The sequence below is a fragment of the Rousettus aegyptiacus genome, unplaced genomic scaffold (genome assembly GCF_014176215.1).
Source record: "Rousettus aegyptiacus isolate mRouAeg1 unplaced genomic scaffold, mRouAeg1.p scaffold_m13_p_2, whole genome shotgun sequence".
Lineage (NCBI taxonomy): Eukaryota > Metazoa > Chordata > Mammalia > Chiroptera > Pteropodidae > Rousettus > Rousettus aegyptiacus.
Window position 1 is genome coordinate 126,877,253 of NW_023416295.1, and position 72,089 is coordinate 126,949,341.

The 72,089-nt window shown below is 32.2% G+C and overlaps 4 protein-coding genes and 2 pseudogenes across 4 annotated transcripts; 3 read left to right on the plus strand and 3 right to left on the minus strand.

Annotated features, from left to right (window-relative positions):
• The first annotated feature begins 13,242 nt into the window (after positions 1 to 13,242).
• On the plus strand, positions 13,243 to 14,178 carry LOC107505828 (olfactory receptor 6C2-like). The gene has a single exon (XM_016136184.2). The coding sequence runs from the start codon at positions 13,243 to 13,245 to the stop codon at positions 14,176 to 14,178; it is 936 nt and encodes a 311-aa protein (XP_015991670.1).
• A 117-nt stretch (positions 14,179 to 14,295) lies between these two features.
• On the minus strand, positions 14,296 to 15,336 carry LOC107505819 (annotated as a pseudogene).
• Positions 15,337 to 26,059: 10,723 nt separating this feature from the next.
• LOC107505820 (olfactory receptor 6C2-like) lies at positions 26,060 to 27,040 on the plus strand. The gene is given in 1 exon segment (XM_036235858.1): positions 26,060 to 27,040. A coding segment is annotated over 1 exon segment (981 nt).
• A 2,208-nt stretch (positions 27,041 to 29,248) lies between these two features.
• Positions 29,249 to 29,977, minus strand: LOC107505821 (annotated as a pseudogene).
• A 22,563-nt stretch (positions 29,978 to 52,540) lies between these two features.
• Positions 52,541 to 53,476, plus strand: LOC107505829 (olfactory receptor 6C70-like). The gene has a single exon (XM_016136185.2). The coding sequence runs from the start codon at positions 52,541 to 52,543 to the stop codon at positions 53,474 to 53,476; it is 936 nt and encodes a 311-aa protein (XP_015991671.1).
• A 7,684-nt stretch (positions 53,477 to 61,160) lies between these two features.
• LOC107505822 (olfactory receptor 6C2-like) lies at positions 61,161 to 62,038 on the minus strand. Its single transcript, XM_016136176.2, is given in 2 exon segments — positions 61,161 to 61,184; positions 61,187 to 62,038. Coding segments are annotated over 2 exon segments (876 nt in total).
• Positions 62,039 to 72,089: the final 10,051 nt, after the last annotated feature.

The following is a 72,089-nucleotide window of genomic DNA, read 5'->3' on the forward strand; positions in this document are numbered from 1 at the left end:
AGAGCATCTACAGATAACTCCATAATTAATAGTGAGAGATTGAATGTTTTCCCCCTAAGATTAGTAACATCAATAAGACGTCTTTTCTACCACTTCTATTCAACTCTGTAGTGTAGGGTTTTTTTTGTTGTTGTTTTCGTTTTTTTTTTTTCTTTTACCAGAGAAACTAGAAGAAGATTTAAAAAAGAAGTGAATAAAGAGACAGGAACAAAAGAAGTGAAACTATCTATTTGCAACTGACATGACCTTGCATATAGAAACTCTACAACATCCCCCCAAAACTATTAGAAATAATAAGTTCAGCAAGTTTGGAGGAAACAAGGTCAATCACCAAAATTAATTGCATTTCTATACATTGGCAATGAGCAATTTGAGAATGAAATCAAGAAAACAATTGCATATACAATAACATTGAAAAGAATAATAGACTCATAAATATAACAAATTAAATATAAGATTTATACAGTGAAAACTAGTTACAGAGTATCATTGAAAGGAATTAAAAAAAAACTTTAATTAAAGAAGATGTGGACTAGAAGACAATATTGTTAAGATACCAATTAATCTATAGATTCACCTCAATCCCTCTCTAAATCTCAGCTGACACTACAATCAAATGGAAATGCAAAGGAACAACATAAACCAAACAATCTTGGAAAATAAAAAATCAGAGGACTCACACTTCTTAATTTCAAATCCTACATTAAAGCTACAGTAATCAAAACAGCATCTTCCATGAGTATAGGTATTCAGACCAAAAAATTGGAGGAACCAGAAGTAAACCCTTTCAACAAGAGTACCAAGATAATCCAATGAGGAAAGAATAACTTTTCAACAAATGGTACTGAAACAACTATATATCCACATATAAAATTTTGAAGATGGACTCCTAACTCACAATGTATGCAAAAGTTAACTCAAATAGATCAAAGACCTAAATTTAAATGCTAAGAGTATAAAACCCTTAGAAAAGTACATTATATATTTGTAGCCTTGGATTAAGCAATGGTTTCTTAGATATAATACCAAAAGTACAAATGACCAAAAAAACAAAAACAAAAAACAAACAACAAGAATCCACAAATGCATAAATAGGCTTCATAAAATTTAAAACTTCTGTGCTTCAAAGAACGCCACTAAAAAATGGAAAGACAATCCACAGAATGGGAGAAATGCTTACAAATCACATATCTGATAAGGGACTTGTATACATAAAAGACTTTATATATATAGTTTTATATATGTAAAAGGTTCTATAAATGTATAAATATAAATATATATAGAAACTTGAACAACTAAAACACAAACAACTTTTTAAATAGGTAAAGAATTCGAATAGACATTTATACAAATAAGATATATAAATGGCTAACATGCACTTGAAAAACTACTCAACATCCTTAGTGATTAAGGAAATGCAAATCAAAACCACAATGAGATGCCACTTCACACCCACTAGGGTGGGTAAAATAAAAAAGACAGACAAAATAAGTGCTGACCAACATTGTATTGAAATAATCTTTGCTGATTATTCACAACATAGTGCAGCCACTTTGGAACAATTTTGTAGTTTCTTAAAAATTAAACAGAGTAACCAAATGACTCAGCAATTCTACTCTTTAGTATTTACCAAAGACAATTGAAAATACGTGTACACACAAAAATTTTAACCTGAATGTTCATAGCAGCATTGTTCATAATAGCCCCAAAGTGGAAACAACTCAAATGTCTATCATTGGATGAATGGATAAACAAAGAGTGATATATCAATACAATGAAATATTATTTGGTAAGAAAAGGAATGAAGAACTGATACATGCTTTAACATGAATAAACCTTGAAACACTATGTTAAATGGAAGAAGCCAGTGACAAAAGACCTATTATTGCATTTATAGGAAAAATCCAGAATTAATAATTCCACAGAGACAGAATATTGATTATTGGTCACAAACAATTGGAAACAGGAGGGATTGGAAGTGACTGTTAATGATTTTCTTTTGGGGAAGGTAAAAATGTTCTAAAATTAAATAATGGTGATAATAACAAATGTTATCAATATACTAAAACCCACCAAATGGTGTACTTTAAAGAGGTAAGTTATATGAAATCCACTCTTTTAAATAAAGCTTTAACTTTAAAAAATGAGTTATTTATACATGCAATAACAAGGAGAAATTTCAAAAAGAATATGCTAAGTGAAAAATGCCAGGCTCAAAAACATAGTTATTATTCAACTCATATAAAACTCTAGAAAACACTGACTTTTTATAAACTGAATCTATAATGACAAAAAGTAGATGGCTGGTTGCTAAGAACTGAAGATAGGGTGAATGCTAAGAAAGGACATGAAGGAGAAACTTTGGGTGGAGATAGAAATATTCTCCTTTTATTGTGGTTCTGGTAATAGAGGTGTACACATTTGTCAAAACTCGTCAGACTGTACAATTAAAATGAATACATTTTATTCTATGTAAATTATACTTAAAAAATTCTGAAACCCAACCTTGATCCACAGTAGTCCTTAGTTAAATCAAGGTAATAATCTTCATACTCTATAAAAAAAAAGATGCTAATTAATAACATGAATTTATATCCAAAGACACTTGGATATTCTTAATTTGAATGGAAATTTTAATTACGTTACCTAATACATTAGTATATTATAATTATAAAATAAACATTCAATTTCTGGAGAAATTTTTCTTCTATCCATTATTCTGACAACATTTCAAAAAATCCTTATTGTAGATCTTTTAATAATTGTGAAAAATGAAAAAGAATTTAAAATAATTCAGAAGAGACTAAATAGACTGCTGGATAACCATAGAACTACATTTTTAAAACAGTGAAACATTGTAAAGAGCATACATTCACAAGAACAAAGTGTGATTTAAACTCTGATGGTACACTAATACAATGGATTATAATTGAATAAAATTAAAATGATTCATGCCAATAATTATCAGAATAAGACTAGATTCACATATATCTAAATACAAAATAGCATGTGACAGGTATATATCTCAATATATGTTTTTAAATTAATGTTATACATTTGTAAATATTACATGTGATATATATGGGCATATTTATAAGAAGAAAAGCATGGAAAGATATGTTTCAAAATACCTACATTTGTTATTTTTGTAAAAGTTATTTTCCTTGTTTTTTGCCCAATATTTTCCTATGTTTGTTTATTTTACCAATTGTCTTAGAAATATGTAATTTATTCATTTTATAAATATTTATAAAAGAGAAAAAGTAGATCTATGACCTTTTGAATACCTTATATGATAGGGGTTAATGAAAAGAAACACAACTAGCTATTTTATTAGATTCTTATTATTTTCCTACCAGTCTCTTTTAAGTGATTGTGATGTTTTTGCTTTTCTCTAAAGGCTGTGTCCCCACTATTACTGTGTTGTTCGTCCCCCACCCCGCCAAGTTCATTACACAAATAATTCATTAGTGATTTTGAACATGATCACCAAGGTCCCTTTTGTTATCTGTTGCAGATTGACAAAAAAATAACGAGATTGAAAACGGAAAATTCTCTCCCTCAGAGAAGATAATTCAGAACATCACCTCTTCTAAAGCTACTGGAAGTTTCTCTTTACTAGATCTTTTTTTTTTTTAGTGATACAGAGTAAAATAAAATATTTCCTGGGCTTATGACAGCACTTCCATCTTGAAGAAGTTTATACAATTGACTGAAGATAATAACTCAAGTCATTCAAGGCTTCTGTCACTGTAGGTATGGATTCATTTGTTAATGAGCAGAAACTGTCATAGGTTTTCAACATGACATTCATTTTCAAATTTGTGGCTGTGCAAATGCAGTCAAACAACTCATTGAGGGATGCTATGCCTAACTGCTAGAAGTATAGATATGATAGATTCTTTTTTTCTGTTATATTCTCTTTTGGTAAGTTTGGTAAGATTTTCCCTGACTGTATAAAACAGAGATGTGAATTTTAATGTGAATATCAATGAAATGTTATTTTTAGAATGTATTTTTTTTATTCTGTGATATTTTTTATACAAGAATAAGTATGAAGTCATCTAAAGGTAGTATAACTTGAGGGACACAAAGAAGCAATACCTCCATGACAGAAAAAATAAATTGACAACTTGAGTAACATTGGATCATCTCATTAGAAATCAAAATTTTTAAATCTTTTGTATATAATATAAACAGTAATCAGTCAATAATAATCCAGAAAAATTCATTACTCAACACCTGCATTGTAATATAGGCGTTCTCACAGAAACATGTTTTAATGACTAGAAGAAAAAGTAATTTTTTGACTGAATACTATGTAAAGTGAGTTGGGCTGCATAGTTTCCACAGAGAAGCACAGAGAGGGAGGAGGGATGCAGAAATAATCTTTTGCTGCACCTGAAGATGATCCATGCGAATTTGTGGTGTAAACCTACCTTCCGTGGAAGCATCCTAGCTCTCAAGCAAACCAGGAGCAAGTCCATGTTCCTTCTCGGTGATAGTGACTCTCATTCTTGAGATTCAACTCTGGAACTTACATACATGATCAGAGCTGAGACTGACCCTATCTCAATATGGAGGGAATATTATAAAGCGATATAGTGAAAAATTTCACATAATACACAAATTGGAGGCTCTAGCACAAATTGCAGAATTTTTTGGGGGGAAACACTGATTCAGTTTTTTTTTTTTTTAAATGTTTGAAAGTCTGAGGTAGTATTTGATTTGCATTAGTTGAAGAAAAAAATCTGTAGACAACATATTGCCAGAAATTTAGAAGGTCAAAGTTCCTGGCTTCTGGTTTTCACACCATACTGAGAGATGCCTCAGGAAAGCCAAAGGAATATCAATGAACATACAACTATTCCTCTGATTAGCCAATATAGCTGGGGGGGGGGGAAGGCAACTATCACTTTTTCAGGAATAAAGGTAATGGATGTAATCTGAGTAGTGCTATTTCCAAAAGAGAGGAAAGTAGACAGAAAGAAAAAAAAACTTCAGAAAAGATCAAAAAGCAAAAGCTTTGGTACATATATACAATGGAAGAAGAGATGAAATACTGCCATTTGCGACAACATGGATGGACCTCAAGATAATCATGACAGACAGAAAAAGTTGGCAATCATATGATATCACTTATATGTGAGATATAAATCTAAAAGCTACCAATGAACAGGACAAACAAAGACTCATGGACATGAATTATAGACTAGTGGTTACCAGAAGGTTGGGGGTGGTGGAGAAGGGGGAAGGTAGACAATTTAAGGGGGTCAAATTTAAGCGTGTAGGGGGTGGTTGATGTAAGTAAAGGGGATCAAATATATAGTAGGTGAAGGAAACTTGACTTAGGGTAGTAAACATACAATAGAATGTACAGATGTCAAATTATAATGTATAGCTGAAAATTATATAATTGTATTAACCAATGTTGCTCCAATAAACTCAATTTTTAAAAAGTCAAAAAAAAAAAAAAGGTCAAAAAGGTAGACTCAGAATAGAGCGAATTAAATTTAAAGATATTCTAGAAAAATCTGGGGTAATTTTTATTTGTCTTTCTAGCTTCAATTTTGTAATCTTCTTGCTCACCATTAAGAAAATGTATAGATATCATAAGATTGGGAGACATAGGAGTTCTGGCCAGTCAGAGCAAAGAGAAATAGAATAAACAATCCTAAAATATGTGTGGAACCAAAAAGGACCTCACACAGCCAAAGTGATCTTGAGAAAGAAAAACAAAGCTGAAAGCATCACAGTTCCTGATTTCAAACTATAATACAAAGTTATAGTAATCAAAACAGTATGGTATTGGCATAAATACAGCAATATAGATCAATGGAACAGACTAGAGAGCTCAGAAACAAACCCACAAATATGGTCAATTAATTGAAGAAAAGAAGCCAAGATATACAATGAAAAAGGACAGTTTTTTTCAGTAAGTGGTGTTGGGAAAACTGGACAGCCACATGCAAAACAGTGAAACTAGACCACTATCTTATACTGTACACAAAAATTAACTCAAATGGAGTAAAGACTTGAATGTAAGACCTGAAACCATAACACTCTTAGAAGAAAGCATAGGCAATAAATCCTTGACATCGGCCTTGACAATGATTTTTCATATTTGAAATCAAAAGCATAGGCAATAAAAGCAAAAACAAACAAGTGGGACTGCGTCAATTAAAAGTCTTTTGCACAGCAAAGAAAACTGTCAATAGGGAATCAACTAATGGGAGAAAATATTTGCCAATCATGTATCTAGTAAGGATTTAATATTCAATGTATATGGAGAACTCATACAACTTAATATCAAAAAGAAAACCATTGATTAAAACATGGATAGAGACATTTCTCCAAAGAGGATATACAGATGGCCATGAAGTACATGAAAGGTGCTCAACATTACTAATCACCATGGCAATACAAATCAAAACCACAATGAGATATCATCTCACACCTGTTAGAATGGTCATTACCAAAAAGACTAGAAATAACAACTGTTGGAGATGTGGAGAAAAGAAAACCCTTATATGCTGTTGTAGGGAATATAAATTGGTGTAGCCACTAGTAAAAACAGTATGAAAATTTCTAAAAAATTAAAAATAGAACCACTGTCTGACCCATCAAGTTCATTTCTGGGTATTTATTTGAAGGAAACAAAAACTAATTTGAAAAGATTTATGGAACCCCATATTCACTGCAGTATTATTTGTAATAGCCAAGACATGGCAACAAGCTATGTGTGCAGCAATGGAAGAATGGATAAAGAAAATGTTTTATACACATATAACTAGATAGATAGATGATAGACACATACATATTTACAATGGAATATTTCAGCCATATAAAAGAAAGAACTCTTGCTATTTGCAACAGCGCAGATGAACCTCAATGGCATTAGGCGAAGTGAAAAAGTCAGAGAAAGATAAGTACTATGTGATTTCACTTATATGTGGAATCTAAAACAAACCAACCAACAAGGAAACTGAACTCATAGATACAAAGAACAGTTTTCCAGAAGCTGAGTACGAGGAGTAGGTGATGGGTTAAGGGAGTCAAAAGGTACAAATCTCAAGTTATAAAATAAGTCTGTCCTGAGAATGTAATGCACAGCATGGTGACTATGTTAATAATATTCTATAGTACATTTTAAAGTTGCTAAGAGAGTAGATCTTAAAATTTTCATCACAAGAAAAAAATATATAACTATATGTGATAACGAATATTAACTAAACTACTATGATAATAATTTCACAATTCAGTAAATACAAGTATCAAATCATTATGTTGTACATCTGAAACTAACATAATGTTATATTTCAATTATATCTCAATAAAATTTTTAAATTTGAAAAAATGCTATTTAAAATAACATGAGATGAAAAATATGTTGAACAAAAATATTCATAAATATTAGGGAAAGACTATATAACTTTATCATTTATTCACTAGAAAGCAAAAATAATATCATTTTGACCAAGAAAATACAGTTTTGACAATTATTATAACAAGCATGCAAAATTCTTTTTATGAAAAATGTCCTGTTTTGAATTTTTTTATTATAAAAATTTGGTGGTTTCCAATCTCAGGAGCTTCCAGGACAAAATTTGAAACAGGTCCCCAACCACGGAGGGAAAGGAGGGACCTAAGAAAGAGGCAGACCCTTCCAGATTGGTAAATGACAGGTTTAATAAGCAAGGAGATTTATATACGAAGTTCATCTTGGGGGGCCTCAAGAGGAGCAGATTTCTACACCTGCCCACCAGAATCTTAAAAGTTTACATAGCGGCCTTATCTGAGTTCAGGCATATGCGCCATCCAGATGGTCTCAACAACACATTGCTTTCTCAAGGCTGTGTCTTGGAAAATGACTCCCACTGTAGGAAAGGTGGGCAGAATGTACATTCCAGGGATGGAGGTGGAGGATGAGGAGCCTCTGATTGCCCAAGTTTAGTTTGCTGTCAACCAGTAGCCACATCCTCTCAAACCTCCTCCAACAAAAATGGATGTAAAACTAACTTTATGTTAAGCATCAGTTAACTGATGATAACATACTTCAAGAGCAATTGCTTTTTCATTTTACATTATTATTTTTTGCTTTATTGAGTTATAATTGAAAAGTAAAATTGTAAGATATTTAAAATGTACATCATTATATATACATGTATCTAATAAAAGGATTCCTCTCATCTAGTTAATTAGCACATTATCACTATGTACAGTGATGAGAACACTTGAGTTCTACCCTGTTAGCAAGTTTCAATTATACAGTACAGTGTTATCGCTATAGTCACCATATTATCCCTTAGAACTTCAGACATTATTCTCTTATAGCTGAAAGTTTGTACTCTTGTACCAACCTCTTTCTAATTTGCCACCCCCAAGTCCACTAGTTCCTGGCAACCACTTTTCTACTCTCTGTTTCTGAGTGTCACTTTTTTTATTTTTAGATTCCACATAAAAGTATTATCATGCAGTATTTGTATTTCTGTCTGACTTATCTCACTTATCATAATGCCTTCAAGTTCCAATCATGTTGCAAATGGCGAGATTTCCTTCTTTCTGATGGCTGAATAATATTCCACTGTGTGTGGGATATATGTGTGTGTGTGTATGTATGTGTATATATATAATATATGTGTATGTATATATATCACATCTTTTTATCCATTCATGTGTTGATGGTCACTTAAGTTATTTCCATCTCTAGACTATGGTGAATAATTCTACAATGAACATAAGAATGCAGATATCTTATTGATATCCTATTATCATTTACTTTGGATATATACCTCAGAATGAGATGGTTAGATTATATGGTAGTGTTATTTTTACATTTTTTAGGAACCCTCATATTGTTTTCCATAGTAACTGCACTAATTTACATTCCCATCAACAATGCACAGGGTTAACTTTTTTCCATATAGCCACCAACACTTGTTATTTCTTGTCTTTTTTGTGATAGCCATTTTAAGAGGTGTGAGGTGATATCTCATTGTGATTTTGATTTGTGTTTCCCTGATGATTAGTGATGCTGAACACCTTTTTGTATCCCTGATTATTTGAATATCATCTTTGGAAAAATGTCCATTCAGCTTGTCTGCCCATTTTTAACTTGAATTTGTTTGGGTTTTTCATTACTGAGTTGTGTGAGTTCCGTATATAGTTTGAATATTAACTTCTTATCAAATACATAATTGGCAAGTATTTTCTCCCATTCATTTTGTTGATGTTTCTTTTGCTGTGCAAAAGCTTTTTATTTTGATGTAGTCCACTTATTTATTTATTTTTTCTGTTTTTGTTTTTTTTGTCTGTTTTTAGTGTTAAGTCCAAAAAAAAAAAAAAAAAATTCATTGCCTAAACCAATATCAAGGAGCTTACCTCCAAGATATTCTTCCAAGAGTTTTAAATTTCAGGACTTACATTCAAGTCTTCAACCCATTTTGTACATGGGGGAAGGTAGAGATCCAGATGCGTTCTTTTGCATTTGACAATCCAATTCTCATAACATCATTCACCTGAGAGACTGTCTTTTCCCATTGTACATGCTTGGCTCCTTTGTCATAAATTAATTGACCAGAGGAGCACGGAAAATTTAAACAGACATGACTTTATAGTAAATTAACTTTAAAGCCTGATGGAACATTAAGATATTGAACATAAATAAGGTGACAAATGTTTGGAAGTTTAAGAATATTAATGTGCGTGTATTATATATATGTGTACATATATATGCAGTGTCATAAAAATTATGTTATTTATTTTTAAATAGTACCTATAAATATATTGATACATTTGAAGAAAAAAAATCTGGAAGTTTGATACTATATTGACACAGATATGATTTTACATTTTTTTCCTTTTATTGTCTAAATAAAATTTTCCAAATTTAATGTTATTCTTAAAACAAACCAGTAAATGAGAAATGTGATTTCTTTATGATTCTCCCACAGTGGTATGTCTTATACTATGTGACAGTAAAAAGGAAGTAAATTTGTGTTTTGCAACCAGATTCTTTTTGTTTCCTACTGGCCTTTATCTGCTGCTACATCCTTCTATTTCGAAGGACATTGACTCCAAAAAAGCCATTGTTAGGCTATTTTTTTACCTCAATTTTATTACTCAGAAGATTCATTAGTGGCTTTGTTCCAGGGTCTCCAGAGACACTTTGTTTTTTTCACTTAGTTGCATTTTTATTAAATAAAGCAAATTGTCAAGCTAGAAATAGTAAATGTGCTCATAGCCCTGAATGACCATATAGCAACTTTCCTAAAACTGAAGAAGACTCCTGACATTCCACAATCCTCACATTATATTATTATTATTTGATTTTTTTTGGAAGGGGCTTATAATACTACAACAAGGAATTCCTGTTATTGGTTGAAGATGGATACATTTGAGAGGTCTATGCATCTTAGAGTTGTTGCGAATATGACAGTGGATGCATAAGCAAAGATGACCAGAAGTTCATATGAAAATCTATATTCCACCTACCATTTTCAATTTAGGAATTTTTTTTTTTAGGAGTTTTAAGAGTTCATGTTTTTAAACAACCAACAGAAACTATGATTGACAGTATAACAGTAAGTGAGATAAAATTTGTTATTTTAATTATATTTGCTTTTGTGTAATTTGTGTTTTATTATACTCTGGAAAACATATTTTATCTATTTTTAAATTGGAAATGTAAATGACAATTTCTATATTTGGTAAAGCACACATATCGTCACTGTTTTAGAATGCAGTTCTTTGCATATATAAATGTCATTTTCTGGGAGATTTTTGTGCACAAAACTATATGGGGATTTAAAAGGATTAAAATTGGATAGTTATCCAGAAATATATTACCTATATCATCAACCTCATATTAAACAATAAAATATATATTCACATAATTGTGTAAACATACTTACTAATCTCCCAAAAGAATGACACATTGACCAAAGTTGCATCACCTCATTAGAGATCCCTGTCCTCATTTCAAACATATCTTTTGAAAGTAGAATCAACAAAAACCAGTTAGTCACATTTCGCTATGATCTATTTTTTAAATCTGGTTTTATTGTGTTCTGTGATAACTTAGAGGAAAAAAACTAGATGGCTAAGTAAATTTTCTCTGTGATATGATGCATGTATTGCCTGAGATATTAGAAAAGATTATAGGAAGGTGGAAAATGGACAGAAGAAATCTTTCTCTACATCTCAATTTGGTCTAATATAGTCATTAAATGTATCTCCAATTGTTTCAGCGTATTCTGTTAGGCAAATCATGAGCCTACTTTAGTTCTTTTTCTTATGTTGGGTACTGTAACCCTGAGTTCCTAACTATATTGTCTACTTAGATAATCAGAGCTGACCTAGTAGAACAACTCATTACACATAAAAGTGAGTCCACATACAAATAGATTGGGGTCTTCAGAGGAAACTTCATAATTCACCATTTTAGGAAAATTTCAAACTTAGCAATGCTAATTTTAAAATAAAAATATTTGAGTCCCTACTAATGTAATCAACTGTCTATACTTTAAAACAATCTGGGGAAGAGCTATTACTCATAATCAAAAAAGTTCATGCCCTCTGGATTTAATGTCCTATAGAGAGATAGATGCTCTCAGTGACAAAATTGCATCAACAGAATTTTACTGGAAGACAGAGCAAAGGAAGGCAGTTTCTCTTTTATCTATATGAAGATAATAAATGAAAGCAGGAAAATTGATCCTATTTGAAAGCAAAAGAAAAAAATCGAACAACAGATTCTAACATAGAAAATTTAATTCAACAAAGTTGATATCCAAGTGCTTTGAATTATAAGTCCAAATAGAAAGAAAAATAGCTTTGTGTTTGGAAAACATATATAGATAAATTTATTTAAAAACACTTTTTAAACAATTTATTTAATTTATTGAAGTGACATTGGTTAGTAAAATTATATAGGTTTCAAGTTTACAATTCAATAATATATCACTTATATCTTGCATTGTGAGTTTATTGGAGAGTTGACAACATGTTTGGAGCTGTGTTAGTTGTATGGTGAGAAAAGATACATTCCATGATCCCCATAAATTGGTATTCTTTCATAAGTGATAACTTGTAGAAAAACTTGTTTTCTATGGGAACACAGTGGCAAGGATTAGAGATACTATAGTCATCAGACTTGCAGGAAACTTTCCAAAGGACTTAAAAGTAAAGTTGAAAACCAATGGAAGAATAGAAGTTACTCAAGTGAGCTGAAGACAGAGAACAGATGTTCTATGAGAAATGTTTATTAAAATGCCTATCACATGGAATGCACTCAATAAATGTATTACATTATGTTTATCGAAAGGAACAGATTAAGAGGAAGAGGAGGAAGAATGATAGAGAAGATTATGAGTTTTATTTGTGATATAGTGGGCTTGATGTCCATGTGAAATGTTCAAATAGATACGTCAGGTTGCATCAGAGAATCAGAAAGGGCTATTACAAAAATATATAGATTTAGTAATAATCACCTGAAGATGGTATTTCAAAACATAGAAAGTGACAAAAATAAAGAGGCAATCTTAGTATGGTGAAAAGTCAAGAGATATGAAGAAATCCCTAAGAGATAGATAAAAAGGTCAGAGAAAATATTATCTGTAATATCTTTGAAGCTTTTGATCATATTTCATAAAAGCATAAATGTATACTATACATAAGTATAAGTATATTATGCATTAAGACGGTCCATATTCTGCACCCCCATGAATTGTAAGTAACTATTTAGGGACGGAAAAAACCTTCAAAGGAGGTCTTGTAAGAATGGAGCTAAAAAGTGTGTGTGTGTGTGTGTGTGCGTGTGTGCACGCGCATGTGCACACACGCATGTGTGCTCACACACACTTTATAGAATTTTGAGGTGTTCAGGGAGAAAACATTTGTATGAAATAAACAAATATAAAAAAATTCTTTAATCATAGAGCTGGAACAGAGACTTCAAGTAACTACACAATGTGCATAGAAAACTCAAGTTGCCTGACATATATTAACACTTAAAAAAGGAACAATGCCCAAGCAAATACATCAAACAGAGTTCTTGAAAGTCAAGACATTTTGCACCTATGAAAAGACAGACCCGAAGAAGTCAAAAGTAGCCCTTATGGATTGTAAATATTTTTTAATAATAAATTTTTAAAACCTGAATGTGATTGATTTCATCCTTTTAAAAATAATCTATAATAAAATGTCTCAATGTTACATGCAGATATAATAGAGGAGGTGACTATGAGAAATGGCACAGTAACAACATTCATTCTTCTGGGACTGACAGATGACCCTCAGCTGCAAGTGCTGATTTTTATCTTTCTCTTTATCACCTACATGCTGAGCATAACTGGAAACCTGACTATCATCTCCCTCATTTTACTGGATTCTCACCTTAAAACAGCCATGTACTATTTCCTACAAAATTTCTCCTTCTTGGAGATCTCATTCACATCTGCTTGTATTCCCAGATACTTGTACAACATAGCAACGGGTGACAAGGTCATTAACTACAATGCCTGTGCCAGTCAAGTATTTTTTACCGACCTCTTTGGTGTAACTGAATTTTTTCTCTTAGCTGCTATGTCCTATGACCGCTATGTGGCCATCTGCAAACCCTTATATTATGTGACCATCATGAGCCGCACAGCCTGCAGAAGACTTGTCTTTTGTTGTTGGGTAGCTGGTCTATTTATTATAATCCCCCCACTGAGCCTAGGCCTAAACCTGGAATTTTGTGATTCTAATGCTATTGATCATTTTATCTGTGATGCTTCGCCCCTCCTGAAAATCTCTTGTTCAGATACTTGGTTCATGGAACAAACTGTTATAATGTGTGCTGTGGTGACCCTCCTCATGACACTTCTGTGTGTAGTGCTGTCCTACATTTACATCATCAAAACAATTTTAGGATTCCCTTCTGCCCAGCAAAAGAAAAAAGCCTTTTCTACTTGTTCTTCCCACATGATTGTGGTTTCAATCACCTATGGCAGCTGCATCTTCATCTATATCAAACCTTCAGCGAAGGAATCAGTGGTTATTAACAAGGGTGTGACAGTGCTCACTACTTCTATTGCTCCAGTGCTGAATCCTTTTATCTACACACTGAGGAACAAGCAAGTCAAACAAGCCTTCAATAACACAATCAAAAAAATCATGATATTTTCCAAGAAGTAAGAGAATGTGGAGCTAAATGAACACATATAATGAACTCATCAAATTCCATCATCGGGTTAGATTATTCAAAACAGTCTCATTTATCCTGCTCTAGTGACATCTTCCTCATAAATTTCTTTAAGTTCCTTCCATAAACAGGAATGTTAATAGCTTTTTAAATTTAAATCCTGGCCTCACCTCTAAATTAAGAATACAAAAAAAAAAAACTAAGATAAAACAGAAGTATATTTGCAAATGAGAAATATTAAAAAAGAAATACATAGGTTAAGAAATGTTTACATTACCAGTAAAAAAATCAGTAATGGTTGCTATTGTTTCATTCAATCCAAAGCTTTCAAATGATTTATTTATTGAGTCACTTAAGAAATATATATTGGGTGCTTTTTTGGGTGCAGGTACTGTTTTAAACACCAAAAATAGAAGAGAGAACAAACTAGTAAAAACTTACTCTTATGTAACCTTAGTAGTAAACAGGACTGATTCTATGTAAAGGAAAGAAAAAATGGTTAACTTGCCCTTAAAAATTTTTTTCTTAAAAGGAAATTACAAACCTCATAATGGAAAAACATCTAAAATATTAAAACTTAGAAATTATATCTGTATATCTATCAAGTTAATAATAAGAAAAACTTTTTAAAATTTAACTTTATTATTATTTTATTAAGGTCTTTTATTTTATTTTTTTCACTCTCTCGTGCCATGAATTCATAGGGAATGGGCTCCAGCAGCTCAGGTTCCTTTCCATTAGTTCTCACAAAGTGTGCTTCTCTGGGTGGAGCAGGCTAGCGCTTCAGCTGAACCCAGGTAACTTTCTCTTTGGATTCCTTCCTTTTTTGATCATTTTCCTTCACATGTTTCAGGAAGCTATCTCAGTTCTTGGAGTGCTTAATATGCTCAGTATGTACATTAATTCTCTTGGCAAGAATCTTGCCCTTAACTTGTTTACAACAAACCAACAGCATACTGGATAGCATTGTAAATTCTTTCGGTTTTGCCAGGGTAACATTTGTGGGGCATTCCTTTGTGAACAATACCCAATATATCACCTTTCTTATAGATTCACATATATGTAGCCAAAGGAACAACTCCATGCTTTCTAAAAGACTTAGAGAAGATATAGTGGGTACCACTCCTCTTTCCCTTTGTGCTGGTCATTTTGGCGAATTACTGGAAAATGGTGACTCTGGTCAAAAAGAAAGCTTTAACTTTATTTTTAAAAAATGTTTTTATTATGATGACATTGGTTAACAACATCCAGTAAGTTTCAGGTGTACAATTCAACAGTAAGGCGTGCGCGCGCACACACACACACACACACACACACACACACACATTGCATTAGGTGTTCACTGCCCATAAATAGATTTCTTTCTGTCACCACATATTTGACCCCTTTTACTTCATTTGACTCCCTTATTCTTCCTCCCACCCTCCCTCCCCTCTGGTAATCACTAGTTTATTGTCCATGTCCATGAGTCTCTGCTTGTTTGTCCTGTTCGTTTGTTGTTTTTAGGTATATCCAACATATAAATGATATCACATGATTTTCAACTTTTTTTGTCCAGTTTATTTTGCTAAGCATGATTTTATTAAGGTCCATCCATATTGTCGAAAATGGCAATATTTTATCTCTTTTTATGGCTGAGTAATATTCTATTGTATATATACATCACAGCTTCTTTAGCCAATTGTCTATTGTAGGTCACTTCAGTCCAGTTGTTTCCATGTCCTGGCCACCGTGAATAATGCTGCTATGAACATCAGTGTGCAGATATCTTTTTGGATATGGGTTTTCAAGTCTTTAGGGGTAAATATCCAGTAGAAGGATTGCTGGATCGTATGGTAGGTAGATAGATTCTTAGTTTTTTGAGGAAACTCCATACTGTTTTCATAGAGACTGCACCAATTTGCAGTGTATGAGGGCACCTTTTTATCCACATCTTCTCCAACATTTGTTATTACTTGTCCTGTTGATAATAGCTATTTTAACAGGTGTGAGATGGCATCTCATTGCGGTTTTGATTTGCATTTCCCTAATAGCTGACGATGTTGAGCATCTTCTCATGTTTGTTGGCCTTTCTATGTCTTCTTGGAAAAACTTTTAAATGTTATAAGCTTTTCTCAGAAAAATATATGAAGTTATACTAAGCAAAATAAATCAGACAGGAAAATTTGAGAAACATTATTTCACTCATATGTGAGATGTAAAACTGAAAGCAACAAATGAACAAGACAAACAAACAGAGACTTAAGGACACTGACAACAGTTTAGTAGTTACCAGAGGAAAGCAGGGGAAGGGAGGAGGTAGATAAAAGCAAAGAGGGACACATGTATGGTGACAGAAGGGGATTTGATTTTGGGTGGTGAACACATATGACTTATTTAAATTGTATACTTGAAACCTATGTAATTTTATTAACCAATATTATCTCAATAAGTTAATAAAATTTAAAAAATACATCAAGTTAAAGGGAAAATGATGAAAAAAAGTATTGACTAGTTTGAGGAATTTAAATATTTTGGTATTGCAAAAACTGCCAGTTGTAGACAAATATATTGAAATTCCAATGCAGAATGTCACTAAAATAAGAAAACTAATGCCAAAAACTGAAGTGAGAGAAATCCAGTAAATAAAGCTGTTAGATACAGGATCTTTGAAACAGAAAATTTTCTAATAAAAATATGAAAAGCTGTAATAAAAGTACTGTATCTTTTATGATATAAAAAGTTATACATTGCAAGAGCATTTCTTCCAAAAAAAGAGGCTTATACAGTTCATCACCTGTAATTATTTCCCCCACCCCACTATAGTTCAGGCTCCAGAAAACTGAACATACATTTTCCCTCAATTTTTATGATTAGTCTTTTCCATATGTTGTTTCTCTGCCAGAAATATTTTCCTCATTCTTTGTTGACTCTCACTTTTTCCCTTAATTTTTAAAAAATTTATTATTTATTTATTTATTTAAAAAAATTTTTTAGGAACTTCTCAGCTTATAATCTCTTATATTTTATTTTTTTTTTACACCTACAGCACCTGGTCTTCCCTGCTTAACTTCCAAACTCAGACAGGATCAGGCTTGTTCAAGGTGGCATGGCCATAGACAATTTTTTTTTGAAATTTAAAAGTCACTCAGGTTATTCAAAAATTAAACATAAAACTACCATATGATCCAGTGATTCTACTTCTGGGTGTTCATTCAAAAGAATTAAAATCAAATTGTCAAGAGAGATATCTGCACTCTCATTTCCACAATAATTAAGATATGCAAATAATTTAAATGTCTATCAACTGATGGATGGATAAAGAAACTTTAGTATAAACATACAGTGGAATATTATCTATCCTTTAAAAAGCAGAAAATTTTGCAAAATGAAAAAATGTGGCTAGACCGGAAAGACTTTATGCAATAAAATGAAATAAGTCAGACACAAAAGGACAAGTAGTTCATGATTCCACTTACATGATGTATCTAAAATAGTCCAATTCATAAAATCAACCACTAGAATGGTGGTTACTAGAGGCCAGAGGATGGGAAATTGTTAATAAACAGGCATAAGGTTTCAGTTAAGATGAGGAAGCTCCAGAGATCTGCTTTAAAACACTCTACCTTTGGTCTACAATAATGGACACTTTTTAAGAGGAAAGATCTCATGTAAGGGTAAAATTTTTTAAGAGGAAAGATATTATATTAAGTGTGCTTATTACTACAATAAATATTTTTTGAAAGCCACACACACATACATAGTTTACAGATTTAAAAAAAAAGCCCATATAAATATGATTTTAAGTGAGTACCAATATCTAGCATGATGCTAGTTAATATTCCTTCATTTGATTACCAACTCATCATTTAGCAATATTCATTATTACTAAAAGAACTATTCCTTTGAGGTTTCACATTCTTCTAACATTTTTGGTCTATATCTTGCCTTGCCCTTGAAAAATAATGAAAAATTCAGTAGACTATATAATGTGTATTTGGTGAAAAACAGAATAAGCTAGGAAAACAATACATTAGTCATACTACCACGTTAATACTGTTATCTTATCACAACCAATAAATATCTTTCAGTCCAGAAAAAAAATCACTCCTACTGGCAAATTTTTTCTGCCAAATCCCACACACTGTCCAAACAGAAAAGAATTATCATGGAGTACATCCTCTGCTTCCTTAATCAAAATATGTTTCACAATATTTTCTTTTTTTCCCTCTATATATCCTTTAGTGGATTGTCAATATTGAAGTCAGACACTTTACTAATAGTATTTTCTTTGGTATAAAAACTGTCTGGCCATATTATGTTGAGAGCATGCCTTTCCTAACTATAAAAAGAATTTCAAAAGTAGTTTGAGTCCTTAGACAGAAAAATAAATAGGAGAAATAAATGAAAGATATAGGAATTTAAAAGGAATGCATTGTGGTGAACACGCAATGCAATATATTCATGATGTATTTTTGAATAGTACGCTTGAAACCTATATAATTTTATTAAGGAATATCACCTTAATAAATTTAATTTTAAAACGTTGAAAAAAAATAATATAAGGAATACATAAAACTGAGTTTAGAGATAAAGTTTTTTTTTATGTAGAAAATCCCAAATAATCTAAGAAAAAAATTGAGAATTTGTTAGGCAACTTGAAGCTCATAGATCAAAGCCAATATACAAAAATCAATTTTGCGTCTATAAACTAGAAAAGAAAAACAAGAAGAAAAATATTTTAAATGATTCGCTTTACAGTAGCACCCCAAAACAGTGAATACTTGAAAGTAAATGTATTGAATCATATACAATAACTCTTTCCACAGACATATATGCACATGAAAGAAAAACCCATAAAATAGCTAAATAAATTTAAAATTAACTAAATAAATGAGTATACCACATGAATGGAATGGAAGTCTCAATACTCTAAAAATGTAAACTGTTCCCAAATTGACCCATTTGATTTAAAGCAAAAGCCATAAATATCCTAGCAAATTATTTTTGTATAGATTAACAATCTGATTCTAAAATGCAAATAAAAATGGAGGGGACGAAGACTAAAAAATCACTTCAGAATAAGAACAAAATTATAATGGCGATAGTGTGGAGAAATAGACCACTAAGACAGAGCAGGAAATGCAAAACCAGATCCATGTGAATGTGCCTTGGTCTCCATTTCTGCAAGCCTGTCCGTCCCTGTGTCCTTGCTTCCTCTCCTTTCTTACCACAGTGCCTATTTTCCTCTGCCCTGTAGAAGCTTGGTTTTGCTACTGTTGAGGGCCTGCCCTGTTCTCTCAATAACTGACCCACATTTATAAAAGATCCGAAGGCATTTCCACAGCGAATGTGACTGCCGTGATACTATGAGAGTGGAATTTTTAATATTTATTGTGGATAGGGAGAGGAGCTACTAGGCAGCACAGGCAGGTATGTGTAAGCACTGATTCTCTGGTTCCAGTTCAGAATTCTTGGTTCCCAGCTACTGGGCTTTATGAAAAGCTAGCAATGCTGTGCATTGTGAAAGAGTGGGGGCGATCTCTGGACTTATGTAACGTGGAGGATACTGAGCAAAATACACCAGATCCTGCATTCCCAATAAACAGAGTGACACCTTTGGGTTTAGCAAGGGCCCTGTATATATGAAGTAGGAAATAGCAGTGATTATTTTCATATAAATATGTGCATATAAATCAGTTCTACCTTAACAGGACCAGCAGATGAACTATATGATCAGTAGAGTGAAACAAATAAACTGATTCTCCTATTAGTTTAATAAAGAATTTTAAAAACTAATGATCAGATATCTGGGGAAGACTGGCTTGAGCAGATCATATGAATGTGTTCTCTAACAGAAATCATTGGATGACTTCTAGTATTTTTGACAGTGTAAAGAGAACATAAAATTGTTGTTTTTACGATCTGATTTTTTTTTTTCTGCAACTGATGCTATTATGATTGTAATTCTTTTCTCTGTGGACACAGTCCCTCAGGGGTTGACTAATTCTTTCTTTCTTTCTTTCTTTCTTTCTTTCTTTCTTTCTTTCTTTCTTTCTTTCTTTCTTTCTTTCTTTCTTTCTTTCTTATTATCAAAAGCAAGGAAAAGGAGCAGGAACTGGAAAGCATTTTGGGGCAAATAGTTGATGAGATTCCCCAAATCTAAGAAATGAGCTGGAGCTTGGAATTCAAGAAGTCAATAGAACACCTAATGATCTCAACCCCAAAAGGCCTTCGCCAATACACATTAAAATTAAAAAAATCAATGACAAAGACAGAATTTCCAGGGCAGCCAGGGAGAAGAAAAGGGGTAACGTATAAAGGAAAATCCATTAGATTATCCTTGGACTTAGTGCAAACCTTACAAGCCAGAAAGGAATGGAATCGAATATTTAAACTATTAAGAGATAGAAACCACCAGCCTAGAATAATGTATTTAGCTAAACTCTCCTTTGGAAGGAGAAATTAAGACCTTTCCAAACATACAAAAATTGAGGGACTTCTCCACTACAAGACCTGCACTACAGGAAATACTGAAAGGGGTCAGCTCACCTAAAACAAAATGATAAAATAAAAAAAAAAAACAAATTAGTAATAAAGTGAGTATCAGGCAAATAGAAGCAGAGGAGTGCAATTCTTACTAAGAACAAGGCGTTATAAGCTTAAATAATAAGAAGAGAATTGTTATAACAAGATAATAATGAACATTCAGCATTCATAGAAACAAACTGAGATAACAATGACTGAAAAGGGGAGATTTCAAAGATCCAAATTCGGAAAGGGGAATGGAGATAAGGCATGTGCAGAAGAAAATGGATGATTTTATGTGTGTGTGTGTGTGTGTGTGTGTGTGTGTGTATTATATACATATATATACCTATTCCTATACTTATACATATACATATGTATAGGTATATATATAACTATCCTCTACATATTTGTAATGGTAACCACACATGGAAGATTTAGAACTGAAGTATATAACATAAAACAAAAAGAACCAGAGGGAAAAACCACAGAAGCAAACCAAAATAAAGAAAACAGAAACACAAGGACAAAAGAGCAATGAAAACACTGAGCTACCAGAAAGCAAAAGATAAAATGGCTATAAGAAGACCTCATATTTCAACAATCACTCTAAATGTAAATGGATTGAACTCACCAATAAAAAGGCAAAGAGTTGCAGAATGGATCAAAAAACAAAACCCAACCATACGCTGCCTTCAGGAGACACATATTAACTCCAAAGACAAATACAGACTCAAAGTGAAAGGGTGGAAAATGATATTTCAAGCAAATGGCATTCTGAGAAAAGCAGGAGTAGTGGTACTAATATCAGACAAAATAGACTTCAAAAAAAGAAAGTAAAGAAAGATACTGACGGACACTTCGTAATGATAAAGAGAATCAGGCACCAAGAAGACAAAACACTTATTAATATCTATGCTCCCAATCGTAAAATCTCAAAATATGCAAAGCAATTACTAACTGAACTAAATGGAAAACAGACCAAAACACAATAGTTGGTGACCTAAATACCCCACTGTCAGATAGGGACAGATAACCCAAACAGAAAATCAATAAGGAAATAACATCCTTAAATGACATATTAGACCAAGTGGACATAATTGACATTTACAGGGCCTTCCATCCCAAAACAGCTGCTTATACATTCTTCTCTAGTGCACATGGAACATTCTCATGAATCGACCACATACTGGGACACAGAGATAGCCTCGACAAATATAAGAGGGTTGAAATCATACCAACCATATTCTCTGACCACACTGCTTTGAAACTAGAGATCAGCTGCAAAAAGAAATCAGGAAGAACCACAAATACATGGAGATTGAACAACATGCTACTGAAGAATAACCTGGTCAGAGTTGAAATAAAGATAGGTCAAGAAATGAATAGAAACAAATGATAATGATAGTAGAACACATCAAAACTTTTGTGACGCAGCGAAAGCGGTCATAAGAAGAAGGTTCATATCATTACAGACCTTTCTCCAAAAATATGAAGAAGCCCAAATAAACAACCTAATGTTTCATCTTAAAAAACTAGAAATAGAAGAACAAATGAAGCTTAAAGTCAGTAGAAGAAGAGAAATAATCAAAAATAGAGTGGAAATAAATGAAATGGAAACAAAAAAACAATAGGAAAAAATGCAACAGAGAGCTGGTTCTTTGAGAAAGTTAATAAAATTGACAAACTCCTGGCTAGATTCACTAAAGAAAATAGAGAAAGGACACAAATAAACAAAATCAGGGATGAAAGAGGAGAAATTATGCAGACACTGCAGAAATACAAATGATCATAAAAGAATACTATGAAAAAGTATATAACACCAAATATAATAACCTAGAAGAAATGGACCAGGACTTAGAAAAATACAACCTTCCTAGACTGAATCAAGAAGATATGGAAAATCTGAATAGACTGATCAGCATTTTGGAAATTGAAAAATCAAAATCCTACTGAAAAGTAAAAGTTCTGGACCAGATGGCTTCACCAGCGAATTCCACCAAACATTTAAAGAAGATTTAATACTTATTCTCCTTAAATTCTTCCAAAAAACTGAATGGTGGGCAATATTTCCCAACTCATTTTATAAGGCCAATATCACCCTGATACCAAAACCTGGAAAAGATAACACAGAAAAAGAAAACTACAGACTAATATCTCCCATGAATGCAGATGCAAAAATCCTAATTAAGATACTAGGAAACCAAATACAGCAACATATTAAAAAGTTTATACACCACGATCAGGTGGGCTTCATCCCAGAGGCACAGAGATGATTCAACATACACAAATTGGTTAATGTGATACACCACATAAACAAATTAAAAAATAAGAATCATATGATCGTATCAATAGATGCAGAAAAAGCCTTCGACAAGATACAGCATCCATTTATGATCCAAACACTTAAAAAAAATTGGTGCTGAAGGAAAGTACCTTAGCACAGTAAAGGCCATATATGATAAACCCTCAGCCAACATTATACTTAATGGTGAAAAACTGAAAACTTTCCCACTAATATCAGGAACAAGGCAAGGTTGTCCACTATTGTCACTGTTATTCAACATAACATTAGAGATCCTAGCAAGTGCGATCAGGCAAGAGAAAGATATAAAAGGCATCCAAATAGGAAATGAAGAAGTCAAACTATCAGTATTTGTGGATGACATGATTCTCTCTATACAAAACCCTAAAGACTCCACAAGAACGCTACTAGAAACAATAAGCAAATACAGTAAAGTTTCTGGATACAAAATCAATGTTCAAAAATCCATAGCGTTCCTAAACTCTAATAGTGAAGTGTCAGAAAAAGAAGTGGAAAAAATAATTCCTTTTGCAATTGCAACAAAAAGAATAAAATATCTAGGAATAAATTTAACAAAACATGTGAAGGACTTATATAATGAAAACTACAAGACCCTATCAAAAGAAATTGAAGAAGATACAAAGAAATGGAAACATATTCCATGTTCTTGATTGAAGAATCAACATAGTTAAAATGACCATATTACCTAAAGCATTATACAGATTTAATGCAAACCCCATCAAAATACCATAAGAATTTTTTAAAGAAATAGAACAAAAAATCATCAGATTTGTATGGAAGTACAAAAGACCCCGAATTGCCAAAGCCGTCCTGAGAAAAACGAACGAGGCTGGAGGCGCCAATCTGCCCAACTTCAAATTATACTACAAAATGACAGTAATCAAAACGGCATGACATTGGCAGGAAAACAGACACATGGACCAGTGGAACAGAATCGAGAGTCCAGAAGTAAACCCGTATTTATATGGGAAATAATTTTTGACCAAAAAAGGCAAAAGCATACAGTGGATAAAGAATGCCTCTTCAATAAATGGTGCTGGGACAACTGGAAAGCCACTTGCCAAAGAATGAAACTAGACTCTTGTCTATCACCACACACCAAAATTAACTCAAAATGGATTAAGGACCTCAATATAAGACCTGAAACAATAAAAAGCATAGAAGAAAACATAGGAACAAAACTCAAGGACCTTGGACTCAAAGAGGATTTTATGAATTTGACCTCAAAGGCAAGAGAAGTAAAAGCTAAAATAAATGAATGGGACTACATCAAACTAAAAAGCTTCTGCTCAGCAAAAGAAATCATTAACAAGGTAAAGAGACAACCATCCTAATGGAAAAATATATTTTTAAGCAACATCTCTGATAAGGGCCTTATATCCAAAATATACAAAGAACTCATATGACTCAATAATAACAAAAAAGCAAATGACCCAATCAAAAAATGGACAGAGGACCTGAATAGACACTTCTCCCTAGAGCATCTAGAAATAGCCAATAAAAATTTGAAAAGATTCTCAACATTGCTAGCTATTCAGGGAATGCAAATTAAAACCACAATGAGATACCATCTCACACCTGTTAGAACAGCTATCATCAACAGGACAAGTAATAACAATTTTGGAGAGAATACAGAGAAAAAGGAACCCTCAGACACTGATGCAAATGAGTACAGCCAATATGGAAAACAGTATGGAGGTTCCTCAGAAAACTAAGAATTGTTCTACCATATGATCCAGCAATCCCTCTACTAGGTATTTATCCCAAAGAATTGAAAACCTAGATCTGAAAAGAATTTTTCACACCGATGTTCATAGCAGCATTATTCACAATGGCCAGGACATGGAAGCAACCGATGTGTCCTATGATAGACAAAATGGCTAAAGAAGCTGTGGTACATATATACAATGGAATATTACTCAGCCATAAGAAGAGATGAAATACTGCCTTTTGCGACAACAGGATGGACCTCAAGATAATCATGCTAAGCGAAATAAACCAGACAGAAAAAGTTGAAAATCACATGACATCACTTATATGTGAGATAGAAACCTTAAAGCTACAAAGGAACAGGATAAACAAATAGAGACTCATGGGCATGGACTATAGAGTAGTGGTTACCAGAGGGTAGAGGGCGGGTGAGGAGGGGTGAAGTAGATGGGGTAAAGGGGTCAATATAGGGAGGTAGGAAGAGGGTGAAATGGGTAAATGGCATAAATATATGGTAGCTGAAGGAAACTGGACTTTGAGTGCTAAATACACAATAAAATATACAGAAGTCAAATTATAATGTACACTTGAAAATTATATAATTGTATTAACCAATGTTACCCCAATAAACTTAATTGAAAAAATAAATAAAATATAATATTTTCTGTATTGTACATCCAGTGGATACCGAGTGCAAATTACACACTGGCAGAGAAACATAAGGAGAGTCAGAGGAGTCATCCAACAATGTTTAAGTTACATGTTAAAAAATAAAACAATCAACATAGACACATTTGATCAAAGTGGCAAAATGCAATACAAGTTATAGACGGATCAACAGAGCCTGTGAGTTGAGCCCAGGTTGGTGGTAACATATTTATATTTTATCATGGCCAAATCTTCATGGACAGATATGAAATGAATTATTAAATTTAAATATTGACCTTTGAAAAAGAAATCTTAGACATAAGAACAATCAGAATTTGTGTTGAATCACAACACCTCATGGGTTGTAGTCTGCCCACACGAGAAAATTTAGTCTTGGGTATAGAATAAAACTGTGAAATAAAAAACAAAAATGAGACAGTAGTACTATTTTTAAAACAATGTTTTAAAGTCTATCACAAAACTGGCAAAACAGTAAAATAAATAGTTGAATGGCAAAGGCCAACAGAGCACTGGTAATATCAATTACTAATTTATAGAGCAAGCTCCATGTGAATTAGTTTGCTGTCTCTAGTACTCAACTGTTTATTGCTATCTGGCTTTGATGCCACTCTATTCAAATGGGATATATCTAAATTTTACATTAAATTGAATAAAATGCAGTGATGAAAAACCACACAAAAACAACTTTCATCCTGTTAGGACTAACCAATGACCCTCAACTTCAAATTCCAATTTTTATGTTTCTATTTCTTGCATACATGTTGAGTATAACTGGGAATCTGACCATCACAGCTCTCACTTTTGTGGACTCCCACCTTAAAACACCCATGTACTTTTTCCTACAGAATTTTGCATTATTAGAAATCTCATACACATCTGCTCGTATTCCTAGATATTTGTACAACATAGCATCAGGTGACAGGCCAATTACATATACTATTTGTATCATTTGAGCTATTTTTGTGGACGTCTTTGGAGTAACAGAATTTTTTCTCCTGGCTGTCATGTCCTATGACCGCTATATGGCCATCTGCAAACCCCTGCATTATGTGACCGTTATTAGCAACAGAGTCTGCAAGAGGGTTGTCCTCTGTTTGGACAGCTGGCTTGCTGATCATATTCCCACTACTTCCTTTTTTTTTTTTTTTTTTACCAATTTGAAATTCTGTGACTCAAATGTCATTGATTATTTTTACTGTGAAGCAGCTCCTGTCTTGAAGATTTCACGTTCAGACACGTGGCTCATAGAGCAGCTGGTTATTGTCTGTGCTGTGCTGACCTTCATTCTGATGCCTGTGTGTGTCGTTCTGTCCTACACACACATCATGAAGACCATTCTAAAACTCCCCTCTGCCCAACAAAGGAAAAGAGCCTTTTCCACCTGTTCTTCTCACATGATTGTGGTTTCCATCACCTACGGAAGCTGCGTCTTTGTCTACATCAAGCCTTCAGCAAAGGAATCAGTGGCTACTGATAAGACTGGGACAGTACTACTGACATCCACTGCTCCGATGTTGAACCCATTCATTTACACTCTGAGAAACAAACAAGTGAGACAAGCCTTCAGTGATTTCTTTAAAAAAATTGCATTGACCTCAAAGAAACAAGAGAATGTTCAGTACAGAAATCAAATACCAAGATAAGCATAAACCACAAAGCTGTAAATCTCTGTCTCTTTTACATTTGATCTCCATTCGGGTTAACTTTCTCGAACATTTATTCAACCCCAAAGAACACACTCCACAGCATGAGCTCACTCCTTTAATCTCTCTACAAGCGAACCTCTTTGAAGATAAGTCCCAATCAGAAGATATAACAATAATTTATATTTATAGGTATATCATCCAAATCACTTTAAAGATGAAAGAGTCCTCCTGCTTTTCTCATGCATTTACTGATTACTTTTTAAAAATTTTTATTATTGGTTTCAAGTATATAGCACATTGGTTAGACCTTTATATAGTTTATGAAACGATCCCCTCGATTACTCTATCACCCATCTGGCTCTACACCTAGCCATTATATTACGGCTGACTGCAGTCCCTGTACTATGCTCCCTAACCCCATGTCCATCTATCAACTACAAATTTGTACTTCTTTAACCCTTCACCCCTTTCTCCCAGTCTCCCAATCTCCTTCCCTCTGGTTGTCACCAGATTGTTCTCCATATTTGTGAGTCTATTTTTTTTTAATCTGTTTTGATGTATATTAAAGGATAAAGAGAGAAATTGCACAGGGGTGTGCTAATTTAATTCTTTTTTTTAGCTGGCCAACATGTTTGAGTTACACTCTGGAGATTTTTGGGTAGATTATAGAATGTAACTAATTGCATACCAACCTACCTCTCATTATTTCTTCCCAAATGATACAAAGTAAAATAAGAAAAGTAAATTCTACACAAAAGGTAAGCAGAGCTTTTGTGTAAAAGGTCAGATAGTAAACATTTTTGGCTTTTAGACAGAAAGTATCTGTTAAATTATTCAACTCTGCCTTTAAAAGCAGCCACAGACTATATGCATATGAGCAGGAGTAAACATGTTTCAATAAAACATTATTTACAAGAACAAGTGGTGGGTATATTTTACTCTCAGGCCTTAGTTTTATGACTCTTGTTTTAGAATGTTGTCCTTACTCCTCAGGTACTCCTAAGTGGCTTTCCCAGTGTTCAGCTAGAAGCCTGTGCTTCAAAAGATATTAATAAAGTCTCTTCACTTTGGCTCGGCCAAAACTCCAGGCCCACAGAATGCTTCATCTCTACTATTTCTGTTGAATCCTTAGCTTTATTACAGATACACCTGGACTATATTTGCCCTACATGTGTTCAGTTAATCACTTATTAGCCAAGGATGCCTGGGGAATTTCTTCTGCCCAGATCTTGGCCCTGACCAGAAGATGCTAATCACTTCAGCTGACTTGGTCTCTACCCAGTTCAACTTAGAGAGACAATTATGTTGATCTTAGTCTCTAGTTTATAGTCATAGTGTGGACTGAATTAGTGCTAACTGTGGACTAATTTACTGAATTTCCTTTTCCAGAGGGATGCAGTTTTGAGCTGTTTATTGTCAAAGTTTTCTCATGTAGTTGATCTAGTTATATAATTATTTAAGGCAGAAAATGTGGGAATGAACTAGTTATTCTGGCAGATCTGGAAGCAAAATTCTCTTAGTTTTTTAGTTTGTTTTATTTTGGTTTGTGTCTAGTATGAGTGCTTGCATGCCACTGTCAAGCAGCTGTGGTCTAAATTTTGTTTTTCTGTTTCTGGAAGTAAATCTTCTAAATATTCTAGTTTGCTTATATCTTTCGTACATCATATTTTTTTTTCCAGATTCCTGATATTTATATTCTTACTTTGGTTACAACAGGTTTTAATTTTACTGGATATTTCTATCCAAGTTCTTTTATTTTTCAGTTTCGACATATTTACATATGCAAAGTAAAGGAGGTTAGCAAAACCATTATTTCGAAAATTTCCCAGGAAATATAAATACCATATTTAACATGCTATACATTTTTTAAAAATTATATTAGAAAAGCACAATAAGAGATGAGGGAGATTTTGTTTAGTGGAAATAATTTTCATGTTCTTTTAAAAATTTTATTTATTTAAATTTGTTTCAAGTATATAGTACATTGATTAGACATTTATATAGTTCATAAAATGATCTTCCCAATTGCTCCCTCCTTCATGTTCTTTTAATGAGAGTAACAAATGATTTGTTTCAAGTAGTTTCACAAATCAAGATTTGATGAGTTGTGAGGTTAACCTGACAGAACTAGTTAGATCTTCCATAAAAATGTCAAGGAACAATCTTTCATTTTCATTTGATAGTTCAAATTCAGAGTGCTCTTACTTAAGATAAATGTGATTTTTTTTTTATTGTGTCATCGAAAGCTTGTTTCACCTGCTTGTTCCTCAAAATATAAATGAAGGGCTTCATTAAAGGGGCAACAGATACAGTGAACTCAGATAACTCCTTTATTGATGTCTACCTCTTCTTTGGCTGAAGGCTTGATATAGATGAAAATACAGCTGCCATAAATGATGGAAATAACAATCATGTAAGAAAAACAGATGGAGAAAGCTTTTTTTCTTTGCTGAGGAGAAGGAAATCTTAGATTGTCCTAATAATATATATGTATGAAAGAATGACACCTGTCAGTATAATAGTGAATGTCAACACTGAACAGGTTATAACCATCTGTTCTATGAACCATGTATCTGAGCATGAAATCTTAAAAAGGGAGAATGCATCACAGCCAAAATGGTCTATGGCATTGGAGTGACAGAAGCAGTGTAATGATAATCTTCAACCCAAAGATCCAGCAGTAGAGAATGAGGATAGCACAGTTCCTGTTGTTTATGATGGTCATGTAATGAAGGGGTTTACAGATGGCCACATAGCAGTCATAGGACATGGCTGCTAGGAGAAGAAATTCCGTAGCCCTAAAAAGGCCAATAAGAAATATTTGACTGGCATAAGCGTTATAAGCAATGGTATTGTCTCCAATTGATAAACTGTACAGGAATCCCAGGAATACAGACTTGCAAATGAGACTTCTAAGAAGGAGAAATGTTGAATTAAAAATACATAGGTGTTTTAAGATGAGAATCCATGAGTGTAAGAATGATTATAGTCGTATTTCCAGTAATGCTCAGCATGTAGGTGAGAAATCAAAAAATAAAAACCAGAACTTTCAGCTGTGGATCCTCTGTATGTCCAAATAGAATGAATGTTGTTATTGTTGAGTGATTTCTCATTACTAGCTTTGACGTTTTAGGCTGTTCCCCAAACTTTTTGGCATCACGTACCAGTGCTCCTTTGAGAATCTAATGTGTGATAATCTGGGGTGGAGCTGAGGGGGTGATGTTAGTGCTAGGGAGAAGCTGCAGATATAGATGAAGCTTCACTGGCTTACCTGCCACTGACTTCTTGCTATGTGGACCAGTTCCTAAAAGGCCAAGGACTGGTACTAGTCCATGGCCCAGGTTTGGGGAACCCTGTTTTAGGCAACCTATATGTAAAACATCAAAAAAGAAGCATCTAAATAGAAGAAAGAAGGTAATAAGGCAAAAGTCAATTAAATAGAAAACAAAAATAAGAGAGAAGATGAACAGAATTAAAAGTTGATTTTTGGAGAGGATGAATCACATAGATAAAAAACTGTTGTGAGATAGATCTAGAAAAAAAAGATTAAGTTGATCAAGATTGAGAAATATGATGTAATTACAGCTTATGAGATATTAAAATGGTAAAACAGAATATTTTGAAAAGCTCTGTAAAGTAGATTTGGCAACTTAAATAAAATGAATTAATCCTGTGAAAGATACAGTCTACCAAAGCTAATTCAAGATGAAATATATAACTACATATCCCTGTATCTGTGAAAGTAAACAAGTACATACTTAAATCATTCCCAAAATAGAACACCAGGCACAGATGTCTTAATTATAGATTTCTACAAAAATAAACAAAAATTGGTATTTTTAAATTGTTTATTTTTACCAATGTATTTTATTTTTACCAAGTTTATACAAATCCTTTCATAAAATAGACATTAAAAGCAATTATAACATTAACTAATTGAGTCTCCTATATATAGAAACATAATACAAGTAATAACCACAATAAATGGTTCTACATAGTAATAAATGCTCTACATTTTATCTTCAGTGGTTAAATATTGATTCTTGGTGGTCTGCAAAATGTTTAATGTATATTATAATTCATAGACTGCACACCTTTTAAATGTTAAATATTTATATTAGAAAAGAAGAACTATTTCAACTCAAGCATATAATCTATGTCAACATAAAACTAGGGAAATATCGATTAAATAAACTCAAAATGTTCATGGGAGGAATGATAAAGATAAGATCAGAAATCAACAGAACTAAAAAGAAAAAGACAATGAGGAAGTTAGTGAAGCCAAAAGTTGGTTCTTTAGTGATTAATAATATTGTTGAACTTATAATCAGACTGACAAGCAAAACAAACAAACAACAAAAAATAAAACAGTGAGAGAAAGAAAACACACTAGAAATATCAGAAATGAAAGATCACAGATATTGAAAGGCTAATAAGAAAATACTATCAACAATTCACTCAAATATTTTGGACAACTTAAATGAAATAGATGAATTTTAAAAGTCCAGATACTAACAAAATACCTCCAAGTAGAAACAGAGAGCTGAATAGTCCAACAATCATTAAATAAATTATATTTGTAGTTCAAAATGTTCTAAAGCAAAATTTTCAGGACTAAATATGTAAACATAAAACATCATCAATTCTATACAATCTCTTTGAGAAAGTAGGAGTAAGGAACATATCCCACCTTAATTTTCGAGGATTTAAAAATACCTGCTGAATTTATATAAAATGCAAAGGCAAAAAGAAGAAGTCAGTTTTGAAGACCATAAAAAATTATGGGAAATTTTCACTACAGATATAAAGACTTATGTTAAAGAAACTACAATTAACACAGTATGATGTGAAAAATGATAGATTTTTTCAGAAAACGGAAGACATTAGCACACTTTACCTATTGTATAAGGAAAGTATTACATTGATATTAAAATCAAAGAGACACATTCCAAAAAAAGATTATAAGCAATACCCTCTATGAACATAGATTAAAATCTTCAATAAGAGAATAATAAATCAAATTCAGCAATAACATTATCAGTACAGTGCATCGTGAGGTGACATTTATCTTAAGAATTCAAGGTTGGTTTAATATTTTAAATCAATTAATTTTATTCTCCATTATAACAGAAAAAGAGAGAATACATATTTTCTTCCAAATAGTTTTAGAAAAAATCTTTGTCAAAATTCAACACTTATTTATGCTAAAAAGCTTTCAGTAAAGTAAAAGCACGGAAACCTTCCTTGATGTGATAGACACTAACTTATCAAAAACAAAACAAAACTTCTGCTAATATCAAACATAAAGAGAAAAGCCAGAAAGCTTTTCTCTAAAATCATGAACCATATATGCAAGATGACTACTTTATAGCTGATATTCAACAATGTGCTGGAGTTCCTACCCAATAAAATAAGATGAGAAACTACTGGTGACATCGTGATTAGAAATAAAGAAGTTAAATTGCTTCATCTTGTAACTAACATTATTGAGTAAATATAGAATCTAAGTAATCTATAAAATTTCGACTTGTATCAGTAAGTGATCTTAGTAAAGGCACAAGATAAAAAGTTAATAAAGTTAATATATGTATATGAAATTGTGTTTATGATTACCAACAACAAATACTTGAAATTAAATCATTTAAACATGAAACACTTGGCAATAAATTAAACAAATCATAATAGGCTAGCAATAAAATAGAAATTATAAAAAAATTGTATTGAAATAAGGATAAACTAACTCATTGGGATAGAAGAATGCTTGCTGAAATTGAATAACATAAGACAAATTGAGGGATAAAATAAAGTCTTATTACAAATGATGCTGCTACAGTTAAGATATATATATGAATGAAAATGATACAACAAGAAAATAAATGAGATAATAGATTCTAGACCTAATAAAAAACTCCGCTTTATAAAAGATACTGTTAAAAGGTGAAAAGTCATGAACTAGGCAGTGTTTATTAAACATATATCTGAAACAAAGATCATGTATTTCGTATGTATATATGAATATATATTCTGTATATTAAATGTATTAGTAAATATATATTACTTATATATACACACAATTTACTAATAAAACCAAACAACCAATTAAAAAACAGTCAAAGATTTAAACATATGTTTCACAGAAAGAGGCATGAATGGCATATGTGCACATGAGATGATCAATATCATTAGTCATCAAGGTAATGAAAACTAAAATTACTAATATTCCTAAGGCTAGTCAAAATTAAATGTACTAACATTAGCAAGTATGGGAAAAACATTAGAAATTGTGATTTTTTTATATTGCTAATGGAAATATAAAACAGTAAAACCACGGGTAGGGGATCAAATATATGATGGCAGAAGATTTGATTTTGGGTGGTGAGCACACAATGCAATATATGTATGACGTATTATTGGATCATACCTTTGAAACCTATATAATTTTATTAACCAATGTCACCCCAATACAGTTTTTCAGTTTTAATTTTATAACTTTTTATAGTTTTAAAAAAATTCTTTAAAAATTTTTGCATTTTTGATTTTATAATTTCTTAATAATGTATTAAGAAATTATAAAATTAAAAAGTTACCTGTTATGTGACATGGTAAATTCATTCCAAAGAATGTGCCTAAGAGGAAACAAAAAAAAATATGTCCCGAAAAAGACCTGATATCAACTTTAATGATAATAACCAAAAGTAGAATGAAATAAAAGGAAAGGTGGGTAAATAAAAAAAGATGTGGTATATTTATAATGGGAATGTTATATAGCAAGAAAAAGATGTGTGAAACAAATCTATGTGTGAAATGTGGGTAAACTGCCAAGCAGTATGCCAAGAAAAAATATATACACAGGAAAGAGAAAGTACCATAAATTTTTAATTTATTTCTAGAAAAGACAAACAGTCTATTACGAGAGATTAATTGAGAAAAAGCACAATCACTATGAGGTAATAGAAATTTATGTATCTTGATTTCAGTAAAGGTTATAAGGATGTCTATATACTTTTGTCAAAACCCATTGGAATGTTATACTTAAAAAATGTTCATTTTATTGTATGTAAGTTATACTTTAATAAAATTGATTTTACCAAGGCAAGTCATGGGCTGAGAGAAGATATTTGCAACAGTCGTTAGGAACTGCAACCAGCATTTATAAAATTCTACCGCAAATCAGAAAGAGAAAAAAAATCAACTTAATAACAACTAGACACATTTCTTCAAAAAAGACTATATCTAAAGTCCAGTGAGCATAGGAAAATATGATATTTTTAGTATGTAGGGAAAAAGAAATTAAACTCACAGCTGCTAAAACTGCCCCTATGATTTATTCACTTTTCTGTAATGTTAAACTACTTTTAAATTTAATAATTTCTTAAAAAACAAAGCAAATCCTAAGATATGACCATTTCATCTGACACTAGTATTCTATAATAGTTCTTTATTTCTACACTTTTTACTAATGTTTAATGAACAAAACCCCTTTTTACAAATGTTCAGTCTACTACAGTATGAGGAAGGCTTGGTACATGTCTTATTCATTAGTATAGCTCAGGTTAACACCCACTCAACAACTGAATTTCAAATTTTAAGGACTGCTATTTACATGAAGCTTTGAAATAATAAATTATCTTCACAAATTTATATATATACATTCTGTATTGACTTTATGTAGTCTCTACTTGTCTTCTCTATGCCTTTATCTTTCATCATTACTCAGGCCTCAAAAATCCTGCTTTTTATCTACTAAATCCACTCTCATCATTCTTGCTCAATTTATTATTATTACTCTTCTTCTACCTTATTGTCCATATCTGAATAACAGCCAACATGTTTAGAATGTACATGCTTAACATATTACACAAGAGTCCATCTTTTCCATTCCATCTGTTTCTACCTTACTTCAGATTACTTTGATATCATACTCGATATGAAACACTCGTGCTCTAAGTGGACTTTCTGTCTCCTATTTGATCACTTTAATCTATTTTCTTCACTGCATCTAGAATAAGTTCTGAGACACCATCTCAATTCTTCCGAACTATGTTAGGTACAAACCACTGTGTTACTGTATCCGTTATAGCTATATCAGAGGTGTTAGTTTATTGTCTGTCATCCAATTAGATTATGATAGTTTTGAGATCAGGGTCTATTTGAATTGAAGTAATATGTTCAGATCTTTTCAAGTTTCTTGGAACATAATGGCTTCTCACTGTATTAATTAAATCCATAGATATTTACAAATGAGGACCAAGATATATTCTTTACTAATATTTTGTAGTTACACTTGACAGAAGTCTTTGATTCCTGTGGTTCATTAGAAAATACTACACTAATGTTGAAGGTACTTCCCACAATATAAGAATATATACCATGCTCCTTCCTGTGACCCTTCAAGGCACCGATTTTTGAATAGTAAAATATAGTCACTCAGGCTGTAAAAAGTCCACAGGATTTTTCTTTTAAATTCTTCTAATACAGACCATGTGAAAAAAATAAGAATTATTTAAAAAGTGTAAGGTAATGAGGTTTTTATAAAGTTCTAGATATAAGCAAATGATACGTTTCCATTGTATTATATTATATGATTCTTTTTTAGAAAGTCCCATAATTAAGTGGGGATACTCATTTCAATTTCACTGGTAACATATAGCTGTCTGGGTGAGACAGAAGGAAACTGAAACCCTAGACACTGCTTCGAAGGACCTGCATGCAGGCTTTCTGACCTGCGGACACTTACCTGGGACACTGGCAGAGGGTTAACGCCTCATGCGGGATCCATACTGAGAAAGTCTGCATTGCCTGGTGTCAGAACAAAGACTGGAAGGGCAAACACCATTGTGCATTAGTCTAGCCCCTCTATTGAACAATCTACAGACCCAACGAGTTTGACTGTGCAGACCCCTTCCACAAGACCATTAGGAAGTGCTAGCTTGAGGAGATCAGCCCACCCCACCCAACCTGCAGATCACCAGGAAATTTTGTTGCTGGATGGCTGCCACACCCTGTGCCTATTTAGGGCCAAGCATTCCCAGTGGGCAGCCATCACTGGGAGCTGCATTTCTAAGATAGGGTCAGGCAGATTATTGCTGCCAACATGAACTTGGGCAGATCTCAGGGATTTGTGGGCCAGTCCCAGATAGCAGCTGGTCATGCTGTGATCTGTGACTTCTGCAGGAGCAGTGAATGGTTACCAAAGTACCAGCAAGACTGAGGCTGGTGATTGATCTGACTGCCATTGTCTCTCTGAGACCCCACTCCTCCCCACACAAATTGCCCCAGGTGGCGCATTGACAGTGAGCTACCACAGCCCTGACCCTTCCTGTCCCTCCTCCCCATCTCCCAATCCACATAGGCAACAAATGTTCACCAGCACAAGATGGGCACTGCATGGAAATCATTGGCAAGCAGACCTCGGCTGCCTGCAAGAGTTGCAATAGTGCATCCAAGGAGTGCAGGGGTCTGTGGGACCATCCAAGACTGCAGTTGGTCTCACTATGATATGTGACTACAGCAGGAATGCCAAGGCACAAAAGTTGCAGCAAAACTGAGGCTGTATTGGCTGGATGGACCTTGTCTCCTTGAGATCTGGCTTCACCCAAGCCACAAAGTGCCTGCAGCCTATTGACAAGCATCCTCTGTGCCCCGATTGGTTCTGGGGTTGTGCAGTTTGTGCAGGCAACAGACTTTGGCTAGTGCAGTGAGGACATTTCAGGGAAAACAGGTGTGGGCAGACCACTGCTGCAATATCTTTTGAGGGATTGCAGGGGTCTGAATTGGCCTGACAGCCCTTGACTCCCTGAGCTCCTGCTCCATTCAATACACAAAGTGCCAGCCACATGTTGATAGGAAACTGCCCCTGCCCTGGGGTGACTCATTCAGGCCCAGTGTGGGCAGTAGCTGACCTTGCAACAACTGGAGACTTGCACAGGAGTCACAGAGACAGCTTCAGCATGTAAACTGATACTGCAGTGGCAGGGGGAAATTTACTCAATAGATTCAGGAGACTCCTGAGGTCCCTGCACCATCCAACACACATGTCACCCAGAGGCTTTTCCAGTTTCAGAGACTTAAATGGGCAACTGACAGGCAGTGTCAAACCTGTAGGAGCACTGGTCCCTCTGCTAAACTGCCCTAGGTCAGAGATGGTGGATAACTGATGGCTGCCTACAGCATTGTCCCTTCTACTTACCAATAGATCTAGCATAGGCAACAACCATCTGTGGATCACTATGTAGTTCCCACAGGGTAGCCCTGAGCAATCAAAAGCAGTGGCTGACCTTGGCCTACGGGGGAAGCCACGTCAAGGGGCCATAAAACCAGCACATCCGGAGGTTGGCACCAGACCACAAAAGAGCAACTCCTGACTAGTCCCTTTAGTGGTACACACTAAGGGTGGTTATAACAAGTACACAAGCCTGCTAGGGCAATTCCCACTCAGTGGGCTCAGCCCCCACATAGCGACTCTTACCCTGTGGTGCAGCCACTTCTCACAATTAGTTAGCCTGAATGTTAATCCTACCCACTGATCTACTAACAACAATAAAGTCTTGATGACAACAGGAGATCACACGCAACCCACACAAAGATCACACCCCGAGTCCCAGGCATAAGGGATCAGGGAGAGTGTGCCGCTGGGCCACACAGGACACCTTCCACATTAGGCCATCTGTCCAAGGCTGAGAGATGAAACAAATATTCCTGACACATGGAAATGAACACAGGGAGGCTAATAAAATGAGAAAACAAAGAAATGTGCCACAAATGAAACAACAGGAGAAAACTTCAGGAAATAAGCTAAATGAAATGGAGGCAAGCAACCTACCAGAGACAGAGTTCAAAATAATGGTTATAAAGATGCTCAATGAGCTTATGGGGAGAATGAATGAGCACGATGAGAACATCAACAGAGATAGCAATAAAAAAATAGAAACCATAAAAAAACAGACAGAAATGAAGAATACAATAACTGAAATGAAGAATACACTAGAAGAATTCAACAGTAGATTGCACAAAGCAGAAGATCAAATCAGTGAATTGGAAGACAAGGTAGCTGAATAGACCAAATCAGAACAACAAAAAGAAAAATAATTTTAAAAAACGAGGCTAGTTTAAGAGACCTCTGGGACAACATGACACATAACAATATTTGGATCATAGGAGTACTCAAAGGAAAAGAGAGAGAGACCTAGGGATTGAGAATCTATTTGAAGAAATAATGACAGAAAAATTCTCCAACCTGGCAAAGGAATTAGACATACAAGTTCAGGAAGCACAAAGAGTTCCAAACAAGAGGAATTCAAACAGACCTACACCAAGACACATCATCATTAAAATACCAAAGGCCAAAGACAGAGTGAGAATCTTAAAAGCAGAAAGAGAAAGAAAACTAGTTATTAACAAGGGTATCCCCATAAAAATGTCTGCTGGCTTTTCAATGGAAATTTTTCAGGCCAGACAGGAATGACAAAAAATATTCAAAGTTATGAAAAACAAGAATCTACAACCATAAATACTCTACCCAGCAAGGTTTTCAATTAAAACAGAAGGTGAAATAAAGAGCTTCCCAGATAGGAAAAAGCTTAAGGAATTCATCACCGACAAGCCAGCATTACAAAAAATGTTAAAGGGTCTTCCATAAAAAGAGAAGAGGTAAAAAAGGAAAATAGAAATAACAAATACAAATTAAAAAATGGCAGTAACAATGTACCTTTCAGTAATCACTTTAAATGTAAACGGATTAAATGCTCCAATCAAAAGGCATAGGATAATTGAATAGATAAGAAAACAAGACCTATGCTTACACCATCTACAATTGACCCACTTCAGATCAAATGACACTCACAGACTGAGAGTAAAAGGATGGAAAAAGATATTTCACGCAAAGGGAAATGAAAAGAAAGCCGCGGTAGCAATACTTATAGCAGATAAAATAAACGTTAAAACAAAGGCTATAATAAGAGACAAAAAAGGGCATTACATAATGATAAAGGGATCAATAAATCAAGAGGATATAACCCTAGTAAATGTATACGCACCTAATATAGGAGCACCTACATACATAAAGCAATTATTGACTGACATAAAAGGAGAAACCAATAGTAATACACTCATAGTAGGAGACTTTAACACCTCATTGTCACCAATGGACAGATTTTCTGAAGAATCAACCAGGAAACAATGGGCCTAAAAGACACACTAGACCAGATGGACTTAATAGATATTTTCAGAGCATTTTCCCCCAAAGCAGCAAAATAAACATTCTTCTCAAGTACACATGGAACATTTTCTAGGACAGACTGCATGTTAGGACATAAAAAAGTCTCAATAAATTTAAGAAGATTGAAATCATATCAAACGTCTTCTCTGATTACAATGGTATGAAACTAAAAATCAACTACACAACACATGGAGACTAAATAACATGTCTATTAAACAGTGAGTGAGTTATTAATGAGATCAAGGAAGAAATAAAAAATTACCTAGAAACAAATGAAAATGAAAACACAATGACTCAAAATTTATGAAACACAGCGAAAGAAGTTCTAAGAGGGAAATTTATAGCAATACAGGCTTACCTCAAGAAACAAGAAAAAGCTCAAATAAACAATCTGACTTTACACTTAAACTAGAAAAAGAATAGCAAACAAAGCCCAAAGTGAATAGAAGGAAGGAAATAAAGATCAGAGCAGAAATAAATGAAATAGAGTCTAGAAAAACAGTACAAAAGATTAATGAAACCAAGAGCTGGTTCTTTGAAAGGATAAACAAAATTGACAGACCCTTAGCTAGACTCATCCAGGAAAAAAGAGGACTAAAATAAATAGAATCAGAAATGAAAGAGAAGAAATAACCACAGACTCCACTGAAATATAATGGATCATAAGAAAATAGTACAAGCAATTATATGCCAACAAATTGGACAATTGGGAAAAAATGGAAATATTCCTAGAAACGTACAATCTCACAAGACTGAGTCAAGAAGAAACAGACAATTTGAACCAACTGATTACCACCAATGAGATAGAATCGGTAATCAAAAACCTCCCCAAACACAAAAGTCCTGGACCAGATGGCTTCATAGGCAAATTTTACCAAGCATTCAAAAAGAATAATTGCCTATTCTTCTCAAACTATTCCAAAATATTCAAGAAGAGGAAAAACTCCCTAACTCCTTTTATGAGGCCACCATTACCTTGATTCCAAAACCAGACAAAGACATTACAAAAAAAGAAAACTATAAGTTGATATCTCTTGTGAACATTAATGCAAAAATCCTCCACAAAATATTAGCGAATAGAATTCAGCAATACATTAAAAATATACACTATGATCAGGTTGGATTTATTCCTGGGATGCAAGGTTGGTACAATATCCACATATCAATTAATGCGATACACCACATTAACTAATTGAAAGATAAAAACCATATGATCATATCGATAGATGCATAAAAAGGGTTCAACAAAATCCGGCATCTATTTATGATAAAAACTCTAAGCAAAGTGGTAATAGAGGGAACATAACTCAACATAATAAAGGCCGTATATGACAAACCTATAGCTACCATCATACTCAATGGGAAAAGGCTAAAAGCATTTTCTTTAAGATCAGGAACAAGACAGGATGTCTACTTTCACCATTCCTCTTCAACATTATATTGGAAGTCTTAGTCATAGCAACAAGACAAGAATGAGAAATAAAAGGCATTTGAATTGGAAAGGAAGAAGTAACACTCTTGTTATTTGCTAATGACATGATACTATAGATAGAGAACCTTAAAGATTCCACACACGCACGCACGCACACACACACACACACACACACACACAAACTGTTAGAACTGATCAATGGATTCAGAAAAGTAGCAGGTTATAAAATAAATATTTAGAAGTTAGTGGCATTTTTGTACACTGATGATGAACTTTCAGAAAGAGTAATTAAGAAATAATTTCATTTATAATTGCATAGAATAATATAAAATATCTGAGAATCAAATGAACCAAGAAGGTAAAAGACCTGTTCTCAGAAAATTATATCATTGAAAAAAGAAATTGAAGAAGATACAAATAAATCAAAGTATATACCGTGCTCATGGGTAGGAAGAATCTACATCGTTAAAATGGCCATACTACCCAAAGCAATCTATAGAGTCAATGCAACCTTTCAAAATACCAATGGAATTTTTTCAGAGAGCTAGAACAAATAATCCTAAAACTTATATGGAATCATAAAAGACCCCAAATAGCCATGGCAATCTTGAGAAAGAACAAAGTTGGAGGTATCACACTACCTGATATCAAACTATACTACAAGGCTACAGTAATAGAGACAGCATGGTACTGGCATAAAAACAGGTACATTGATTAACAGATACATGGAACAGAATAGAGAGCCCAGAAATAAATTTATGCTTATATGCTCACTTAATATATGACAAAGGAGGTAAGAATATACAATGGGATAAAGACAGTGTCTTCAATAATGATGTTGGATGGACAGATACATGCAAAAAAAAAAAAAAAAAAGAAGCTGGACCACTTTCTTATACCATATACAAGAACAGACTCAAAATAGATTAAAAATCTGAAACCATAAAACTTTTAGAGGAAGAAATAGGCCATAAACTCTCTGATACTACTAACAGTAATTTCTTTTCAAATATATCTCCCTGGGTGAGGGAAACAAAAGAAAAAATAAATAAATGAGACTATATCAAACTAAAAAGTCTTTGTACAACAAAGGAAACTGCCAACAAAACAAAAAGACAACCGACTGATTGGAAGAAGATATTTGCTTACTATACATCTGACAAGAGGTTAATATCCAAAATACATAAAGGACTCATAAAACTCAACAACAAGAAAACAAACAATCCAATTAATAAATGGGCAAAGATTTGAACACATACTTCTCCAAAGAGAAAATACAGATGGATAAATAGACATATGAAAAGATGCTCAAGGTGATTAATCATCAGAGAAATGCAAATTAAAACCACAATGAGATATCATTTCACATCTGTTGCAAAGGTTATCATAATTAAATCAAAGAACAAGTATTGTATTGATGAAGATGGGGAGAAAAGGAAATCCTCTTACAATGTTGGTGGGATTGCAATTGGTATAACCACTGTTGAAAACAGTATGGAGGTTTCTCAAAAAAAAAATTAATAATGGATATACCTTTTGACCCAGTAATTGCACTTCTGGGCATTTATTAAAAGAAAACCAAAACAATAATTCATAAAGATCTATGTACCCCAATATTCATGGTGGCACAATTTACAATAGCCAAGATATAGAAGCAGCCTAAATGTCCATCAACAGACGATTGGATGAAGAAGCTATGGTTTATATATATATGGAATTTTACTCAACCATTAAAAAATGAAATCCTACCATTTGCAATGACATGGACGAACCTAAAGGTTATTATGCTTTGAAATAAATCAGACAGAGAAAGATAAATATCATATGATTTCACTTATATGCCGAATTTAAGGAACGAGAAGAACAGTTAATCAAAAATAGACTCCTAAATATAGTGTACCATTTAGTGAGGGACAGAGGGGAGGGGGTGGGGGGGCTGAAAGAACAGGGTGAAGGGTTAAAGGAGTACAAGTTAGTGGTTGATAGATGGTCATGAGGATGGAGAGCACAGCATTGGGAATGTAGTTAGCTATATAGAAAACCGGAGGAGAGAAGGGTCAATTAGGGGAATCATTTTATATACTATACTAATGTCTAACCAATGTACTATAAACTTGAAACTAATTGAAATAAATAAGTTAATTAAAAAAAAGTTGAGGATGCTTTATATGACCAACTTGTAATAGATAAGACCAACAAAGTAACAAAAAAGAGTCATTGGTGATCCTGCTTCAGTGTAACTAATGAATGTAAAATATAATTAACGTAGAAAAATAAAACAAAACAAAAGCTAACTAATTCACCTTGGAATTAGCAAAGTCCCTTTGGAGTGTATTAAATTTTTACTGAAATGATGATCCAAATTACATTTTGTCCTTTTGTTCACTTTAATTCATATTTTTTGATTGCTACTGATATATAGCAATTTCCAAATGTTTATAAGTAATTTAGGCTTTATTTATAAATAGAATATTACTACCCTCCCTTCACTGTTTCTGAATAAAAGTAATTCCTCAACTTTTTCTAAGATATTTGCATATATTCATGATGTTACCTCTTTGCACATATTATATATACAAACCCTATGTAATGATTTGTTATTTAACATTTAAGACAACTTATGGTGGTCTTGGTGTACAGATAATTTGGTGAATATGTAGTAAAACATATTTGCCTTTTGTTATATTATTTCAGAATATGTTGCCATTATTTGAGAGGCTTTACTCATCCTGATCTCGTCTATAGTTTCTTCCAATAATTTTATGACTTATTTTATTTACATTAACATCTGTATTCTATCTGGATTATTGTTGGTATAAGGTATAAATAGATTGAATTTTCTCCTAAATGATAGAGCATTTGTTTGAATGTCATTTAATTAAAACTGAATTGTCATTATTATTTTTTGGTCTCATTTTTAAATTTTCTTTTAGGAATTTCCTTAAATTTCTTCATTTGGGAAGAAAGAAATGGAACCATAATCAGTCTACAAATTTTAAAAGAGTTTCTAAAAGACAAAGTAAAGTTTCCCTTGTACCTCAGACTAAGTTTCACTCTTTATTTATATCACCTTATTTATGTCATTACTGGATGGAAACCAAGTTAAAAGAGAAAAGATACTTGATGTCTAATATTCGATTATCCATATTAACCATTAAGGTTAAGAGTAAAAAGATAATCTTTGCCAGTGGAAGTTGATCACTTCATGGAGAAAGGTTGGTGTTAAGGAAGCATGGTGAAATAATAAAAGGGTGTGGAGGGTCATGATATAATGGATAGATGATTGAATAATTATAAATCATTCTTTTTATTGGATGGCTAGGGAGGTGAACAGAGGATTAAGCCAACAGAAGCAGAAATTGCATGGGTTTAACTTGGAATTTCTAAAAATGTTAAATAATAGATGTGAGTAATTTATTAGAAATTCTAAATCACTTATCTATCATGAAGGGTGATCAAAATTCCTGTATACTTTTCTACCTATTATTCTATATCATTAGAGAAGTTCTTGATCTCTACCATATGTAGGATAAAATGATAGCATTTGAAGTGTTCACAACTAGTATAATATTAAAATAAATGAAAGTATCTTTTTAAATTAAGAAAAAGGAAAATACCTACTTTGTTTAGATATAAATGGAATATAGTCACATTACATGTGGTTTAGTTTCACACTGATACTAGAGTCTAATATAGAAATTCTCAAAGCCAGAAGAAAGTGCTAAAACTAAATTTTAGTTACATTTCTTAAATGAAACAATGGGAACATGATGCTTAACCCACTATCACACTTTACATGACCTCTTTCTTAAATTTACTTAAATTTTTTTTTCACACATATCATGCATTTATGGTAGTTTAATTTTGTTCTCTCTTCACACCCATTTTCTTCTAAAAATGTTGCTCATTCACTTTTGGCATCTTGTATTTTCTTTCCATCACTCTCTCTTCAAACCGACCACATACTCTATAGTCTGATTCTCTTTAGGGGTTGAGTGTGCTGGCTGAAAAATTATGGGAACATAATGCTCTAACAATAAGCTTTCTGCTTCTGTATCCCTGCTTGCGCAACCAACCTGTGGGTTGACAGTTAGTAACAAGAGGAAAAATAGACTTGTATGTTCAAACAGGATGAAGAATAAGGGTTTAGGGCTTAAAAATCTGTATCTCTACATTTTGGGGCTCCTTAATTTGGGGTCTGTGTACCCCTGGCAGACCCAGCTGGCTGAATAAAGAGTGTGTTTCCTATAACTCACTGATTTCTGGTGGTCTGTGTGTTTATCAGGGGCTGGCGGCTACAACAGAGAAAGATAAAATTTGAGTGGAATATGATTTGTATAAATCTGATATGTTTGAGCTGTTTTATAAAATGCTAAATTTTATCAATGTGTTAACTAAAGTCGAAAATTAAAGAAAAAACAGCGCTAATGTTGACAATTAACACTAATTTCTCATATGCTATGAGATCAATCTCAACATCTTTGCCTACAAAAATAGTAAAATGTCAAATACATACATACATACATACGTACGTACATACGTACGTACGTACGTACGTACATACATACATACATACATACATACATACATAAAGGTGATTTAATCAGAAAAGTGATATTGGAATGGTGAGATGTGGTTAAATTTTAGTATATAAATGGACTTTTTTCAAACATGAAATTGGATGAGAACACCTTCAGAAGTTGTGTAGAAAGAAAAAGAACAGATCCAAGTACTGAGCCTTGGGCCAATCCAACATGCAGAGGTTATTAAATAAGAAGGTATCAGCAGAAAATATGTAGAAAGAGCACATAGTGACGTATGAGGGACGAATATCAGGTGAGCATGATTAAGTAGAGAAAGAAAAGAGTTTTAGGCAGATAAAAAGGCAACGATGTTCTCTGGCCTGGCGGAAAATGAAGAAACATTCTCTTTGGAGGAGATAAATCATATTTATCCCAATTTTTTTTTTTTTTTTTGTAAGGAAAACTTTAAACACAGTGGTGACATAAAAGAAGGAAAAAACCCCGGAACAGTGTCTCTAGATGTTAGAACTGTTTATTTACTATAACGAACTATGTGTACTGTGTTCAAGTAATATAATTTTGGATAACCAACCTATGTTCTTTTTTTAAGATGCATTTAAATAAGGATTACTTATGACCCTGATGGTGGGTCTGTTTTTCTTTCTTAGTTTTCTTTCCACAGTTGTCCTTTTTCCACTGTACAAACGACAAGCATACTTTTCACTTATTCTTAGTCTTATTATATTGTTATGACACTGTAATACTACAATTACTATAATGTACCTCAGTTATCATTTATGGGGCATCAAAGGGACTCTTCAAAATATTGATGTCAGTGAAACCCCATTTCTCAAGGTACCATAACTAATCACAATTCTTTTTAACAGTTGCATTTCCTATGCAATTTTACTTTTAATTTTTAATAATTTTTAATGAAAAAACAAGCTCCAAGGTATAAATATGTAAAATATAATTTGTAAACAGGCAACATCTTTCATATACCTTGTTGTTTATTAAGAGTGTAAAGGCATTGATCAGGGTGGTTTATAAGTTTGAAACAATAGAATATAAGGTGTGGCTGAAAGTTACAGAATATAACAATATAAAAGGCTAGGTCTGCCACCAAAATGTGAGAACTTGATCTCCTTGTGTCTCTCTAGAGTGAACTGAACTAGCTGTGGATTTTTCATATATGCCATGAGGTTTTTAAATGGAGACTTTTCAATTTTTTCATTCTTCACACATGAATAATTTGGCATTAGGATTCTTATAGAATTTCCATTTCTCCTTTTATATTCATATTCATATCTATAACCATACTGATATCTATATTTATAGTGATAACACTATGGATTTTTAAAATGTTATAATTCTTTATTTATATGGTAATTTTTCTTTTTAGTACTCACCAATTTGCAAATTTGGCCTTTGAGAATGCTCCTGTGTCATTTTGTAATTACCCCCTTGGATTTTGAGCATAGTGATGTTGTCAGGATGCTTTCTGGGATCTTTCAAAAGACAAATCTAGAAAAAAAAATTATTAAGAGATCATTAGTTTACTTTTTCTGTCTTTTTTTTTTTTTTATATTCAGCCTGTTTACTTTTAGATTTATCCATGACTGGATATAGGTAGATAGGAAGATTACAAAAGGACAGGAAAAAGCTTTTGGAGGTAATGGATATATACATTACCTTGAATATAATGGTTTCACAATGTATACATATATCACCACTTAGTAAAGGATATACTTTAAATATGTGCAGTATATCAGATATCAACTATACCTCAATACAGTGTTTACATAAAAAAGAAATCATTAGTTTACACTGCTGCACTTAATTCTAATCCAATACTACTGATTGTTGACAATTTCCCAAATTAACTACCCTCTTATCTATCATTTATCATCTATCTATCTATCTATCTATCTATCTATCTATCTATCTATCTATCTATGTATCATCTATCTACCTATCATCTATCTATCTAATCATTACCTATGCATCTATATCATCGACCTGTCTTAACTATTCGTTTACTTAACATGATGTATCGCATAACAGTTAACAAGCTACACTTTGGAATCAAAGATCTGATTGCACGTCTATCTCCAAAATTTCTAAATTTTGACATGAGTGTGAGCAAGTAAGACAATTTCCCTAATCCTTGGATTTTTTAGCAGCAAAAAATGTTTATACTTTGTGTAAATGTGTACTTTGCCTATTATGATGATTGAATTGAGTAATGTATATTCAATAGTTAGCACAGTACTTCATGCATAGTAAATGTTCAATACATGATAGGTGTTATAATAATTAACAATATTTCAAAAGGTTGAACTTAGGTGCATAGTCTCCAAACACTGAGGAAATATTGTTAAATCATAATAGTAAAAGTTCTATTTTTTCTTAATATTGAACACAGTTGCTTTAAAAAAATAAGAATAGGGACCCATATGTTATTCTCTTAGTGATAGGTTCACATCTTGGGGTAAACACACACACACACACACACACACACACACACACACACCCCAAAACTTCCAAAAGAATTATCTTGGTATCTTGGCCCATATGTATTACTTATGATCTAAAATAACCTACTAGTTTACAGATTGGCTTGGAATGACTATTTTTTAAAGTCACAATCCTAATTGTACTTTACATCATTATACTTGAAACAATAAGCTTATTTTTAATTAAATGATAAAGACAAAGGCCAATTTGTGTTTTGTAGGCATTTTTGTATATTTTTCATCTTTCCTATTTCTCCTTAGAGACACTATTCCCTTAGGTCTCCACAAACAAGAATTCACTCCTTTTAAATAATTTGAAACCAGAAAATATTTCAAGCTAATCATCTCAGCTATGATAATCTTTATGAATGTTTACAAGGTGGGATTTGTTGGACACACATTTTATAAATTATTTGGTATTAAAAAGGTATTTATTAGAAATCAGATATTTGTGATAGTGAAGAAAAATTACTAAAAAGTCATACTTCAGATTTGAATTAAACTGAGAAATTATTTTATATGAATATTCTTTCCTACAAAATTACATGTTGTTTTCCAAGAAGTATATTTGCCTTTCAATATGGTTGATCCTTGCTCATATAATCCAGAGAAAAACAGAAAGATACCAACCTGTACTGCTAATGGTAAGTTAAATAGTGGTGTTACTTTTCTTTCAAAAATTTAAAAATAATTGCAAATACTATATAAGTTACATACCAATAAATAACGGTGATTTAAAGATGATATTTATTATTTCACTTTGTTTAAAACATTATTTCTCATTTCTTATTTTATGAATCCATATTGCAAGAGCATAGGTTTTGATTTATTCACGCATCTGCATTTCTAATGCTTTAGTGTTTAAACCAGACACTGAACTGTAGAAATGTGGAGGGAATGATACCTATTCTATTGCTCTCTATATAAAGAGAGCCTGAACAGTCCTAAAAATTAGTCGAACATAACAAGGTTGGAAATATTTTTCCTTGAGAATTGACTTCACATGTTTTAATACATTTTTAAAGGTAGAAAAGAATAGCTCTTTTGGAAGTGCTAATTCTGGTCAGCACTTGGAGCAATAATAGCTTATCGTTGATAATGATCAATTGACAAATCTGCACTGGTTGCAGAACAAATATCTACTATATGGTTTGAAATTACTCTGATATCAACACTAAACCTACAGGAATGCTCAATGTATTTTGCAGAAAAAGTGGAAGTTAGAACAAGGAGATATTAACAAAATGAACAGGGACAAATAAAGGTGAGATTGGGGAAGAAAGCTTTAGATTCATTTGGGGTTCTTTAAGACTTATCATTTTCATCAACAGCCTGGAAATAATTCACTAAAAACTTTTAAAAAGAAATAATACTAAGAAATATGAAGTCAGAAATTATAATTTGCTAAAAGAATAAATTGTTAATCTAGATAATATGGGATTCATATATGAGGTAATATACTAAATCATGTAGAAGGGAAATATTGCGTATTTAATAATAAAAGAAGAAAAACTTCAGAACAGGCAAAGATATTGATTGGCAAAATTAATCAATTAATTAACGAGTAATGTAATTTAAATATTTTTTATTTAAAAGAAGAAAATGTACACTATATGATATAGTTTATTTCTCTCTGTTGATGATTGTGCTCAGAGTTTATTTGGAAAGAATTCACCTGTTTTGCAAATTGACAACAAAGATCTCCTTGGGGTAAGAGAAAATCTGACTTTATTTATTTTTTTATATTTAATTTTTTCTGACTTTATTGAACTATAAACAATTAGTTGCTCATATTTACATTGTACAATTCAATGAGTTTTTAAAAAATTATAGTTGGCATACAATAATAGACCTTTTTCAGTGTACAGCCTTGTGATCAAGCAACCACATAACTCATAAAACGATCACTCCACTAAATCTAGTACCCAATTCTCCCTTACATGTTCATTATAACATTATTAACCACCTTCCCTTTGCTATGCTGTACATCTCCATGTCTATTCTGCAACTATCCATTTGTACCTCTTAATCCCTTTGCCCTCTTTTTTCCCTCCTAATTCTCCTCCCGTCTAGTATCCCTCTAAATATTCTCTGTATATGAGTTTATTTCTGCTTTTGTTGTTGTTGTCATTGCTGATTTTGTTCTTTAGATTCCACATGCATGTGAAATCATGCGATATTTGTCTTTATCTGATTTACTTCATTCAGTGCAATACCCTCTAGATCCATCAAGGCAATATCTTTTTCCATCTCCTTCCTTTTAGTCTGTGTGTATCTCTTAATTTGGAGTGAGTTTCTTGGCAGCATATGTAGGGGTCTTGTTTTCTTATCCATACATCCACTCTATCTTTTGGTTGGAATACTTAATTCTTTTCCACTTGAGGTACTTGTAGATAGGAATGTAGATATCACCATTCTTTCTTTATCAGAAAATCTGACTTTAAATATGGCTTTAGAATATTCACCCAATCAGTGTTCTGAATTCGCTAACAGTTATTATTTTTGCTTTTATAAATTATAAAAGTTTGAAAATAACATGTTTTATTGAATAATATCTATTGGTAGGATGTTATTAAGAATGAATAAATTTTTATAACAGATAAAATGCACTATAATATCTCACTGAAGGAGTACTTTATTATTAATTACTACTTTAAAATATATTTGCAGAAATTATACCTGCATGTACCACATGCAGATATTTATAAAAATGGAGTCAATTTGTATAAACCTTTTTATAATTTTATATCTAAAATATTTTAGATGATTTTAATTTTTAATATGTATTCATTGCTTAAAATGAATAAAATTATTTAAAAAATGCTTATTGTTAAATATTTAGATTATTTTCTATTTTTCACTCTTAAAGTATGTCATTATATATATATATCTAATGTGAAAGTGAATTTCTTTTTAAGAAAGATAAATTCTCTGTTATGTATTCTAAACAATTTTTTTTTTTAGAAATTTGTTTGGTCTGTTCACATTACTGAGCTATCTTATTGTAATATTTTCGATTTAGTATACTGGATAGTCTAAGGGCCCAATCAGGTCAATAGAAAGTAAATCTATTTTCTTTACCAATCAAGTATTTAACTGAATTTTATAATTTAAGTTTCTTTTTCTAATCTTGTTTAATTGGTTAGAGATTTTAGGATATTGCTAAACAGGGATCACCAGCATCCTTGTATAGGTCTGATTCCAGTAAAATATAACTGCTCAAATTTCATCAATTATTAATGTCCACTTACATAGTCTTCCTATTGTTAGAAAACTTTAATTAATGAATTTATATCAGATGTTAAAATATGAAATGACATCTCAAAAATTTGCTACACATATAGTTTTTACATGTCCCGATTTCTTCACTGATTATTAAGCAGTTACTAGACATTGATGCATTCTATACATAATCTCATTTTATCCTTATAATGAGATCAAAATGATTTTTATTTCTTTTTTTATAGATTAAAATTTAAAGGAAATTAATTTTCTCAAGACCATATAATTAGTAATAAAAGATAGAGTAAAATTTACAAAAAGATCTCTCTGACTTCGGTTCTAAACTCTTAACAGCCATATTATACTGTTCCTTATGTTTTATTTTTTTGTGTGTGTGATGCTTAAATTTTAAAAAATTCATTCTAAAACAATAAAAGGAGTGTCCAAATTTTTAACCTTAAGGGTAGACTGTCTTTTGTCTCATTAGCCATTAATATGTTTTTCTTTCTCAGATCTGTGCTGGATCCTGTGTAGATTAGCAGTTTTAAGTCCGGTTTCTCATTTCTAGCTGGCTCCCACTGTTGCTATACTTTAGCTCTGTTATTCACTCAGTTTTCATCATTGGCCAATCTGAGTTCTGAAAACCTACAATTACAAACATAAAATACTGGCAGAATGTATAAAATTCAATTTTTCCAAATAATCACACATTTCCAACATTTTCTCAGTTAATAGTCACTGGTTAGATATATGAGTAATTGCTGGGGACATGTGGACATAGGCAATGTGACAAGAAAACCAATGTTTCACTGTCACAAGGCTGAACCTGAAAAGTAGGTTTAGATTCTAGATACCTGTAACTGAGTGGAGACTGTGAAGGGATGCAATGCATTTTCTCTTTTATTCTTATGGTCGTAGTTACATGTGCAAATGTTGAAGTCTTGAATAGATTACTATTACTTTTCTTTCTTTTTCTTTTTTGGTACATGTGGCAATATTTGCGTTGTATAAAATTCAATTTTTCCTAGATTCTACTAGTATTAACTTTGTTGCAATATTACAGTTTGTGCTTTTATTAAAAAAAATAATTTCTATGTCTTCATTAGTAATTCTTAGGGAAGGTGGAAGAGGCTGCAAATGTCACTTTAACATAAAATAGAAAATTTCAAAATTTAAGTATAGGTTTTAATTCATTATGCTGGTATAATTTTATTTTGATGAGGTTAATAATGAAAAATTAATGGATTATTTTTGAATCCTGAATCAAGATTTTATTTAATTTATTTTACAAATACATAAATTTGGAATTAGTTACAAATGACAAGAAGTTTGAAAGCAAGGGTGAAAACATAATTTATTATGGGTTTTGCAGGTCAATTTCCAAAACTGAGTTGATTTCTATAGTTATTTTAAAGTAGTTTCTTTTGCACAGTTCTAGATCAAATCTTCAACATCATGGATTATTATCTTACAAAGGGGTATGTGTGTGAATATGATTCCTTTTATACAGCATTTTCTAGATATAAAGTTACTCATGTAATTTCTCATTTTCGTATCTTTATTTCTAGAATAAATCCCAAAAGAGAAATGAAGAACCGTACAAAGCAGATAGAGTTTGTTCTTCTGGGACTGACAGATAATCTTCAGTTACAGATTGTAATTTTTTTATTTCTACTTCTGAATTACATGTTGAGCATGATAGGAAACTTAACCATTATTGCCCTCACACTACTGGATTCCCATCTTAAGACTCCAATGTATTTCTTTCTCCGAAATTTCTCTTTTCTGGAAATTTCATTCACAAGTGCTTGTATCCCCAGATTCCTAATCATCATTGTAACCAGGGAAAAGACCATTTCCTATAATAGTTGTATTTCTCAATTATTTTTTTATATATTCTTGGGGGTTACAGAATTTTTCCTTTTGGCGGCTATGTCCTATGACCGCTATGTTGCCATTTGCAAACCTTTGCATTATACATCCATTATGAGCAGTAGAGTTTGTCATCAGCTTGTACTCAGTTCTTGGGCGACAGGATTCCTGGTTGTTTTCCCTCCACTGCTTTTGGTTCTTAACCTGGATTTCTGTGCTTCAAATATCGATCATTTCATTTGTGACATTTCTCCTTTCCTGCAACTTTCTTGCTCAGATACACGTCTACTAGAACTGATTGCATTTTTCTTAGCTGTGTTGATCCTCATCGTCACCTTGTTATTAGTAATCCTTTCTTACTCTTACATCATCAAGACAATTCTAAAATTCCCTTCAGCTCAACAAAAGAAAAAAGCCTTTTCTACCTGCTCTTCTCACTTGATAGTTGTATCTATCACTTATGGTAGTTGCATATTCATCTATGTAAAGCCATCCGCAAATGAAAGAATCGGTATAAGCAAAGGGATAGCTGTGCTCAATACTTCAATTGCCCCTTTGTTGAACCCATTCATTTATACTCTGAGGAACCAGCAAGTTAAACAAGCCTTCAGAGATGTATTTAGAAAGACATTTTGTGTTTTAGACAAGTAATACTATTATTGAAATAATTAACATAAAACATAAAAGGAATAAAACCTATTTTGACTCTTTTAGTTTAAGAATTAATATTAGAGAATATTTAATTAGTTAGATTGAGCTTAAATACTTTTTCCATTCTATACATTCTTAATTTAGCTTTCTCTTCATATTGAAACCTTTCTGCATTGGAAATATAAAATTGCAAAATTTATTTTTTTCTAAAACTGTTAGAATAAGATGAATGAAGGTTTTATTGTAATATAGAATATAAATTCTTGGAGTGCCTATGAAATAGTTTAAATAAATGTACTATGTTTTACTTAAAAACAATATCCTTCAAAGTTCTTAGAAAAATTGAATTTTGTCAGGATTATACTTCAGATGCTCCAAGAGATTTTGCACTTTAAAAGAATGATCTAGAGAATTATTTTGTAATATCATTGTTATTGACATTTTGTAATATCAATTGTTAATATAGTAAAAAAGCATAATTTCTTTTGAAATGAATTATACATTTTCTTTTTGTGATTTTTAGTTTTTTTGGTTGGGTAAATTTTTAAAATTGCAGTAGAAAATAAAATATGATTTAATACACAAGTAGTTGATTTCTCACATCATCTTTTTCAAGAACATATAAGCAAGTTTAATCTCTTGAACATGCCAATGAACATATTGAATAAATGGGAAAACATGGTGAATTTTTTAATGTTATGTAACTATTTGTTTTTAATTCTGTGTAAGTTTCCTACATTAGTTGATATCAAATATCAATTTCTCAAAGTGTAAATGACTACTTAAAAAATAAAATTATATTTCATTTCTTCCAAAACTGGCATATGAAATTATCTTTCTTTTTCTCTTAACTTTAGAACTCTTAGAATGCATAAATGCCACAGCTCTATAATTGCCCTAAGGTAGATGCCATTAGACGTGTTCATTTATACCATAATGATGATTAAGCTATTAGCACTAGATTATTTTCAATATGTGTCAGTAGTATTCATTCTTATCTTTGTCTACAGTTATCATACACTTCTCTAGTCAATATTCTTTAAAATATTTATCTATCAATTTTGACAATGGGAAAAGAAAACAAATGGATGAACAAAAGTTTATTACCAGATTATTGGTGGACTTAGATCTCCACAACAAATTGCAAGAAGACATTTAGAGACATACATGCAAAGTTAAAAAAAATGATTTCTGTCAGACATTGAGATAATGGTTGTTGTTGTCAATCTGCCTAGAATAACTAGAAGAGATAAATTTATAGAGAAGTATGTTGCATAAACTTTCTATAATTTTTCTTTATCTGTACAACCTCATTGGATAAGAAACAAAGCAACATATTTTGTACTCCACCTTCATCTCTGTGGCAGAGAGCATTTCCCTAAGTGCCAGTAACACAACATCTTCCATTCAACAACATACAATATAACTTTATCACTTCTTTATCACTTTATAATTTCATGCAATATAACTGTATCACTCCTTCCAAGAAGAAGTAGGACAAATTCCTTTTCCTGAATTTGGGAAGAAGCTAGTGACTACTCCAACCAGTAGAGTTGAAGCCAGGTGATTCCGAGGTTAAGTCATGAAAAGAATATATCTTCCATCTAGATCTCTTCATTTTTGGGAAATTTAACCTTGAAACCCAACCACCATGCTGTGAAAAAGCCCAAACTGGCTCTTAGGAGAGAACACGTAGAGAAGTGCATATTTGAAAAACAACAACAAAAACCCCAAAACAGCTTAGCATTTGAAACCTATATAATTTCATTAAACAATGTCACCCCAATTAATTTAATTAAAGTAATAATAATAAAAAAAAAAAACCCTGAGGCCTCAAACTGACAGCCTGATTCAATTGACATACATGTGAGTGAAGGTGTCTTAAGATGACTCCATTTCTCAGTTTTCAAGTCTTCCATATGAGGTCTCAAACATCATGGAGCAGAAACGAGACCTGCTGTACTTTGTATAAATTCCTGACAACAGAGTCTGTGGGTATAGAAACTGGTTGCTTTATACAATAAAGCATTGAAGTAAGTTTCAATGGTGGTCTTCTGGCATGTGGGTGCTTACAACTGACATTTTTTCCCCCTATGGAAGTCATATAAAAGGAATATGCAACTCACAATAGAAACCTGCAATTAATTGATTTCTCCTGACGATTAATAAAAATGTGGCTTGTATTTTTCAAAACTCATCAGATTGAGTACTTAAGATTCGTGCATTGCAGTGGATATAAATTTTACTTAAAAAATTGTTTAAAAAAATGAATTCTGGATATTAGTTTTGCTTTTTAGTGTGATAATGGATTATCAAGTCTGTCATTGCTTTGTGTGTACTCTAGGATTATGCAAGTGTTACATTGAAGAAAATGACACAGAGTTTCTCATTCTAAGAGTAAGAAATTACAAACAGACGGGAAGTTTTATAAGCACTCTGTATATTACTGTATATTTATATGCACACACACATACCTACACTGCCTTTTGAGAGGGCTTATAAGTAAATAACCCACCAACATAACTAGTGCCCACATCATTATTACCTAAAAGGAACCTGAGATCCTCAGAAACGACTATATTATTCAGGGATGGATCAAGTAAAATATAAGAGAGCTGAAATGGCCTTGTTTTAGGGAAGTTTCAAAAAATGAAGAGTACGTATAAACAAAGTTCAGAAGCTAATTAGAAGAGGCTCTGACTCACCATATTTGGATAATATGCATATCAACATAAATGATGATATGAACAGATTATAACTTAATTGAATAAAATTAGAGTCCTTGAGTCAATACTGCTTTATAATAAGTAAATAATATTCACAGGAGAGAAAAAAATCATCTTTATAGTAAAATATGATGACTAATCAACATAGACACGATGATTAAGCTGGCAAATGATCAATGGATGCTAAAACTAGTGGATGAAAGTTTCATGAGGAGCAAGATATTTACATAGTCTTAAAATAGCTAAGAAATTACATATTATTACATATAAAAATACAAAATGTACACAATTGTGATGTTAGAGAAGGGTGTATGGAGTCCTTGTAATATTTTTGAAAATAATTCTTTAAGTTTAAAATTTCAAAATGGTACAAAAACAGGAAAGAGATTAAATTTTGGGTGGTGAATATGCAATGCAATACGCATGTGATGTATTATTGAATTACACACTTGAAACCTATATGATTTTATTAACTATTCTCACCGCAAATTTAATTTTAAAAATGAAAAAATAAAATAATAAAATAAATTGGCTCAGACTAAAACGATCATTCTCAAAATATAATATGACTTGTGGGCTCCCCTTACAAGGGTAGTCATAATAGACTATGAACTATTACAAAAATTACCATGTCATATCTTCATATGTGAGATGTTGACTTACAAATGACTGAGAGTTAGTAAATACACTAATTGACTCATTAAGTCAAGAATTTCTCATCCATACACAAATGTTAGAATTTTTGAGGTATACTATTTGGAATATTTTAAGAAGCTTGGATGTTATACAACATGTGAAAAAATTTTTTATCTGTGCTCAAACATTCTCATAACTTTAGGAAATAATTTCGTGTTTTCCAATCATAAGTAGTAGAATCTGTTCATTAAAATTTGCACTGACTGTTTTCTCTTTTTAATGTGAAACTATTGTTAGATTGAATTAATCCTTATATTAATTTCGTTTTGAATTTATGGGAAATTTTAAGAGCACATAATGATAATAATGGCATGCAGCAACAGTATTTTAATTATTATTATTTTTTTTTACTAACAGGTATGAGGCATATGAATGCATTTCAAATCAAATACGAATCATTTATATTCCTGTTGTTGAAAGGTTGTTACTGTCTCAGAAAACAGAAAGGAATGCATACAATCAACTCTCCAATTTTTACGCCCTTTTCATATCAGGTCTTCTCAATATTAGAAAGAACATCTAAATGTGCTATGACTCAAACAAAAACTTTTACATGAATGTTCATGGGAGTGCTGTTCACAATAGCCCCAAGTGGAAACAACCTTGGTGTCCATCGGCGGATGAGTGCATAAACAAAAGAGGTGTATCCATGCAATGGAATCTCATTCTTGTATAAAAAGTAATAAAGTACTGATAGATTCTACAATATGGATGAGTCTTGAAAACATTATGCAAGGTAAAAGAAGCAAGACAAAAGAAGCCACACATAGTGCATAATTTCATTTATATGAAAGGTGTAGAAGAGGCAAAGTATAGAGACAGAAAGTAATGGTGGCAGGGGCTGGAGGAAAGGAGTAAAATGGAGTCACTGCTTCATAGATATGGAATTTCTTACTGAAATGATGAAAATGTTTTAAGGTTATATAATGGTGATGATTGCACAACTTTGTGAATGTAACAATAGTTATTGACTGCATGCAGTAAAATTGTTAAAAAGGAGAATTTTAAGTTACATGAATTTCACTACGATAAAAATATACCTGGAGAGGAATATTAGAACATATATGGATTGAACTGGAAGATCTAAGAACCTTTAGAATCCTAACTTCGTGATCGTCAGGCCACTTTATGGAAATCCTTCTCTTGTTAGGAGAGGAGATTGAAAGGTGAGATGAGATAACAGAATGTGTTACTATCAAGAACAACATTGATTGCATAGCTCATGTGCTTGACAATAGTGCTTTTCAGTTTAGAAGAATTATAGGTTATCAAAGTCAGACAGGGCTTATCTTCTAGTCACTGTGCCCACCTTTAGTTCGGGAACACAGGCCTAACTCTAAATGTCACGTAATTACTTTGGTCCTGATAATGAACATTTTGGAGACTTTTGTGCATATTTCTTTATTCAGAGGTATCACATATTTATTTCAGTGCATAAGAAATCTTTGGTGAATGCTTTATGAGGTCATGTTGATAATAAATAGGCTTCAAAGTTGGCAGAGAGAAAATAACTGTAATTTTATCTCATCTTTTTTCTCTTTATCAAAACATAAACTCTTAAAGCATGCTACAGTAGGACAGATTAAGGCATATAAAATCTAGTACTTAAATTCAGAAATGTTCAGACAAGCTTAATTTTTTGATGTCAATAAAGTAATTTAATAAACAGAGATAAGCAGACACATTGATAAATAAGAGCGTATTATGACAGAGAGAGATCCCTACAGCTATGGCAGCGTATGTACTTTTCTCACCCCTCCTCTACCGAAACCACACTTTGTGCTTGAAAGGTAGTGTATTGTAGTAGATGGAAATTAATCAAAATCAGGATTCAGCCTCCTTTATTTGCTACCTATGATATAATTGTCAATTTACTCAATCTTCTGTCCACATTTTGATACAACTAAAACATATTTATAGAACCGGTAAGGGTATTCATAATAAAATTTGACAAGAATTTTGTGCTTTGGGGCCATTATTAAATAAAACAAAGTGTACCCGAACATAAGCACTGCAAAACTGGTAGTCAAAAAAGGCAGTTATTTCCAAAATTCTGTCAATAGAAATAATTTAAAAGAATGTTTAATTGCAATTTCAAAGTGTACTTTTAAAATTTAAAATAGTGAAATAAGCCAGACAGAAAAAGTTGAAAACCACATGATGCCACTTATATGTGGCATATCAACCTAAAAGCAAAAAATGAATGGGACAAACAGAGACTCATAGACATGGACAATAGACTTATGGTTATCAGAGGGTGGGGGGAGGAGGGAGGAGGAAAGTAGATAGGGTAAAAGGGGTCAAATATGTGGTGACAGAAAGAAATCTAGCTACAAGAGGTGAAATTCCATTTATTTGTTTATTTATTTTTAGGTGAGGCAACCCTTGGTTAACCTCACAGATTGCAAGGACCTTGTCATCTTACAATCCCTTATCTTTTACGCAGACAGCACCTGGTCTTCCTAGGTGGTCTCCCATCCAAGTACTAACCAGGCCCAACCCTGCTCAGAGGTGAAATTTTAAATAAAAAAATTTTTTTAATAGTCTTTGAATTTTGAATTTAATATCAGAGGCATTCCCCCCCCCCGATTTTTCTTTAATTTTTGTCATTTTTGTCTGTTAGCCAAAAAAGTAATAATTTATTTTCAAAGGTAATAATGAAAAATGTGGTAGCATTATTAATGAAGATTTGTTTTCTTTCTCTTTCTTTCCTCCCTCCCTCCCTTCCTTTCTTTTCCCATTCTTGATCTTTCTTTCTTTTATTTTTTTTCTCTCTCTCCTTTCCACAAGCAAGCTATTTCTGTTTTTAATTTTGTCTATGTGGTTTCAAACTCTACATTATTCAATTTAGAAATATGTTCTTCAATTGTCCCCTTGATTATATTTTCCATAATTATTCATTTTATAAGTTCATTTCCCCCCCTATTTTTGATAGTTGGATATCCATGATAACCCTTTTATTCATTTATAAGCCTTGTGTTGATGTGCGTAGTTATTTTATCGACATTTAAAATTTGATGTTCCAATTCACTCTTATGCATCTATTCTAAGTGTTAACCCATAGTAAGTGACATTATCCTTAAATTCATTTTACATTAAATGTATGCCTTTTTAGGGAATTTCTCTCATGAATATAAATAAATCTATAATACAGTAGTCTCCCCTTTTTGGTATTTCACTTTCCCTATTTTCAGTTAACTGGATTCAACGGTAGTCTGAAAATATTAAAATTCCAGAAATAAACAGTTCATAAGATTGAAATTGCTTGTGTTCTGAATAGTGTGGTGAAATCTCACACTGTTCCTCCTTCTTCCTTCTGTAGCCAAATCATCCCGTTGTCCACACTGCGTACACCACCGGCCCATTAACCACTAATTAGCCATCTTGGTTATCAGATTGACTGTCAAGGTATCGCAGTGCTTGTGTTCAAGTAACCCTTATTTTATTTAATAATGGCTCCAAACATAAGAGTAGTGGTACTGGCAATTTGAAAATGCCAAAGAGAAGCCATAAATTGTTTCCTTTAAGTAAAAAGTACGCATGTATAGGAGAAAACATAGTATATGTAGGGTTTAGTACTATCTGAGATTTCAAGCATCCATCCCTTGGAAGTCATGGAACTTATCTCCTCGTGATATGAGTGGACTACCCTACATCTTATTAGGGATCGTGAAGATGTTTCCTCTTCTTTAATTTTGATTATTTCCACTTTGTGGTATTCATTATTTTAATTAGCCCAGAATGCCTTATTTGGTTTATTTTATTTCTAATACATCTTTGCTCTTGCTGTCTTCCTTTTTCATTTGATCTTCAGATTTAGGATATTAATTTCGGTAACATTGTCTTAGAGACAGAAACTAGTACTTTTTTACTCCTTAAGATATCTTCTATATAATTATATAACTTCAACTATTATTATTTTCTTTCCTCCTCTAGAACAGTGAAGAAAAGACAGGTCAGAAATGAAGGCAAGTTTAATTACTTGGAAACAATATATTTTATAGTTCTACAATGATGAAAAGCACAACGTATTAGTTTTGTTTAAAAGGAGTTTGCAGTGAGATTATTATGCAGTATTAAATGTCTTTGAGAAGGTTCGCGTGAGTAAATTACAAGCACAAAGCAACGAAATAAGCTAGAAGCTGTAGTTAAATATTTAGAGGACTGTCTTCTTTCATTTTATTCTGATTCATCAAAACTTTGGTTTCTTTGAGAGAAATATTATCCTCTTTATGGAGTCGTTGAAAGCTTGCTTCACTTGCTTATTCCTGAGGGTGTAAATGAAGGGGTTCAGCAAGGGTGCAACAGAAGTAGTGAGTACTGAAACGCCTTTGTTTATGGCCACCTCGTCCTTTGCTGAGGGCTTGACATAGATGAAGATGCAGCTTCCATAGGTGATGGAAACTACAATCATGTGAGATGAGCAGGTAGAAAAGGCCTTTTTTCTTTGTTGGACAGAAGGGAATTTCAGAATAGTCCTGATGATGTATGTGTAGGACAGACACACACAGACTAGGGTGATAATGAGTGCAAATACAGCCATGAGGATGACTATTTGTTCTATTACCCACGTGTCAGAGCATGAGATCTTTAGGAGGGGACCTGCATCACAGCTAAAATGATCAATGGCATTGGAGTCACAGAATTCGAGCTGGAGCCCCAAGCTAAGGGGCGGGAGAATGATCATCAAGCCAGACGCCCAACAGCAGAGGACTAATAAGGTACAGACCCTGTTGTTCATGATGGTCATGTAATGTAGGGGTTTACAGATGGCAACGTAGCGGTCATAGGACATCGCTGCCAGAAGAAAAAATTCTGTTGCTCCAAAGAGAATAACAAAAAATATTTGACTCGCGCAAGCATTGTAAGTAATGGTATTGTTCCCGGTCGATATACTGTGCAGGAATTTAGGAATACAGACAGTGGTAAATGAGACTTCTAAGATGGAAAAGTTTCTGAGGAAAAAGTACATAGGAGTTTTAAGATGTGAGTCCACCAACGTGAGGGTGATAATAGTCAGGTTCCCTGTTACACTCAACATGTAGGCGAGAAAGAGGAAGATAAATAGCAGAATTTGCAGTTGTGGGTCATCTGTCAGTCCCAGCAGGATAAAAGTTGTTATTGGTGTGTGGTTTCTCATCGCTGACTTTTGAAATCTACCCAATCATCATGTAAAAATAAGAGATTTTTATCAGGACGTGGATGTTCAAATTCTGTAGCAAAAGACTGTGCACATATAATCCAAGGAAACCTGCATTTCTAAGAAGGCAAAAATTTGAAGAAAAAAATACATAAGTGTTTTAAGATGAGAATCCACGAGTGTAAGAATAATAATGGTAAAATTTCCAGGAACACTCAGTACATAAATGAGAAAGAAGATAAACACCAGAACTTTCAGTTGTGGATTCTCTGTAATTCTTAACAAAATGAATGCTATTTTGCAGGGTGATTTCTCATTATTATATTTGATGTTTCAGACATTCTGCACATAAAATATCAAAGAAGAAGCATCTGAACAGAAGAAAGGAAATAGTAAAGCAAAAATCGATCAAATAGAAAACAAAAAAATAAGAGGAAAGATTAATGGAATCAAAACGTGATTCTTAGAGAGTATGAGTCACATTAATAAAACTGTTGTGAGATTGATCAGAAAAAAAGAAAAGATTAAATTTATCAGGGATGAGAAATATGACATGATTATAGGTTATACAGGTATTAAAATGATAAAATGGAATATTTTGATAAGCTCTGCTTAAATGAAATGAACTAATTCTGTAAAATATACAATCTACCAAAGGTGAAATATGTAAATTATACATCTCTATATCTGTTAAAGTAAAACAAACAAACAAACAAACTTAAATCACCCCCAAAATAGATGCCAGGCAGAGATATCTAAACTGTAAATTTCTACCAAACGTTAGAACAATACTAATTTTACACAAATCCTTTCATAAAACAGACATTGGTAGCAAAAATTATAACGTTATCTGATTGAATTTCCAATGCATATAGAAATAATATAAGTAATAACCACAATGGAAAGGAGAAGAATAAATGGTTCTACATAGTAATAAATGCTCTACATCCTAACTTTAGTGGTTAAATAGTGATTCTAAGTGGTCTGTGAAATGTTCAGTGTATATTATAATTCATAGACCATGCACATTTATTATGTTAAATGTTTATATTAGTAAATAGGAAATATTTCAACTCAAGTATATAATCTTTGACAATAAAAACTAGAAAAAGGAGTAAATAAACCCAAAATATGAAAGGAAAGGATATAAAGATAAGACCAGAAATCAATAGAATTTAAAACAAAAAGATAATAATAAAGCTAATGAAGCCAAAATTTGGTTCTTTAGTGAATAATAATATTGATGAATTATAACCCGACTGACAAGCAAAACAAACAACAAAAATGAAACAATAAAAGGAAGAAAACACACTAGAAATATCAGAAATGAAAGACATCATTCCAGATCTCAGATATTGAAAGGTTAATAAGAGAATACTGTGAACAACTTACACAAATATTTTGGACAACTTAAATGACATAGATGAATTTTTAAAGTCTACAAGCTACAAAAACATATTCAAGTAGAAATAGATAGCTAAATAGTTCTACAGCTATTTAAAAAATTGAATTTGTAGTTCAAAATATTCTACAGCAGAATTTCCAGGAGTAAATATGTAAATAACAAATATTGCCAATTCTATACAATTTCTTTGAGAAAACAGGAGTAAGGAACATATTCCACCTTAATTTTTGAGGATTTAAAAATACTTGTAAAATTTATATAAAATGCAAGGGCCAAAATAGAAGTCACATTTGAAGACCATAAAGAATGATAGGGAATTTTCACTACAGGTATAAATAATTCTTTTAAAGAAACCATAATAAACACAGTATGATGCTAAAAATGATACTGGTCAGATTTCTTCAGAGAACAGAAGACATTAGCATACTCTAACTCCTTTTATAAGGCTAGTATCACCTTGATAGTATAACCAAAGATACACATTACGAAAAAAGAAATTCTAAACAATACCCTCTATGGACATAGATAAAAATCTTCAATAAGAGAATAACAGATCAAATTTAGCAATAACATTATCAACACAATGCAGCATGAGGTGACAGTTATCCTAAAAATTCAAGATTGGTTTAATATTTTAGATCAATTAATTTTATTCTCTATAATAACAGAGACAGAGAAAACACATATTTTCTTCTGAATAATTTCATAAAAATATTCTTGACAAAATTCAACAATTATTTTTGCTAAAAAAACTCTCAGTGATGTAAAAGCAGAAACTTCCCTAATGTGATAAAAGACATCTACTTATAAAAAACAAAACGATACTTCTGCTAATATCAAATATAAAGAGAAAAGACTAAAAACTTTTCCCTAAAATCATAAACTACACAAGGATGACTACTTCATAGCTGATATTCAACAATGTGCTGAAGTTCCTAGCCAATAAAATAAGGTGAGAAACTAATAGTGACATTGTGATTAGAAATAAAGAAGTTAAATTGTTTTCTCTTGTAGATAACATAATCGGATAGATGTAGAATATCTACAAAATATGTACATGAATAAGTAAGTGAGCTTAACAAAGGCACAAGATGGAGAGTCACTATATATAGAAAATTGTGTTTATGTATAGCAACAATGAACATTTGGAACTTGAAATTTTTTAAAATGTCATATACAACTTCATTTAAACAGGAAACATATAGGCACAGATTGAGCTAATTAGAACAGCAATACTATGGAAATTACAAAAAAATGACATCGAAATAAGAATAAACATACAATTCATTAGAACAGAACAATGTATACTAAAATTGAGTAACATTAGACAAATTGAGGGCAAAAATAAAGCCTCGTCACAAACGGTGCTGCTACAGTAAGATATACATATGGATAGAAATTATATAACAAAAAATAAACTTGAAATAGATCATAGACCTAATTAAAAATATTGTTTTTTGAAAGGCAAAATTAAAAGTGAAAAGAATAGTTATACACTAGAAGGTATTTACTAAACATGTCTCTGAAACAAAGAGCATTTATTTTATATATATATGAATATATTTACATATATTAAATACATATTAGTACATACATATTATATATATATATATATATACTATGTATACTCTGACGAAGATGGAAAGTAGTATATTGGTATATATGTGTATGTATATATACATAATTTACAAATAAAAAACAAACAACCCGATAAAAAGAGGTCAAAAATTAGAACAAATACTTCACAAAAAAAGGAGCATAAAAGATATGAAGAGATGTTCAATATCATTAGTCATCGAGATAATGAAAATTAAAATGATAACAAGATATTACTAAACTTTCCTTAGGATAGTCAAAATTAAATTTACTAACAATAGCAAGCATGGGAAAAACACTATGAAATTGCGATGTTTATATGTTGCCAGTGGAAATATAATATAGTAAAACCACAGGTAAAAGGGATCAAAGAAATTTGACTTTGTGTGGTGAACACAGAATGCAATATACATATGAAGGATTGTTGAATTGTTCACTTGAAACCTATATAATTTTATTAATTAAATAAATTTAATGTATAAAAACTATTTTAGGATACCATTTTGATGTTTTATTCTATAATTTCTTTTCTTAAATAATTTTTATTTTTTATAAACAAAAATAATTTTGCAGTTTTAATTTACAGTTTCTTATAAAATTAGAAAGATATCTACTATATGACATGGAAAATTTATTCTGAATTTACCCAAGAACAACAGCAACAAAAAAAAAGTGTCAAGAGGGAGAATTGATAATTGCAACTTAATTCATAATAACAAAAAATAGAATGAAATAAAGCAAAAATAGGTGAATAAATAAATAAATTGTGGTATATCTATACAGGGAATGCTTTATAGCAATAAAAAAATAAAGAATTGATATATGAAACATGGATAAATTGTGAAGTAGAATGCCAAGATAAAACATATACACAGTAAAGAGAAAGTACAATAAATTTTAATTTATCCATCTATTGAGAGGGTGAAAAAGAACATAATCTCTTTGAAGTAATAGAAATTTGTATATCTTGATTTCAGTAATGGTTATAAGGATGTATAAATACGTTTGCCAAAATCTATTGGAATGCTACACTTAAAATATGTTGTTTTTATAGTATATAAATTTTGCTTCAATAAAACTGACGTGAACAAGAGAAGTCATGGACCAGAAGGTATATGCAACAACTGTTAAGGACTGCAACCAGCATTTATAAAATTCCACTACAAGTCAATAAAAAAACAAAATTCAACCCAAACAACTGGACATGTCTTCAGAAAAGACTATATCTAAAGGCCAGTGAGCATAGGAAAATGTGATATGTTTAGTACTTAGGATAAAAGAAATTAAATTCACAACTAGAGCACAACCATCAGAATAATTAACATTAAATAGATGAATCAAAGTAAGAATACTAAGGGATAAGTTGAACATTGATATCTTAAAGATTAGAATGTAAATTCCTATAAATACAGTAATACTTAAAATATACTTATTGAGCTGAATATACAGATATCTATAAAACAGGAAATTATAATTCTCAATATTTACTTAATAAGACATGTATATATGTACACAAATATATGCAGGTGTAGGGATGTTTATAGCAGCATTATTCTCAATAACCTCAAAACAAAAAACCAAAATGTCCATCAATAAAGGAATCAGATTTTAAATTGTGATATATTCATACAATGGATGAATATAACAATAAAGATAAAATAACACTGTTACATGAAAGAACCTGGAGCGTTTTAACCAACATAATTTTAAGTGAAGACACAAGACACAAAGAAGACAGAAAGCATAATCCACTTACACAATTTTCAAAAATAAGCAAAACCAATTAACAGAGTTAGTAATCAGGATAGTGTCTCTATTCAGGGAGAAGTGTGAAGGTATGGACTAGGTCTAGGTATATATATGGCTTATACGATGCTATTATTGTTCTATTATTTCTATTTTATTTCTATATTTTTATTTATAGAACTCTTCTTTTGTGATTGTTCATTTTTTGTAATGTTCGAATACTGTTAAATTTAATACTTTTTTTAAAAACAAAGAAAACCATGAGATTTGGCCATTTCATCTGACACTTTAGTATTCTATAACAGTTCCTTATTTCTACACTTTTTACTAATGTTTAATGAACAAAACACTTTTTATATATATATCTAGTCTATTACAGTATGAGGAAGGCTTGACACCTGTTGTGTTCATTAGCATATAATATTCACTCAACCACCACATTGCAAAGACGAGGTCATTTATATAAAACTTTAAAATAATTATCCTCATCAGTTTATATATATCCATATCCTATGTTAATCTTTATGTAGTCTCTACTTGTCCTCTCTACACCTTTATATTTCATTCATTACTCAGATTTCTAAAATCTGGCTTCTTTATCCACTCTCACTTTCTTGCTCAATTCATTATTATACTCTTCTACCTATTGCCTGCATCTGAATAATAGCTAACATGTTTAGACTGTACATTCTAAACATGTTATAAAAGAGTTCATCTTTTCCATTCTATCTGCTTCTATCCTATTCAGATGACTTTGATCTCACACTCGATATGAAACACTGGTTCTCTAGCTGGACTTCTTATCTCCTGTTTTGATCAGTTTAATCTATTTTCCTCACTGCATCTAGAATAAGTTCTGAGATACCATCTCGATTCCTCCAGACTACATTAGGTACAATCCACTATGTTTCTGTATCCATCATAGCTATATGAGAAGTGTTTATTTATTGTTTGTCACCCAATTAGACTGTGATAGTCTCGAAATCAGGGCCTTTCTGGTTCTAAGTAGTATACTCAGATCTTATCAAGTTTCTTGGAATATAATAGCTTCTCAGTATATTAATTAAATACATATATATTTACAAATGAAGACCATGATATATTCTTTACTGATATTTTATGATTACACTTGACAGAATCTTGATTCCCTTGATTCATTAGATAATGCTATACTAATTTTGAGGGTACTTTCTACAATATCAGAGTATGTATCATGCTCCCATGATCCTTCAGGGCACCAATTTTTGAATAGTAAAATATAGTCACTCAGACTGTAAAAAGTCCATAGACTTTTCATTTAAATTCTAATACAGGCCATGTGAAAAAAATAAGAATCAAAAAAGTATAAGGCAATGAGGTTTTTAAAAAATTCTAGAAATGAGCAAATAATAATTTTCCATTGTATTGTATTTCTATGATCCTTTTCTAGGAAGTTGCATAATTGGGGATACTCGTTTTAATTTCACTGGTAGCATGTAAAGTCTAAGTACAAACTACTTAGACTTTAGTCCAGTTACATGAGAAATCACATCTTTTTTTTAATGGTGCGTTATTAGATTGCTAGTTTCAACCAAACGTTGCTCCTGGGTTCCTTCTTTGACAAAATGGTCTCAGATGGAAACTGTGTAACAAAAAGGAAATTCAGAGTTTTTAGACACCATCAGAGAGGACAACACTGATATATAGGCTCAAGGACAAGGTAAACTATCTAAGCACTATTACCCTATCATGTTCTGTACATTAGGTCCACACTTGAAACGTCCGTGATGGGTCAAATTGAGAAACACAGGATTGTTGTTCCCCAGAGCCTATCTTCCTTTGCTCTGGCAGTAATCTGTCTCTTCATTTCCTATTGTACCTCCAGCAAAAGTCCTTCTGATGTAAGATATCATCCTAAGATGCAAAACAACTCTTTTGTCTTTCTAGTTACCTACTTCAGAAACATGTTTCAGAAATATTCTGATAAATTATATTGCAGGTGTAATTTACTAATTTTGTTTAATGTGCCTAGCCATCAAAAAGAACTTACATTTTAAAAAAGACAAGATTTTTTTTTGATGAACGTCAAATCAGTTTCATTAGGTTGAAGAGATGGATTCATATAAATGAGGTGTGCGTATATGCGAGTGTACATGCATGCACTTGCACATGTGGCAGCAATGGGGCAATAGATGTTACATTATATGCCCATCAATTTTGACTATTTCATTGCTTACATACTTAACATAAAACAAGCTTAGAGACTTCCTCATTTGCTTCCATGATTAATATTCTTGAAGATAAAATGACATTGAAGAAATGAAATTAATTTCTCCCATTTTTATGAACTATACAAATTTTCAAAAATAACTATATATGTACACAAATGAGTATTTATACATAAATGTGTATTTGTATGCAATATATATACACACTCAGAAAGTGACAGGAAATATTTTAATTATTTTTCTAAACTTCAGAATAGAAAAAAATTGATTTGAAAAATATGAACATACTTACTTTTTAGTCTTACATTCAGGCTTCAATTTTTGTTTTATCCTCACAGAGCCTTCATGGAACTCACAGTTAAACTAGAATTATTAGTAGTGATGTGGATGTAATCTAATCATGCTTTCTCACTTAACTTTTACTCAAAGGTAGTGGTGGAAATGCATGCAGAATATATCAACTTTTGCATCCCTGTGTCTGACGCTTACCAGGAATTACAGTATCAATCTAAATTTAAAAAGGAACTATGGTAGATTTGCATAATCTGAATAGGTAGACAGAAGGAAAGACTAAGAAATAAGCAAAGGAAAAACAGAAATTCTTTTTGCTTCTAGAAAAGTTGATGATTTGACCCAAAAATTTTAACACAGAGCGTGTCCCTTAAAGTTGAGGATGCTTTATATGGCCAGCTTTTAATAGGTAAGACCAATGAAGTAAAAAAAAAAAATGCTTCAAAGTGACTAATGAATGTAAAATATAATTAATGTAGAAAAATATAACACATAAAAGCTAACTAACACACCTAGGAATTGAGAAAGTGCCTTTGGAGACTGTAACATGTGTTAATAACACCAAGGTCAAGATGTATTACCAGTGTGTTAAATTTTTACTGAAATGATGATTTGAATAATTCACATTTCGCCGATTGCTATTGATATACAATTTCCAAATGTTTATTGGTAATTTAAGTTTTATTCATAAACAGACTATTACTACCTTCTCTTTCACTGTTTCTGAATAAAGGTAATTCCTCAACTCAGCCTTTTTTTGGTATATATTCACGCTGTTACATCTTTGCCTGTATTATATATTACAAATCCTATGTAATGATATTTAAGACAACTTATGTGGTCTTGGTATATGGAAAATTTGGTTAATATGTAGTAAAACATATTTGTGTTTTATGGTATTCTTTCAAGATCTGTTGCCATTATTTGAGAGGATTTACTTGTCCCGATCCTGTCTATATTTTCTTCCAATAATTTTATGACTTATTTTGTTTACATTAACATCTGTATTCTATCTGGATTATTGTTGTAATAAAGTGTAAATATATTGAATTGTCTCTCAAAGGATTATTCATTTGTTCTAATATAATGTAATTAAAAATCATTACTTTGGTCTCACTTTTGAATTTACTTTTAGAATTATTTTAAATTTCTTCATTTGAAAAGAGAGAAAGGAAACCATAATCAGCCCACAAATTTGAAAGAGTTTCTAAAAGACAAAATAAAGATAAGTTTTTCTTGGTACCCTTGACTCAGTTTCATTCCATATTTATGATATCATATTCATATTATAACTGGATAGAAACCAAAAAAAAAAAAAAAAGAGAGAGAGAGAGAGCAAAAAAAAAAAAAAAAAAAGAGAGAGAGAGAGAAAGGATACTTGACATCTGATATTTGATATTATCCATTAAAGTCAAGAGTAAAAAGATAATCTTTTCCAGTAGAAGTTGATTACTTCATGGAAAAAGGTTGATGTTAAGGAAACATGGAATGAGAAAAAAGTGTGGAAAGTCGTGATACTATCAAGAAATGATTGAATAATTGTAACGCATTCTTTTTGCTGGATGTCTAGGGGACTAATAGAGGATTAAGCCAGCAGAAGTAGAAATTACATGTTTTTAACTTGGAATTTCGAAAATATTAAACAATAGATGTGTGTAATTTATTAGAAATTCTAAATCATTTATCCATCAAGAAGCTAGATCAAAGCTCCAATGTACTTTCCTACTCACCATTCTATATTGTTAGAGAAGTTCTTAATGTCCACCCCATGTAGAATAAAATGTTCTCAACTGATAGAATATTAAAATAAATGAAAGCATCATTTTAAATTAAGAAAATTAAAAGTAACTACTGTATTTTATATAGATGTAACTGGAATATATTCAAATTGCATGTGGTATATTTTCACACTAATATTAGTGTCTAATACAGAAAGCCTAAAAGCCAGAAGAAAGTGCTAAAACTAAACCTTAGTTACATATTTACAAAGTAAATTTTTGGGATGACATTGGTTAATAAAATTATATAGGTTTCAAGCATACGTTTCAATAATATATCATATATATATATATATATATTGCATTGTCTGTTCTCCACTTAAAATCAAATTCTTCTGTCACCATATATTAGACATCTTGTGCCCTTTTATGCCTCCCCCTCCCTTTTTTCCCTCTGGTAACCACTAAACTGTTGTCTGTCTGAGGTTTTGTCTTGTTCGTTTGTTGCTTTCAGTTTTATATCCCACATATGAGTAAAATAATATGGTTCTCAACTTTTTATGTTTGACTCATTTCACATATCACGATAATCTCAAATCTATCCATGTTGTCGCAAATGGCAGTACTTCAACTTTTCTTATGGTTGAGTAATATTTCATTGTATATATATGTACCATATGTTCTTTCTCTGGTCATCTATTGAAGGGTACTTTGATTATTTTCATGTCTTGGCCACCGTGAATAATTCCGCAGTGAACACTGGGTTGCACATATCTTTGTGGATGAATGCTTCCAAGATTTTTGGGTAAATACCTTAAATTTTTGAGGAGCCTCCAACTGTTTGGCATAGTGGCTCTATAAATCTACATTTCCAAGAACATGGCATGAGGGTTCCTTTTTTCCCTGTAACCTCTCCAACACTTGTTATTATTCGTCATGTTGGTAATAGCCATTCTAACAGGTGTAAGGTGGTATCTCATTGTAGTTTTGATTTGCATTTCCATAATAGCAGGTAATGCTGAGCATCTTTTCATATGTCTGATGGCTGTTTGTATGTCTTCTTAGGGGAAGTGTTTGCTCAAGTCCTC

Excerpts from the sequence above, each read along its gene's own strand:
- LOC107505828 (XM_016136184.2), top strand. The coding sequence starts at position 13,243 with ATGAGAAATGGCACAGTAACAACATTCATTCTTCTGGGACTGACAGAT.
- LOC107505829 (XM_016136185.2), top strand. The coding sequence starts at position 52,541 with ATGAAGAACCGTACAAAGCAGATAGAGTTTGTTCTTCTGGGACTGACA.